At 39.5% G+C, this 72089-nt stretch overlaps 2 protein-coding genes and 3 long non-coding RNA genes across 26 annotated transcripts in view; 3 read left to right on the forward strand and 2 right to left on the reverse strand.

The window, feature by feature from the left end:
- Window positions 1-9475: 9475 nt before the first annotated feature.
- LOC147754358 (uncharacterized) lies at window positions 9476-21698 on the forward strand. The gene is made up of 2 exons (XR_015316398.1): window positions 9476-10119; window positions 11051-21698. It is a non-coding gene; the product is annotated as an uncharacterized LOC147754358 (long non-coding RNA).
- A 771-nt stretch (window positions 21699-22469) lies between these two features.
- On the reverse strand, window positions 22470-28191 carry LOC111253840 (uncharacterized). Of its 11 annotated transcripts, none has more exons than XR_015316394.1 (4): window positions 28095-28191; window positions 26924-27113; window positions 26176-26536; window positions 22470-24768 (listed from the first exon to the last, which is right to left on the reverse strand). It is a non-coding gene; the product is annotated as an uncharacterized LOC111253840 (long non-coding RNA). The 11 variants fall into 11 exon arrangements; XR_015316393.1 differs by lacking the exon at window positions 28095-28191 and adding an exon at window positions 27716-27834; XR_015316389.1 differs by lacking the exon at window positions 28095-28191 and having other exon boundaries at window positions 22470-24560; window positions 24708-24768; window positions 26193-26536; window positions 26924-27062.
- On the forward strand, window positions 26518-53157 carry LOC111253839 (huntingtin-like). Of its 11 annotated transcripts, none has more exons than XM_086974050.1 (39): window positions 26518-26935; window positions 28539-28633; window positions 29070-29150; window positions 30043-30163; window positions 30527-30666; window positions 30861-31043; window positions 31468-31626; window positions 31797-31851; window positions 32142-32295; window positions 33093-33226; window positions 33425-33611; window positions 33903-34021; window positions 34454-34555; window positions 34750-34923; window positions 35086-35250; window positions 35490-35703; window positions 37052-37197; window positions 39435-39611; window positions 39764-39940; window positions 40097-40311; window positions 40618-40795; window positions 41234-41329; window positions 41624-41930; window positions 42110-42315; window positions 42559-42668; window positions 42985-43082; window positions 43335-44823; window positions 45195-45519; window positions 45814-45963; window positions 46577-46783; window positions 47046-47171; window positions 47367-47570; window positions 49302-49495; window positions 49733-49889; window positions 50294-50470; window positions 50679-50801; window positions 50990-51117; window positions 51221-51385; window positions 51924-53157. In XM_086974050.1, the coding sequence occupies exons 2-39, from the start codon at window positions 28545-28547 to the stop codon at window positions 52186-52188; spliced, it is 7497 nt and encodes a 2498-aa protein (XP_086830176.1). In that variant the 5' UTR covers window positions 26518-26935; window positions 28539-28544; the 3' UTR covers window positions 52189-53157. The 11 variants fall into 11 exon arrangements, 10 of the variants coding, with proteins under 10 accessions (XP_086830176.1, XP_022669664.1, XP_022669663.1 ...); XM_022813929.2 differs by lacking the exon at window positions 26518-26935 and adding an exon at window positions 26944-27082; XM_022813928.2 differs by lacking the exon at window positions 26518-26935 and adding an exon at window positions 27404-27532.
- Window positions 53158-65773: 12616 nt separating this feature from the next.
- LOC111254367 (uncharacterized) lies at window positions 65774-71237 on the reverse strand. The gene is made up of 3 exons (XR_002675004.2): window positions 71076-71237; window positions 70043-70111; window positions 65774-66750 (listed from the first exon to the last, which is right to left on the reverse strand). It is a non-coding gene; the product is annotated as an uncharacterized LOC111254367 (long non-coding RNA).
- Window positions 71238-71323: 86 nt separating this feature from the next.
- The window catches only part of LOC111254417 (uncharacterized), a 26475-nt gene continuing 25709 nt past the window's right edge, over window positions 71324-72089 (forward strand). Inside the window, exon 1 of one of the 2 annotated variants that reach the window (XR_015316387.1) lies at window positions 71324-71911. Coding sequence is in view for 1 of the 2 variants with exons in the window: in XM_022815244.2 (XP_022670979.1) it covers window positions 71520-71911 (392 nt within the window). In the remaining variant the exon portion in view is untranslated. The remainder of the gene's footprint in view (window positions 71912-72089) is intronic. The other variant, XM_022815244.2, reaches the window with a different exon arrangement.

Raw genomic sequence — 72089 nt, forward strand, 5'->3', positions numbered from 1 at the left:
ATAATAATAATAAGTGTTAGTAATAGATGCTTTGTTGTGGGAAACGTGACATAGTCACACACACTTTACAATATCTTCAATGCGAAATTGGGGTACGAGATGTATTGATTCTGCGTTGTGAGTGCGATGCTCCAAGAATTGAGGCAAATCAAATGTACGGATTTTATATTTCATCTATATATAATAACAAAACGTGGTAAATACATGTGTACTTAATCGCTTCTGTATACGTTCATGGTAGCTCGGGCATTTCAAGTATCACGTTTTCTTTTGTTTATGCGTGATGTGATGATCCCGGTTATGTAAGGCGATTATAGTTAATTTTGTAGATAGTGGGTCTCTGTATTGTTGCCAATGCATAGCCGGTTAAGGGCCAGCTTGCGGACTAGAAACAGGAAACAGGGCGAGCGAGTGAGATACCCATTGGCCAGTAACGGTCCACAGTCCATGGCTCGAAAGTGGCGCCCACAAACCGGTCGGGTTTACGACAGAAGTAGCGCCGCTTAACGGGCCACCCATGAAGAAGACGTACCGTTGTCCTGTGCCTTATAAACGTAACTTGAGCGCGGCGTCTTTGCTTTAACGAAAAATAATAAACGAGCTGCAATTTTCGACGCTAGCAAAGACATCGACGGCGAAGGATACTGTCATAGTACAGTTTACCATAGATACAATATACAGACCGACGTTGTACTGTAGCTAGTACGTTAGCAACTGCTGTCCGTGGACCTTTGGCAGACGGAAAAGACGCGTTCTGTATAAACAAGTGCTGACGAATTAGGATAACCCCCTCAATGCTATAAACAAGTATTAGTAGTGAAAAGTTAACGACCAATTTCGACTAATTGTTCATACAACTATATTCATTCTGACTGCAATAGTAAGCCAATAAATTGATATAACACGAATTGATTCTATTGTACAGGCCGGGCGCCGCCTACTCAGACTGTCCGCCTGTCAGACAGATCAGTGTGAAGCGTATTGTTCACCCCACAATGCCGTGAAGCGCGGATCGTTTGTAGATGCTGTTTTAGCTATTGTTTCATGTGTTTCAGTGATAGATTAAAAACAAAAAAAAAAAACAAGAGAGAGGTAAAGTATCTCGATAAGCGATTATTTTCAAGGCTTCGCCAAAGGTTTAACTCGTTTAAGTAATACTGCTCCAAGTAAGAAAATATGGAGTTGTGTGATGTGTAAATGCTTTGCAAACGTAACGGTAGCGCTGTCACTTATCCTTTAAGAGGGCAATAGCAAATAACAGGTGTTGTCGGAAGTACTTGAGGGCAAATCCACTCAACAAAGGGCGCACGCCGTTTCTGTCGGCAAAGTTGCTAAAGAAAGTTAGGCAGTGATTTAATAGGTACCATTAATTAATCCACTTATAAATCCATGGGTAGATATGCCGCGGGTACGTACTCGGGATTCGTACCCCAACGAATCCGTGCCATGCAGAATACGAATCACAACAAATATCTCAAAAGCATCCGCGTAAGCCGGTGCGAACGCTCAAGAAAGGAATAGCCATTCTGTAAACGATTGTTATTGGCAAAAGCTACCATCACTTTCGTCCACGAATCTCGATATTTTTGTATCAAATGCAATATATGCAGAACTATAGCATATATTATTACATAAGATCAGCAGTAAAGACGCGTCGGCGTTTATTACGCAATATGGCAGCGCTCATCATGTACAATTGGCCCGTAACCGTTACATAGCGCTTAATATAAAACGATTATACGAGAAATGCGAGTCCAGATACCTGGGCTTGGTCGGAGCAGCCTCCCTAGACAACACAGCTTCTAACCCGGACGAGCCCGGACGTGGACCTCGGCACAGCAGCCATGATGAACTCACACTCCACCCGACTGATCCAGACAATATGTTGCATGTCGATTATCACAGGTGTTAAACCCTCACATGGATCCGTGGTACGATCCATAGAAGGTGAATCGCTAGAACAGTTAACCAATGCCGCACGCGGCTATAGAGCGCGATGCGTTTGATATGTGTATTTTTTTCCGGCCGCGTTTAACATGAGAATATCTAACCTACGTTAGGTTAAAGTGTAATACCGAATAGACACAGTCACTTTAACGGCAGGCCCAGTTCCGAGAAGGGTCTAGGCGCATCGATCATCTCGCTCGTCAAGCGATCGGCTCATTAGTAGTCAACATTGTACGGCTTCCGAACCGCATTTATCATTCTGCACGTTTCTTCACGCTACTTGTAAATGTCCAATTTATAATAAGCTATGGGTCTCGTTGGGCAGGGTGTGACGGAGCTAAGTTCGACAGAATATTTTACGACGTTTAGAATATTTCATTAATTAGAAAGAGAGTTTAGTCTATAATTTATATCCTTGCACTTATTATGCATATCGTAACGCTAGTTGCTACCGCAAAGGTTGTCGGACTGCAAGAACTATCCTTTCGTGATGTGTGAATTAGAATGCTCGCTTTCTGGGTCAACCGGCCCATAGGACTAAATTACTTATTACTTTTAGATTTTTCACTTTAGAGGCAGGAATGGATCGATGTATCAGCAACAGTTACCTTTATTTTAAATAACTATTAAACGTTATTACGGATTTGTACAGCGATCGCACGAAACTAGTTACGTATTTAACTTGACGGCTAACAGAACTTTTGTTAAGTACTTTGCAAACATACGACGTCGTTCACTTAGCTCGTCTGTGAGTATCACAAAGATCGTAACTGTGTATGAAATCAAGCCCAAATCTTGATTTCAGACTCCGCCGTTGCTGCATAGCTACGTTACGTAAGGGATCTTTTCGTTTATATCTAATGAATGTTTGATCGTTAATAATTCGATAAATCGTAAAATTACTGTGTCTTTCTGCGGCAAGTAAGTTGACCTATTTCAGTAGGGAAGCACATTTCACACTCCTCAGGAAGTTTTGTTTATCAAGATGAATCAATTGAATACGGCAGCATCGTGCCTGTTTCCTTGCTCGAATAGGGAAATTCATTCATAGAACGGCAAAAGGAAAATGCCGACCCATTACGGAGATGTGTGGCAAAAAGTGGCAATGCCATTCAACTAAAGTGCTCCGGTTTCTCGACGGCCGTCTCTTGTTCAATACGTCCTGTTTTGGGTGGTGCTAAATCACGCACTGAGTACCTGGGCGGCGACTATCATCAAACTATAGAACCTTGAAGAAACTTCATAGTTACTAAGCGCTAGCAAAGCTGATTCCGCAGCTGTTCCGTATATGATTTACTGTGTACGCAGTTAACGAGGACCCAGAATCAGCGTTATCGTACACATATTTGATGAAAAAGAACTCTAGGTATACAACGCACGTTTCACGCTATATAAAGGTTATATATATAACTAGTATGAACGGAACTAACGGCGGGTTGGGTTTCAAGGTTATTTTCAGCATCGCTTTAATAATGTTGAATAGTTTATGATTTTCCATTTATTTGTGTAACGTAAAAAAAAAGCTATGATTTCCCGGTAGGCGCTACCAGAACCGCGTGACTTTTCCCTACGTCTGCATGCCGGGAAATGGCATATACGTTCCCTCTATTGAGGGTACGCGTTTCTTCGTTTATACGCTGCGATAAAACTGAGCAGAACGTGAAGCGCGTACACAATATGACCTATTTATTATTCTATCTATTATAACTTAACTAATAAAATTCGTTCATCACGTGGTCGTTCAGTCGTTTCTTAGTGAAATGCTGTTTCGCCAGATGAAATGCGCAGCTTCCAGAAGATCAACGAGAACTTATCAATATGGTTTGCCCTAAACGGGAACACCGGCAACATGTGTAACAACAGTGCTAAGTTTTTTGTGTTATTTACGAAGGTTTTCTTACTTTCAATAACATTTCGATGTGTCAGCTTTTTATCAAATTTCTTGATCTAATCGGTTGTCGCCTCCATTATGTTAAGCGTATAAATATCTATCGGATCTGGGTATTTGCACGTATCATTCATAAACGTGCACTGGCTGATTCGCTACGCATCTAACAATCGGTCGCAATAACAAACTAACTTAAGGCTTTAATATAATAAGTGGCAGTTATTGAACTTTTTATACAAGTTGATATGTATTTGTTCGTATCTTTCGGTGCCTTCAGTATGTATCTTACCCCGAAACGTCTAAATATTTGCTATCTGCTAATACGATATCAATCTGCCAATATGCGTGCCGCAGAACTCCAAGTTAAAAAGCACCGTTTATAATTGAATAAAGATTTTAGATATGAAAGTTCTAATTGCCTTACTCTAAATGCTTGAAATACGTTGTGCTGGTTCTAAAAGTTACGTTACGTTACGTTACGTTACAAAATTTGAACTAGCCGTTTAATTAGGACAAACAAAGAAATTTTATACATATTGATGCTATGCATAAATAAATCCATTGTGCTCTTCGTGTTTTATCTATTCATTACTACTTAAAGGGCGTCCAACGATCGGTGTAGCTCCTTGATGCTTGTACAGCGTTGCGCTTGCTTTATTTCAACGATCTGGCTTGCCTTTGTGTCCCAGAGGCTATGCAATGTGGATAGTTTAGGACAGAGCACCATTCAATAGTTGCTACAAGTCATAGTGACCTATTTATTTGAAGCTGTTCGCGGAATTCCATTGATGAAACAACCCCAGGAGATAGCAATCTTCAACTATATCAACTTTGATAGATTGAAGTGGTACATCTATTCTCGCAGGTATAACTGTGTGGATTGCATACGCTTTTTGCTGGTACACTCTAAGCAAACATCCCTTGACACCATGTTATTAAATGTATTACATATTGTTGACGATGAATCAATAAAGATGGCTTCCTCACCAGGGTCAGGCTTCGCTTAGTAATTTTATTACGATGGGCATATGCCATCATTGACAAATACGTTAAGTCGAATAATTGTAACAAACATATTGTATGTACATAGGTGATGCAATCAGGAAATCGGCAAAAAAAAAATGAATACCGCCATGATCATTAGATAGTTAGCTGGCTGGCTAGCTGCACACTGCGTTTACAAACACCCGCTCTTATGGTCACGTCTCGATAAATGTACAGAAAATGCAGATAGTTAGGCTAAAACAATAACGGAAATACTAACAACATGATGTCCTGCAATAGTAAAACATAGACGTACAATCGAAACTTGCTGGCTTATTAAATAATTTGCTGGTGATGATTTCGATCGGGGGAAACTCGGCAATGGCAGGTAATAAATTCGATATGTACCCGTTCTGATGGATAATTAGCGGGTGCCGCAGATTGATTTCTACCGTGATCTTTACTCTATGTACATCAGCTATGTTGTATAGCTAAAGTAATGCTTTGCTACTTCGGATCGTCACTGTTGTTGTAATAGTTGTAATAACAAGAGAAGCGGTTGAAGGACCGACCGACTTCATCTTGTATCTTTAGATGCGTATACGGAAGATCTTTACTATCTTTGATAACTAATAGACGCTAGCATGCTATTACTTTGACTTTAATCAGTAGAAAATCAACTTTTGTCTATATGTATTTTGCAGTAGTACACACACAGAATACGGTACTTTGACGAACTCTTCCTCGTAGTGAATATGTATTTATCCATTACTACACAAAAGTCAGGTCTTTCAACAGTGTGTTGTTTTCAGAATAGAAACGAAAATCAGCTGAACGAATCCCCGCTGAGATTATCAGCTTATCGTATTTCCCCAAATCGACACTGTCCCATGTCGCAAATAAACATAGGGCTGCCGAAGCAGCAGCAGCAGCAGGTCCCAACAACGGAAAATTCACATTAGAGAAAGAAAAGTACGGACTGCCAAGTTCATTATTGGCCCTCTAAAACTGCATTTCCAATGATCCCGCTATTTTGATCAGCGCAGTAGCGAAAAAACTGGATGTGAGTGGTCGCACGACGTCGTGGCCTGTTCCCAGGTACATGTCGTACGTCATAAAGGCCAGACACATGCTTCTCGAGGACAATGAAGCAAAGAGCTTTGACCGGCGTTATTTACTGTTCGATCTGCTCAAGAATACAACAGCAGATCATTGTCGATTTTGCTCTGACGAGAAGTTCTTTATCTTTAACGGATTAATGAACAACAAATAATGGCGTGTTCACTCACGGGCCAGAGGATGTGTTTTCTGTGGGTAAAATCAAAGTTTGAGTATGGTATCTAGTGAGGCACACCACACGCTACCATCCTTCTTCCCGACAAATAGGCGAATCACTAGAGAAGCCTATGTACATGTTCTACAAAGCTTCATGCCACTGTGTCTACACAGCCGAAGTGTTCGGCAGAAGACTGCGTCTTTAGGGGCAAAGTCTTCCGTAGGGCATTTATAGAAGCCGTTGGATGCAAAGTCACAGTTGCTTAGGGAACAGCCATGTTCTAGGATGGGCACATTTGGCCGTCAACGGCCTAGATTTGAACTGCGCTATTGGCCGACAGACCAATAAGGCGCGACGTGATACCGCCGAGTGACTCGCTCTCGTTATTAACAAAGCGTTCGCAAAGTTGCAAAGGGAACATCTCAAACGGCTCTGTGATAGTTTGAGGACCCGAGTTGAAGCTGTGATCATAATAAATAGTGAATATATATATGTAACAAAAAGGTCTGCTTTCTAAAAGCGACAAAGACAATTATTGCTATCGACGTATATAAAGCCAGCAATGCAAAGGGTTTTGAGCACATTATACGGAACATCTTGGCCAGGGCTGAAGAACAAAAGCCTGAGGTGCAATGCGGCGCTGCCGTCTTTCTTGCTCTCCCTCGATTAAAACGTGTGCATGACTTTTCTGTCCCCCAAAAGTCGCGTCTTTAGAGAAAAGGTATTTTTTGCATTGAACCATTGAGCTTGAATCTGTTGTGCTTTTAAACTGTACCTCGCTGTCGTCCATGTTAACTAGAAAAGAAGGATCCTGTTATTGCGCCATGACGATGTAGTTTTATGTTTACCTTGAGGGAAAAGAGGACATACCCTATATTAAAACCGACCAGCTGTTGGTTCGTGCTACTCACAATTTAATTTACGTTATATGACACAGGTTTCTTATAACTCAAAATCAGGATTGAAGTAAGTCATGAGGAATTTACTGGAAGCACACATTTGTCGCTTAATTCATTTCAAATACAATGGATCCATGTGATTCTTTCAGTTGATTATTAACGTTCTCATTAATTTTTGTTTGCGGCGGCTTTCGGTGAGGGGTCATGAAAATAGTAGTCCGCTCTGCTTGGTTACCTGTTCTCCTCTTTCCGGTTAGCGCGCCGCTTCCATGGCAGATTATCTATTACCATATAAAGTTACGCGTACTGTTAGTATTAGCACTTCCCACACACACACATGTATATAAACGTATGTTCGTATGAGTACAGTTTCATATTTTGAATTAAATTACAAACATTATGCGCGTGCGTCTGCTTTGGTTGACGTGAAAAGAGGCATTGCTGATATGCGCAAGAATAGATCTATTTAATGATCTCATTGTTGCGTGGGGGGCGTACATGAGGACATGCGGATGCAGAACTTGTGCCTGCTACCAATATATTAGATGTGTGCATATATATATTAGATTCAATTTTATACTGTAGGATTATTTTAATTTTGTAGTGAACTGCCCAGGGCTAAAACCTCTTAGTGTTTTTTTTCTACTGCTGTTGTTGCAGCTGCACACAACCGTTGGCTGTGGTCTGTGGCTGTTCTGGACAAGACAGGTCTGTATATGGTGGTCCTTTACCCAGTTGCCTATATACAGTATACACGAAACAGAAGTTTAGTAGAAACCAATTCAACGTACGTACATGCTAACTTACCAATGCATAATTTTTAAGTGGCTGTTATGCACAGCACCTGTACGTACACCTTCAGCTTGTAAATGGTAACTTCGCCGAAATCGAGGTCATCACGGAATAGAACATAATACATACTTATCATAGCTTCCGGTAGTGCTAGCCCCGCACTACATAAATGGATTCACAGAATTATGCATTGTTATCTGTTATCGGTGATCCTTTATTCGGCGAGCTTCAATGGATATCTACATCGTCTCTGTAACAAAATGGTTAAATTTCAAATCATGACTTGAATATTTTCCACTGTTGAGCGCACCGTTGAGACGATTTTTCAGATCGGATCGGATCGGATCGGAAGTCGCAGACAAAAGCGGTACAGAAGGCTTAGGTTGCTAAAGTACATCGCATTACGGTGGGGTGCGACGACATTGGCGCTACAAACGAAGAGACAATGATGCACTTATAATCTATTCTATCGGCACGTTTTTATTGTTCTATGACTTTTATGTCTTCCATGTCTAAATTTTGTATATGTCTCAATGATATTTGTAGAAATATAAATACATATATATTAGTCCAGGTTTCAATTAGAAATATTCATTGTTGTGTGCCACTTTAGCGAAAGAAGCAGAAAAGAATAGGTGGAAATGAAGTGACCAGTCATTTATTGAAATTTTAGCCAGTCCCGTACGAAACGCAAATCGCTATCGGACGCCATCGCTGAATCACTAAGCCGGCTTAATGGGTGCTTCAATGGACTCGTGAACACTGACGTACAAATAAATACCTGTTCGACTGGTAGACCACGGAAGGCAATAAGCGAAGATGAGATCTTCGAAGAACGCCCTGTCCTCTCTTCACACAAACGTTGCCGTCAGGCTCAGGCTGCCCCCCACATACACACCGTTGCCAATAATGCCCTTCTAGCTGCTCCGGCGCTGGGATTGACGCCGCTTTCGTCATTGGTCGCCGTTGCCAAAACCGTTGCTGCTGCTGCTTTTACAAATTGTATTTTAACGAAATGCACAATCAGAGCAAACGGACAGCTAACGGTCTGCTTATCCAGAAAATCCAGTAAAGCTTCTTGAATAGTAGTTGCTAGCCTTGGTCTTATATAGTGGCATGCATAGAAGAACCCCTGCGTGTGTGACGGTTCCGTTTGCGTCGGTAAGTAAATAGTATATACATACAGATAGGTCCGCTTGTTAGGATAGCCGAGTATCTACAGCATGAACCCTATGAGAAACAACGGCGAACTGGATTAGTCATATACGAATAGGCAGATGGTTGAACGATAACAGTTGTGTACCTCTGATGCACTGTGGACTGTTAGTTGATATAATATAGTGGATCCAATTAGAAAATTTGACCGGAATAGAAGTTGCGTTAAGAAACGTATGCTAGCGGAAAGGATACATAAAAGAAGAGACACTGCTTTTGCTGGATTACTATCAAATACATCACACTAACAAAATCGTTTATTTAAATATTGGAAGCTGTATCGTGATTTTCGAAGCGTAACACGGTTTAGAGGTGAGCGGCCAACAAGCCCTGACAATGAAAATAGCGAACTGTGGCATCGGAGAGTAAGATAATTGAAAATGTCTATCGAGAGTCTGTATTTGGAGTGGTTCGATTTGTGAAATGTATCATTTGGCCCCTGGTTCTAGCGTTTAGTACGCCCAGACCGTTTGCACCGAAGGTGAACGTACATCCAAAGCGACTTTGTTTTACATCACGAGTTGACTAATGAATCAGCCAAGAGCTTGAAGCTATAAGCGGTCTGGCGGTATTGTTTATCGTGCTGTGAATAATTTCGAAATCTGACTCAGTTTTGTAAGAGTGGCCATGTGCGTTCGCGTCGTGTACAGCTGGCTAGGGCGTTTGTCTCTGTTTCTTTTTTAGATCATTTGTGATTTGTCTATGCCTTCCCATCGTCTTGAATTATTAAGAAAAAAGAATCATCAGGCCGTTTGTTTGAAAGGTCTGCTCGAGTGCGGCATTTCACCCGTTCTGTTAATACAACTTAACTTAACGATCGTTGTGTGTTGTGTGCGACTACCTGCAGATTTATAGAATTGCGTCAACTACCTCTGCATAATCATTTTGTATCACCACGTTATCCTGTGTGCCGTCTTTATATTGTTGTTGATTCCGCCATTTTCATTGCGACTGATGTTTATCGTTGATGCTGTCGTCTCCATCGCTTAATGATTATCCAGTCGTAAAGATATATGTATATAAGCGATGCGCGCGTGTTTTTTTGCATTCTAACAGATGCGCTATCCAGATATTCGTCGGACATCGAGTGTTGACGAATAGTATAGCAACAATTCCAGGTGAGATTTGGCCGATCCATATGAGCGGTCACCAAGGACATTCTATAATCGGAGATTACATTGGTCGGAATAATTCTATGCACGAAATGGCTGACGTTGAACGAGGTCGCCACCGGGAGCCAGCAGTCACTACGTTCTACATCGAAAGTTGTAGCCAGTAGCAGAATCACACACGCAGTATCTCCTTGGTTGAAAAATATAATCATTACGATGAGGAAAGTAAGCTTTCGCTTCTGTGAAGGATTTTGCGTGAGGTTATGTTATCCTCGTAAGATTTTCGTTCGTCTCTCTCTTTTTTTGTGCGATGGTACGATCGCGGCCGAATCTCAGGATCGAAGGACGGATCGCTATGAAAAATGCCTAAACAGAAGAGCGCTAATCTTGATTATCTTCTAATAAATAGTATACTGTTGCCTTCGGGTGTTGTTTCACTGAAAGGTGGCGGTCTATGTAGAAATATAATGAACGCATCGACTATTACCAAGCGATACGTAACTACTGGCATGCGTGTGTGACACGGATATGAGGAAAGGCTGCCAAATCCGGCATTTTAACATAGTTCACCTAAGATTTTTGCATGATTATCAAATTAACTCTATCAACCGGCCTTTCGTTTTTGGTCCGCAACCTTCATACAATATATCCAAATTTACCACATCAAATAATAATGCAAATAGCTATAATGACATATTAGATCATATTTAGATATACAATAGTTAATCAGCTTTTATACACGACTAGCTTTCTGATCAAGCTGTTTAAGAAGATTATAGGCTTAGCAAGTAAATAAATTTCGATGAATTCCCCAGGTTTTTGTTGACGATGAAGACGGTGGCGTTGATAATGGTATGATTATGATGCATATGGCAGCGCAGGACCAAATGTCATGATTTTATATATTTTTCTGACTTACTTTATCGTCTTCTTACAGCCGAAGATCGAGCTGTTTCTCCTTCGCTTTCTGCTATAATTCTTCATTTGTTCAATGAGACACATGGGCGATCTTCGGTATTTCGGTTGCGCGATGTGCGATGCCGTCTGTTTATGTCACGCCTGGCGACCTCGCTAGCGTGACACTGCTCATAGAGTTCTGCACTCGCTTCATCGTCCAGGCTCTCTTTCAACGATGACCACCACTCGAAATCCACCGTGTCTATCCGCATCGGCAGCGAAGCTCAAAGCAACAACAGCCGTGGGTGCCACTGCCAATGTTCGGACTACCATATTAGACTATTTCACCAAGAGAGGCGCGGGTCTATTTTGGGTGGTGCCTGTCTGCCGCCTGACCATCCATCTATCGAGGCACCGAATCGAGCTTTCCGCCCGAAAGCCACTCAGTCAGCCAAATTCAACCAACCGAACTTGCGTCAGCGTCACCGGAACGGAAAAAAACATCAACAGAGTGAATTACGCGCGAAGTGATGGTGTCGTGGCCGCTATCATCGTGGCTGAAGTCCACGAAGCAGTCATCTCCAGCAGAACGCTGATCGCAACACATAGTCCAAACAAAGACGAATACACAACTATATGATGCTGTGTCCGGCTCCACAAGCTCCGTAGCGGCCTCTGGAGCACAAATACTGCACATGCAGCTTTGTCTAAATCAACTCATGCCCCTGCTGCGGCCGATGATGATGATAATACGAGCAGCAGCACGATATGGACGGAAAATACGCGCTAGGATAAGAAGGAGAAGGACTCGATCGAATAACGAATTCAGAAGATTCCCCCGTTAGAGAAGAAAATTCCCGCGCCCGAATCGGTGCGTCGCTCAGCGATCATAAGACCAACGTCGACTGAACACTTACAGACGGAATATACACGTTGTAGAGCCTCTCGCTATAGAAGAGAATCAAGAAGATGCCAAGAGCCTAAAATGACCTCAACCATACCATTATTGAAGAGATTGAATTTTGACATTGTTTCGTATAGGACATACCCGACAAGTAGCGTTGAATTTCATAGCTCACAGGAACAAATGTCGAAAAGCTCATTCCGATTTATTACAGAATTGGACATCATATGATACGCCATCTTGAGAAAAGGCACATTTAATAGAGTGATCAGTATACAAACGTATTTTGTTGCTGCTACGACGCTGTGAAGATCGTTAGCGCAGGCGAAGCGGTAGTGGTTAACGACTGCTGGATTATCGGACGGGAGAGGTAGACTGGCTAATGCTACGACTATAAAGTTAAATCGATCTCGTGAACGTGAGCTTCTGGAGCCGATCGAATAGTCGGAATGATAAATTGTCATATATATATATATATATATATATATATATATATATATATATATATATATATATGATAGACAAACACCTGCCATTTCTGGATACTGCATGCATTATCGATGAGAAGATATATGATCTAGTTAGACGCCGCAAATACTTTAATCTATCTTACCGTTTGTTTCATTCCTTTTCTGTAAAAAATGTCTTTTTGATTGTCCGTAGGTTCAGACACCGTAAAGTCATGCCGTGTATCCGCTCATTGTCATGAACTCAAGAACCGTATTTCCGGCTTACCGATTTTGCCACTGGGTAGCTACGGACGAATCATGCTGAAAGTACTACTAATGGAGTAACTTATTTGAAAGGATCGTGTTTTTCAAGCAATCCACTGTCTTTATGGTATCCTGTAAAGTAAGTTATAGCAAATCCCATTTATTTCGTCAAAATTGATACACAGGTACAGGAAATCGTTCCAAGAGTTTGACCTATTTGACTAACTGTTGTCACTTGAGTTCGTTCGGATAGCCATTAAGGCTATTCTGATTCCTACAGAATCTACAAAATGCTATTTTGATTCCCAAAAAAAACGTTCAGATGGCGCGATATCTGAAAGCCTCAATGATTAAGATTTGAAAAGGACCATAGAATCCTTTGAAATTATTAATTAAGCTGTCAGTAGCAAACTGAATAGTTTTAATTTAATAATTATTGTTTGACTTGTGGCCTACCTAGTAAAATTAACAGCGTATGCCCACCGTTAGGTGGCGTACCAACGGCTCATCGTAATTTTTGGAGGGCAAACGGACCGAATTATTTTTTTTTTTAGAGCACATTATTCAATATAACAAGGGGAATATAATAATAACAATAATAGAAAAGAAACTGGCTAATGGACGCTACGGCAAAGGGAAAATTATCGTCCTTTTTGTTAGGTCGACCTTTTCAAACACGTTTATATGAGTTGGTTACGGTTTTTTTTTATTTGACACAAAAAATCAATAGCTAATTAGTTATGAACAACGGGATGGACCAAATATGCAATAAATCGATTTATTTTGAACTCATCACTGAACTATCAGTGTCTTGTGCGCGCCACAATGACGGCACTCCGTAAAAATTTTTCATGTATATAAAGCATAGGCGTGAAAATCAGATTGATTTCCTTTTGTATTTTCTATTAGACAATATCGATTGTCATTAGCATTATTCCAATCAGACTCGATCAGTCATCGAGATGATTGTTATTACTGTTAGCAGAGCCTGCTTTGATTGCGCCCCTCAAATATCCGGCCTGCACATTCGTTGAATGTAAAAATTTCGACTCTTTATGTCTCGTTGTCCCCGATCATCAGGACAATTGAGGAAAAACAGCGTTGGGTTGTATTTTATTATTGTTATCACTCAATGAAACCACTTAAGACCTGCTGAGAAATTATTCTAGATCGCCAACCGGTGCAGTCCGAGTCATAAAACTCTATACGGCCGCAGCATTAGATGACGGAAGTCATCGTCAGCATCTGTTTCGACTATAAAGAAGCTGCAAGGGAATTAGCGTAGAAAAGATAGGCGAGCAAAGAAACTTGGGCGATGAAAAGGGTAAACCCACGAGAAAGACGTAACCGAAACTTGCTCTGTTGATACCTCCAACGTAGGCATCGGTTAGAGGTGCGCCCGTTATGATATAGGCAAATAGCGAGCTAGACAGGGGCGCGAGAAGTAGAATTACGGCCCCACACATATGGGGTTGGGCCGTGCGATCCCCCAGGTGGGCAACGAGAATTATCCCGTACAGCTGGCCGTCGCCAGGCTCTCCATTGCTAGTGAGGGCAAAGCGATTTTTAATAGTTGTTTAGTAGTTTTAAGTGGTTTAATAATTATTTTAATAGCTGAAAGGCCACCAAAGATCAAAACACACAGTGAACAGAAATGCGATAGGTCCTTTTCTGCGTTGGAAGAAGCAACAAACAAGCCAAGTGGACAAAACAGAAAGGCTTGCGGCTAGAACTAGAGGGCAAGGAATAGAGCCACGAACGCACTGTACGGTATGGCCCGCATGCGTCACGATGTTGGTTGAACTCGACCCAGATGTGGCACCTGGGATTGATGGTGAGTAATAATGATTACCTAAGGCAGAAATAATGGTGGCTACTGATCTGAGAAACCAGTAAGTTAATTTCGACAATGTAGCGAGGAAACAACATGTAAGCTACACGTTACTACGGCGCACGATGGTGAAAAGGTGAAAAGTTCCAGCACACTACTGCAGCGGTCTGACAATGTATAAAGAGATTGAGGTTGGGATCGGCCGGAAATTCGTTTTTACTCGCTGATAAGCGTGAAGGCAAAATGAATGCAACTCCGCGATACTACAGGGCGTTGTTGCAAATAGAAGCTAGTCAGCGAGAAATTATATTAAAACATCCAAAATTATTAATTGTGAATGGACGCATTGTGTGCTTTGTTTTGCTTCATCGTACGATCAGCCGAAATGTATCACAACGTTCTTGCCATAATTTATTAATTGATTTTGCCATTGATGGCGCTGCCGCTTTAAAACGATTCTAGGTAACAAGCAAAGTGCGATCGAGCTTACCGAGCAAGCATCGTGCATCATCTGCATTCATAGATGCATGTAGCATAAGTGTACGTACTAAAGTAATGTTGTAGACGCGATTTAAACGGTTCGTTGATCCGCCAAAAGGGGGCCATGCGACGCTGAGGCATCCAGTGATTACGTGCGCGCGTGACTTCGTCGGCGAATATCTCTTCTTCTCTATATTACACACAGTAACAAGTGAAGCATATCACGCGCAAATAATGACCGTCTTGATTTGGGAAGCTATGATACAAACATGAATTATCAGAAGCGATCAAATCTGAAACCTCGTAAAAAAACGAAGATACAGAATATCGACAGCAGTTCTGCGCTCTCAAACGTTCACACCTAGTGCGTGTACCCGTTATGCAGATACTGATCTATTTCGAAAAATTGCTTAAATGAAATCTATCCAGGACCGATATCATTTTATTAGATGCTGTAAGATCGTGAGATACATAGCGCTTCACGGCTGTCAAAGGCAGCTATAAGAATGATTTGTAAATCAATTTGATTAGTAGTAACTGTAATAGTAGGCTTCAACAAGCACCAATGTAAAAATATATGCGTTCAACAATAAAGCACTATTTTCAATTCAGTATCTGTATCAATAGGGTAAAATGCTGATCATTACTTCGAATCCGCGGGCTGTCCGCCTATAAGAATAAGTACAAAATTATTATTATTGGAAATCCACATAGCGCAAGCCATAGTTATTAACATAATTAATAATCCCTTATAGAAAAAATCACGAAAGTTTTCCGGCTGACAATCAAACATAGGCCGTAAATCGAACCATATTGAACACTTTTCGAAAATCGGTAAGCGAAATCTATATTTATACCACAAAATGGCTCAATATGTAAGCCTCTATATTCAACTTGGCTTTCCGCTCCCTTCGGTCATTTGATGTCCTCTCAATCTCTACGCGCGCACGCCACGTCTCAGTGAGAAATCATCGTGTTCCTTGCGGAACAAATTTTTGCGGAATAAAAAAATAAAGTGAACGCTTCTGCGTCACACAGGGAAAAAAATAGCTTCTTCTGTAACAAAAATGAGCATCAATGCGCTATGGACGAGCGAGGGATGGCGATGCGTAAAAAAAGCAACGATTACCGGCCGACACCCAGGAATCGGGGGCAAACTCGCTGTTGGACATCTATCCTCGTCTCTGAGGCAATCGCAACGGACGGCTAGTAATGAAGTCAAGAATACGTCGACCGCATACGTCACAGTCATCCCAGACCAGATACACTCATCTATAGACAATCAATTATGCTCACAATAACTAATACAAACATGGTTGCACGTACAAGGTCGTCAACGCAACTGGTATGTTACGAGAGTTCAATCACCAAGAAAAGCTTCAACTCGTAAAAAGCCAGCGATTCGTCTTTGCACTAGAGCTTACTTTCAAACGCAGACCGAGCAGCGTATCGGGATTTTTAACTTGGCCAATTCGTACCGACGATTATTTGGACGGCTATGTACGTTAAAAACCGATAATGTAACTCCATATATATATATATATATATATACAGAAATGCATGTATATGGTGATCTACATTTGTTAGAATACAAACGAAATTATTACAGTATTAACACAAGCGTTAGGAAAATGGCAAAGCTAAGATATATTCATAGTGTTGGTGGACACCCTTTCTTTCTACTGCAGCGTAGCAGGACATCGCATATAGATAGAGACTCTAAAGAATTGTATACATCATTAGTAAAAGCTAGACGATTCACTTGAACTTCTTGCTTCCTTTGGTCTCACCGATATTAACTGTACTATCGTCCTTGTGAATTTCCTACACTTTTTTTCTGTGATTTGATGATAGCCGTGGAACTATTCTAAGCATACGCGAGAAGTATTTTATACTTAATTAATCGTAAGTAAGTAACTGTTCGGCTTACGTTACTGTTTAGTGCACTGCTTCTTCTTAAATGGCGGAAACAGGGACGCATTTCGCTCTTAAGGGGCGCCCGCATCAATATCGATTGAGGGTTTTCCTGCATAGGTCACCACCAGCGCCATGGTGGTAGAGGTAGTAGTGACAAATATTGCAACAAAATTTCAAGATCGATAATTCAGGTCAGAATAACACGAGTGCCAAGGCGAATTGTAGCTCAACTGACACCGAAGCTGAACCACTGACTCGTCAACAATTTGTTCGCTCACTATCTAACTTGAGAAGTTTTGCCCACATTTTTGCTCGAAAGTCTGTTTTTGCGTCTATATTGTTGTTCGCTTTTGTGGATCCTTCAAGCAGTGTCCAGCCAGTAATCTTTCCAGTCTTACGACATATTACGATTGTTGGCCAGCTGTACCTAGTGATGTCTTGTCGCCGTCGCCGCTGCTCTTAGCTACCGGAGCTTCAACCAGTGAAAGTCCATGTTTTCTCCGCGATCCAGCAGCATAACCAATCATAGGCAGTTCAATGGCCAAACACAGTATAGTTTCAGTACACAGGAGGCAAACAGTAGAAAACTGTGAAACTTTTCCTTATGAAGAATGCCCTTCCTCTCTTTCCTTGGGCAAACGAAAAAGAAATAAAAGTCTGTTGTGTACGTACACACAAAGCCGCACTGGGCTAAGCCAGAGCAGGTAGCCCGTTAGACCGGCATGGGGACCGGCGTTCGGTGACGGCACGAACTTCAGTACTTACTTAACACCGCACGCCTGGAATGCGTGACAACTGCCATAACAACAACAACAACAGCAGCAACAGAACCTGCGTCTTTTCAGCATCTGCGACCACTTGACTGGTGATAGCAGCAGCTACTGTCATACAATAGTCGGGGCACAGTACCCGCGACATACTATAGCGTATGGGGTTTTCTTTTTTTTGGTAATCGAGTGTGTTTTGACTACTAGTGGCCATCAAAACATGAGTCGCCGTAACATTATTAGAGGTTGTGATGCTGCCAGCAGCAGCCCCAACGCAAAGCTCCCGCTATGCTTCCAAAAAAGAATAGTTTACTGTTAGATCAGCGATAGATCGAGCAGTGCATGGGGGCTCTGCGTTTGTTAGGTGAAACATGTCCATGCCTCTTGTCTCGTCATATAGCGTTGATATGAAATGGTGCGGGAGGCTGGATCACCGCCGCATTTTAGAAGAGGGGTGTCGCTTCGGGGGGTTAGCGCATGCCTGTGGCTAGCCTAGCTGCCAGTTAGTAGCCACCGAAACCATGCAGGTCCCCGAAGAACTGAAAGCAAAGGAGGGCGAGGTGGACGGCAGTTGATGAATTTGGTGCCGACGAAGTGAAGACTGAAGTGATGATCGATTGAAAAATAAAGAACAGGAGACGATTTTTTCCTACCCTTCGTGGACAGCACAACGTTGGCGACGGTCTCTGGCGAAAATAATGGGCGACCTCCGGGAAATCTTTTGGCTGCACAAAGGGAAATTGGTAACATGCGGAAAGTTTGGTGCCGTTAAAAAGCTACCAAAGTTGCTGCTGGTTGGTCATTGTTATCAGGACATACTTTTGCTATAATACTGTGCTTAGTTCTACGGTTGGCCTCACGAGGGCATGCAGTGATATCTGGCCTCACAATTTCGACGCAGCTTCATTAGTTACGCTTACTGTGATGATAATGTCATTTGGAACGGTAGGCGACGATGAAGCTGACGTCTTTACGTTGTAGGTACCATATACGAGGCAATGTTTACCGCGAGAAAAGTAATGGTGAGAAAAAAGCTGGTTGTCGCACTGAACAATGAAAAAAAAAAGTTGCAAAGTAAGAACGATATGGTGGTATCCGCCTTAAATCACGCGCACTTTCGAATTGTTTTGTTTGACCCATGCTAGCGAAATTGGGAAAATCGAAAATAGCGACGATACGTCGAGTCCACTGGAATAACATTCCAGACCCTTTTTGTGGAACAAACGATAAAGAAATTGGTAAGACGGCCAATTACGTAATATGTTGGCGTTTATTCCAATGGAACAGAGAAGGTCTAGTCTGCGAAGCTATGCTTACATCTACTTTTGCGTACTTGAAATTTATCTAGTTCTATAAACGGTTCCGGCCTGAATTGAGTGGCATACTGACACTACATCTTGTTATTTCTTGTATGGCTAATACAAGATAATGGGACTACTTGCAAGGAAGAAGCTGTACTCGTCCGTTTTGAGGCGAAGGGCGCTCTAGACTGTCTCAAAGGTCTGAAATTCTTCAAAGCATCAAACGGCAGATCTGCCTCTGTTTGTTTGTTCTCGAGGTCAGAATTTTTCATGTTGCCCATGTGGACCCTCTCTTTGAAACAATTAACATTATAAAGCACAAGTAATTGAAAGGTAACATAAATTAAATGCATCCATACAACATTTCATGATTGCCTACCTCAAGTTATTATAATAATACCTTTTTCGGATAAACCTCGTTTTTCGGATAAAACATACGTGATTAAAACTTGGCCGCAACTTTATCGGCAGCCTCACTACGATGTTTTGGTCAACAATTAGAAAATGGTTAAAAGCACTTTTGCAATTGATAGTTTTATAAATACACCTTTATTGGTACAAACAATTTTAATAAAATCTTCGATATACAGTATTTACAATTTGGGCAGTTATATCGTTTGTCCAAATGTTTTTATGATCTGAACGGCTACGCAACTGGTAAAAACAGACCGCAATGCAGATGTTATAAAATTTATGTGAACAAATGCGGCTGTACGATTATGTATTATTAACACATTAATATGTCACTAACGAGTGTACATTTTGATAGTAATTAAAACGTTTTGAGCTTTGTACCCGATACTGCCGTCAAGCATTGATACAGATGATGGGGCCTCGGCAGAAGAAGCCTGTACTTCATTTGACATAAGTCCATATATGAAGCAAAAGGTTGATTCTAACGTTACAGTAAAATACTTGTGCAGCTGAATAATTCCGACGGGCACAGGAATAACTCGGACAATGCAGCGGATTTGCCGAAATAATAAAACCGGCAGGCTGCTAGGTGAAGACTCCAACAAGATACAAGTAAGATAGAAGGAACACAGCCGGTAACCGGACAACCGCAATGAATGCTTGTTCAGGACACTGGTTCAATGCTGGCTAGTCGAAACTTAATTTATAATTGATTGGAAAAGTAGCAATGCTCTGTTTAATGAACGGTATGTATTTGCATTAGGGTATGCAAGAAAAGGATGAATAGGCTCACAAGTTTTGGGGTCTTTAGCTATACGTGTGGTGTTTCCCGTTACCACTCGACTCGAGTGGCGATATCCCCTCAAATAATAATAGTAATGTTCTACTACATAGACCTGTACTTAATTGTTGCAAGAGGCCATGAACGTCGAACACCGCCATGCTTCATCAGACCCCACTACGAATATATGATCGAATTTTAATTTATTCGACATCAATACCTTAGCGGTAATTATTCTCTGTTTTAACAGAACCAGCCACAGTTATGTAATTTGTAAACAATATATATATATATACACACATATATGCAAGACGGCGCGTTTAAATTTTCTTATGCTTCATTTAAATATTTTCAAAATATTGTAAATGACTTTTAAAAGTAACTACGCATAAAGCGATATAAAACGTAATACAGTGCCGTTCACATACGATCCAGGTGCATTAAAAGACCGTTCCGTGCCATTTTAATGATTGTCGACCCCTGCAAATCTGAACTCTATTAGAAATGTCTATGAACGGCAACTTTCGTTTTCGCATATGAGACGAAGTCTATAGTCTCGGTAAGGGGTTTGTCCTGCATAAACTTATTAGGTAATAGCTGCTAATTTTTTAGCTCGAATTCTGAAAACGACACCCTGTTTTTCGTCTAGATCACTTCGCCAAGTTTTTACAAGAGGAATTAATTTTTTTTTAATTTGGGTACTAAATATCGCGAATGGATGCATGTCTGCTGCGACAGATCGCCCCACAAGGTTTTCGCGAACTCTAATACTTCACTTTATAAATATGTACAATTAATAGTTAGTAGAAAGAAAACGAAATACTAGTTAAAATTCTTAAGGTGGACTGGATTCGCTAAACAATAGGACAATGGCACAGTCCTCTTCCGGGCTTGTTGTTGCCATTATTGCTCATGTTGTTACTATAATTCGTAGCGAGCTATGCCCTATATATTATAATGTATGGCGGTTTGTTATCATTACGGCTGATGGGTAAGAAACATTACAATTGTACGTATACCTCTCTGCAATATCTATCCCGCGCGTACGGCCCATAGCTAGTATTCAAGGTTGCTGCGGAATCATTTCCGCGTAATGCCTAAAACAATGTCCATAGCTTTCGGGCCACAATATGCTTCACGTGTTATTCTAGCTTGTAATTCCAGTTTGGATTATTTATCATTTAGCTACACAACATACTGTAAAAATATATACAAAACTATGCAGAGATTTATGTTTTCATGTAAACGGACTTGATGCAACGACGACGTTCAACGTCAACCCTGGACTTAATTTGTTTTGTGTAGTTATAAATTGGTAAGCTATATAATAAATGACAACAGTGAAAAATTACGTACATTTTAGAGCGTTTTGACATGTATAAGATGACGTGTCTGTGACTGTCTTTAAGGGCTGTCTACTGATTAAGATTTAATCCTTAGTAACATAGAGGTGTACCGATATCTAACATGGTAGCCACTTAGTGACTCTGCCTACAGCATTTACCTACAACGTTGTCATTTTTGTTATGTCAGAGGTTATTTTTATTTAATAAATATATGCATGAAGAATCGGCTTGCTACACGCCTTGCCTGATTATATACGAAAAAAAAAAAAAAAACTAAACAATCATGGACGTTTGATCGACTGCTTTCTGGTCAGGACTCATTTTTCCATATTAGTTTCCTCACTAGTGTGCTTGTCATTGAAAACGTATAGTTAGTTTGGTAGTGGCCTATTTTCATGAATACGACCTTTTATTACACCCAATTTACCAATCATCCGTGCGTTAGCTGTTCTAAAGTCTAATATTTTTTCGCAGTTTACCACTGGGAGGTTATTGGTTTTTGCTTGCATATAGTCATATCTATTAAGCCGAACAGTGTGCGGATCAAAATATTGTATGTAACGATGTAAGCCCATAAAATTCAAGCTTAACTATGGCGCCTTTCACACAACGGAGCTCAGATCAGCGGGTGGAGTCGTGTGAAACAATCTAACATCAGTATACACAATGAAGTACTGGACACTTCCGTTACTAGGTAAAGTATATTCACGTCATGAGCAAGGAGCTTGATGAAGTTGACATTCAAGGGCTTGATGAAGCTCAATGGAGCGTATATGTATGTACGTAATTAAAAAATACAGTTTTTGAAGCATCCAAATAGCGCATGTGCTATCACCCACAGCAGATATAAGCAATACCAGCTCACATTTCTACCAAGACCAGCTAGCTTGAAAGGCAAATTATTAATAATAGATATTAATAGAAAGGATATTATTATATCCTAACTTAGGTTAAAATGGCTGCACTTATATATCCACAGTAGGCAAGAATTATACCATAAACCGATATCACTGGCTTAGTACTTTGACTAAATGTTTATTGGCAAATTTCATAGACAGGCAATTATTCCTCACTATAGTGAAGTTAATAGGATTAAAGCAAGTTAAATTACACAATGAAATTTCGGTTTGAGATAAAGATCAAGATCACAAGTCAACGCTGTTCGTAGCAGCAGACGCAAGGTAAGCACGCATTTGTTATAATATTTCAACCGATATTTCCGCTGCAGGTACGCCGTGCGTGGACAGTTAGAAAACATAACCAAGATATAAAATTTTTCATAAATCTATACGTTCCTACCCTTTAAATTTTTTCCAGTTTTCCGGTTGAACAATCACATTCATACACTTTTAATTTGACAATGCCCCGATGAAATATCCCCGTGGTAATGCGGTGGTAATGTGTTCCCTTGATAAACTTATAAACACGTGGTAATCTAGGTTCGCGTCCGGGAGTAGACGTACTTCGTTTCGTACTGAGAGCCAACCATTCGAAGTAATGCCCGATGGCTTGAGTACCGGACATAAAATTTGTCTTCTACTAGTTTCAACGTTCCTACGTATTATAAGTAGATCTAGAGTCGAAAGGCTCTTCAGGCTACTCAGCAAAAAACTATACGTCTCAATACGATTCGTAGTGCGTTGCAATGAGGGGAAGGCTACAATCCGTAACTTTATTCAGGTTTGAAAGTTTTCCATAGGCATGTTGCACCTATGTACAACCTAAATCTACACAATGGGACACACGATGGATAGATAGAAGAAATATACTATAAATTAATAAGTTATAAATAATAATAATAGATGATAAGCTCAAAACCGACTATACGTGTATACATATATGGAATGACGATGTACTAGTGCCGATACAAATGCTATTTACTCGATCAAGACCTTTCCCTTCCCTAGCGATACTAAACGAAATTATTAGGATTATTGATAGGGGCCGCGCCAAGCGTATTATTAGCCTATTCGAACCTCTGAACTCTATGTCTCAGATAGGTATTAGAATAAGAGTACAGAAAGCGATGTGATAACAAAGTTGTTTTACAATTATGTATTTCTGTTGCACTAATGATAGTTTGTTCCGCCAGTCAAAGCTTTTGAAGGAAACGTTTTTGTATTTATAAAAACAGTCACAGTTTGTTTTTTAATCTGAAAGTATCTCATTATCGAAGTCGACTTCGTGAGTGCTGTATCGAATTATGCCAAATTGACTGTCCTTGCCTAATTCCTGATTAACGTGATTTGACCATCATGGCATCAGGATGGCTTGAAGTATCAAACAAATCGGCTTATGAAGCAAAGGCGTTCAAATAGCAAAATCTATTAGACTTAATCTTGATGTTAATATTGCTCAGCTTTGTAACTTCCCTATTTAAGTATTCAGGTCCGACTTTATTTATCTAGCATTACCTTTATTATGCATCGAACTAAGGTCAAATCTTTTGTTTTAAACGTATGTTGTGTTTCGTTCATTCCGCTTATCTCTTGGTCTACTCAATCGAAAAATCCAGATCCCCACAACTTTCCACATAACCCATTACGACCTTTTTTTTCGGTTAGACAAATAATATTTTCGATAATGCTTTGGGCAAAACACGTTGGTTGCAACCTTAACATGCATCCTTGACAATACGCACCCAATCCTAACCCAAAAAAAATACCCGTTAGATATCTTAATTGACGCAAAACAAAACACTTTCCCATCTTATATCATCAGTTTGTTGGTTGCCGAAGTTTTACATGTGCATAACATTAGATAAGTTTTGTCACCTTACTTTAAATTATCCTACATCTCTGGAAAGTAGTACCGGCGGGAAAATGGCGGCAGAACATAATAATTTTCTTGAAACAACTCAGACGTGGTACGCATTGCGCATCTGTGTACATAGGTAAGTAGTACATCTTATATATATATATATATATATATATATATATATATATATATATATATATAACTGCAGAAAACTACCTACAGACAAATTACGAGACCTCGCCGGTTCGTTTGCGGTTAGCTTCTGTCGGTTAAATACTCATCGCACTCTACAGCTGCTTGTGGATATCCTCGAAGACGAACCTTGTCGTCGTTGAACACCTGTAAATCCATCGACTGCTTGAGCGCCTGTAAGATAACTTTTGATCTATCAGTAATTCGCTGCATTCGATGTGAGCCTGCAAGTAGACTTATCGGCACATAACCGTCTTCGTCCATTTTTGACCTCAAATAAGGATCTCTGCTTACATTTTCCTCGGCAAGAAACCCTTTAACCAGGTCGACAATGGCTCTGTTTAACTGAGACGTCCTACAATAATTCAATCCGTAACACAAACAAAGTCATTTAAAATTCCCATCAAAAGTGCGCGAAACCGGTTACTCATTTATATTTTTTTGGAACTTGACTTTGAATTGAAATACGAAATTGGGAGGGTGATTGGCTCATTTTTAGGATTTCTAATTTTGGTTGTTTTACCTTTATTATTTGAGAATTATTATCATCTTATTTATTAAATAAGATATATACTGACTATTTATTAGTGTTTTTGTTTTACTGATTTATTTTGGAGCTTGTCCTATTGAAGAACCTTGTGTTTTCTTTTTTTATATTTTATATATTTTTAATTCATCCTGTTATTTGTTAATTTTTTAAATTAAGTCAAAAGAGAAGAGTAAACTGAGGCAAATAATATAAAAAAAAGAATTTAGAGTGGGGAAATAACGTGTTCGGTTTCATAACCTTGTTTCGATTTTTTTTCTTTAGAAAAACGTCCAAATATAAAAAAGTTTCATTTTCGATAATTCTTATTTAAGGTTTAAACTTATGTTAGATTATTTCCAATAAATTGAGCCGTGTTATCGTACCAAATCGCCAATCGTATGCGGAAAGTTTCGGTATTATGATGATTTCCGAAGTATTTGAATATCACCAATGGGAACATTTGAATTAAAAAAGTTGTTTTCAAGAACACCAGCAAAAATAATGGCCTGTGTGTAAATATTCTTGGTAACTATTTCTTTGAAAAAAGTTTGTACATTTATCAGGTTCATAGACTTAAATGCAAGCATTCCGATTTGGGTTTAATTAGAATTTGAATTTGCTAGAGGAGCGATGTGCACTTTGTTTTATACAGAAATCCATAATTTTAATAACTGTAAACAGAATAAGCCACCACGCTGAGGCGTCTCTTATATAGAAAACGGACTAGTATATTTTGTTGTAAAAGAGAGAAATCGTCACTCTAGAAAGGTTTTCAATGATGCGCAATGTAGGCAAGACACCTCAGTGTTAGGGAGGTGTTAAGGATCCACTGTCTTGGCATTACAAGACTTTTACTTTTTTATTAGCTATCCAGAAGTATTATAGTATTCAGATTGATATAAATTGTTTTTGTGGCTAACGCTTGTCAAATAACCACTTACATTTCAGCCTATTCTGAGGCATAGCTATAACAACCAATATGTTTTCTACGTTTCGTACTTATTATATTATATTAGTGATTATTATTTTATTATATTAGTATAAGTTATTCTGCACCACTTCACGTGGCTGGCTACCAGCGCGAATCGCGTGCCTATGCCCGAATTCAAACCTAGACCACGACGCGCTTTTAAGTTTATTCAGCGCATATGTGCTATCACAGGGACATAACAAACGGCATAGATAGATAATGCTACATCACTTGTTAAATATAATTAGCGGTGCTCTCCTTACCATCTTGCCTGGAATACCTTTGTTGGTGTGTATTTAAAACGCACATATGAATTTAAGTGTTCAGATCTTTCGACACTGACTGGACGAAGCTCCAACTTTTTTCCACTTCGCTCTTTTCCTCTGTTATGCCTCCGTCTCACCTAACTTTTCTTGCTAGGTCTACCATAAACGATTCATCTGTTGCAGATCAGCTGGCGCTCGCAAAATCAAACTTGATGAGATAGCAGACGATCCTATTGGTGTGGCCCCAGTTTGCTTTATTGTCTGTATCTTGATGGTGTTGCTCGTGGGGAGAAATGAACGTCGACTGTGATTTTTTCGTTGATGGACACAGCGGCTCATCCAGCCGTGGAGCTGCTTCCTTCCGAACAATAGAAGCAGCTGTTAGATCTGTTATGCTGTAACTAACAGCAGCAGTACGAACTGGCTATAGATACGATGGGTGTCTGTGTGTTCCATACGTAGATGGTCCATTGACAGATACTCGGATCACTAATAATCTACGTGAATGACTCCCGATTATTTTAACACAGTTCGTTCTAAAGATTGTATTCAAACAATTCACAGCGACGGTCGAACAAGATTTCAATCCTATCATTCCAGATATGCACACAAATCAGTCGCGTGAGATGGGCACACACAATTGTGGAAGTGTCTTCAAAATGTGGTGACTTTATTTCAATATTATAACTAAACGAGGATATTTATCGATATTTGATGCTCGGCAAACGTACGCTGCATCACTTACCCAAAGGAAGTGGCAAGTGACTGTGTCTGATCCACTCCGGGTGGAGGCCGTAATTAGTATAGCTGGCACACAACTGGTTGCTTTATCAATCCTGTTAAAGTTCGATGAAGTAATACGATTCTGATCGGCGATATCGGGTTCGCGAGGTGCTCTCCTATCGTGCGTCAAGTCCGCATGGCTTAAAAAGAATCTGTTCAAGCTCGTCTAGTTAAGACTCTACCGACAAGATACCGTAGATGTATCCTGTAGTGGCATATGCTCACTTCATATCATTGGATTTCATTAAACTTTTTTTTCGGTTACTTTAATATTCTAATATCCTACATTTTGTTCAAACGTCATCTTTGGTTCCGCATTTTTGATGTGGTGCCGGGAGTCATCACTTTAAATAGTTATAAATCGCTGCAGGCAAAATCTATATATCTTCCCGGACATTAGCGTTCTAGTGACTCGCCATGTTTGCATATATTTTCCACCACTGTGCATTTTATTCTGAATAAATGCGAATTTATCAATATGTCAGTCTGTCCTTTCAATAAATTTCACCGGTGCCGTTTGTATTGAGGAAGAAAAAATATTGCGAACATACTCGCGAATGAAAAGGAGAATGTAAGCGGCATGCAAACAGACCGATAGATTACAATTGAAACTGTGAGGTCTGCAGTCTCATTTATCATAACAATGAATAAATAAAAAAAAAACAAGTGGATACAAAGTTTCAATACTCGTATAGCGGAAAAAAGTATAAGGGACCTCTCAGGGGTAGTTTTTTATAGATTTTTTTTAACTCACGTATGAAGTCACGATAATTTTATGCTTTTTCTTAATACCATATCGAGCTAATTCGAGCTAGTTCAGGAAACAAGTGACATCAATCGCAAACGCTCATAAATATATGCTACTCATATAACGGGAAGCGGACGTTGTCGATCCGACTAGTGCGATTTGCCGTTCCAGTGTAGATTCGACTACGTCCGCCTGTTAAATTTCCGGCGTTTTAAGTAGTGGGACATTACTTTACAACTGAATTCTGCTGGAAAAAACGTCTATTCATTATCTGTCTGTAACTAAAACAGCTTGTTAAAGTCCATAATAAATAACTATAATGAATATAGTTAACGCTACAGCATATCAAGTTATAGCTATACATGTTACAGTTTGTTGTTTTTACCAGAGTTGTTGATGGTGCTGAGCTATTGATGATTGCTACTAAAGACACGTTGCTTGTACTGTTAATATAACGAATGTGCAAGCAGGAGACTGAAAGCACTAGCCGATATGTTATGGTTGTAATACGTCTATCTTTTTTTAAGCTATCGTGATGTTGTATGTATCTTGAATTTATCTTAAGCCCAAATTTCAATGTTTCTGTTTTTAAACTCACACTATCTATGATGGTAATAAAATCAACAAAAATGGTAATATATCATCGTTACGATTAATTTTTGTTACAAAATGTGAGCATACACCTACGGAGCCTTGAGTCTGGGCAAACTTGTAAAGTTACAGTCTTTCGTTTTTTTATAAGTATTACGTACTAGTCGACGACACATAGCGAAGCTCAACAGATGTCGTGTATTGAAAGCTGACATTTAAAATACCTTGTTTGTCCTAGGTCAAAATGATGTCTTCAAAATCATTAACTATGGACCGGCTGCTGAAAAGCATCGAAGCGATTAAGGCCACTTCCAGACCACATGATTGCGAGAAGTACATTTAATTGTTATGTAGAAACATTACATAGCTTCAGTTTAAAATTAGTTCGTTCTTTGGGATTGATCCTCTCATGATTTTATGTCTTGTTTTGATATATTTTTAACAAGCTTGATAATAGCTCGGACTGACTAAGAACATTCTGTTAAAGGCATAACATTTTAATTTCTTAAGTAATATAAATAATGTCTGTCTAGATGTCTAACTAGATTGTCAAGAGGTATCACGCTAGCAGCGTACTGCATATACTATACATAGCTTAATTACTACTTGCCGACATTTGGTGTATCGTCTATATTTCATCATTTATATATATATTAGCTATATAAATTAACGAAGAAATATAAAGTATAATTGAGTTTCCAAATGAATATATGAGACAAAAGGGTAGATTCGATTCGTTTGTAACGTTATGCCTTGACTGTTTTTTTAGGGGCCAAACTGAGTTGAATAGAACTGAACTTTTCGGTCATTGCTGCTACCTCGCGGACTCCATCTGCACCGAGCAAACTAAGTAAGTCTCTATTTTTACAAAATGCATACATGTTTTATCATTTTAATATTAGTTTGTTTTAAATAATGTTTAGGTCCTTGGATCAATTCATCAGTTCATGGAAATGCAATCAATAATGCAGTCTTTCTACTGATATAATTCAAACAGTATTACTTCGTCTCCCGGTCGGACCTCGCACACTTTTTAAGGATACTTTTTTGGACCTAGTTGACGTTTAACGTTCCCGCCTTCTCGATCGGCGGCTCTTTTCAAAATGTTCTCCAAAGGCTTTAGCGATAGAGAAGTGTCGAATGTTATAACTGCTAGCAATAATGATAGATATTTTCCAATTATGCCATTTAGTATATACAAAGGCTGAATTTTTTAGCACTTACTTCAGCCAGTTTGTTTGTTGTTTTTTTAAATCATTACATGAGGATCAGCATATTTTTTCCACTTTGTATCCGTCCAGTTGATTGACGGTTGATAATTTTTTTCTTAAGTTTTGCATTTTAGTAAGCAAGTGTTATATGCATTGATGTCTTATTCGATAGAGTTTTTTGGTTTATATGTATATATATATATAGTTTAACAATTTAATGTTGGAGTACAGAACATTATAGCTGTCACTGGCAATTTCAGTCTTTCGACGATACAATTATCTTGTTGTTGAATGAAATACAGGCCTCTATAACGCGTCACACGTTTAGCGCCACTAAAGCCAAACTGTATTTTCTTATGGTAGCCTTGATGGTTGCATTTTGTATTGACCTGCTTGCTTTGTCGGAAATAGAAAACGATTCAGATACGTATCAGTGATGCACTTCGGCTTGAATTAGTTTTAGTCAGAATGTTTTACGAGATCTAAATATGACACATTGTTATGTTTTCTATTGACCTGATAATTTGTCAGGGGTTTGACGGACTTCGGTAAACTGCTAAGTTCCGTGTTCGAGTGCTTCTTCATTGTAAGCGCCAACCCAAATCAAAATGCTCGCCTCGTTGCGGCCGAATGCCTCTCGTTAACCATCCAGGTAATCCATTATGACCATTACAAAACTCATGGTAAAACACAACGTAACCGCTTGCAATTATATTCATAGTAAAAGCGTCAAAGGTTATAGTCATATGTAACGTGGTCTCTCGTTTGGGCGGTTATGAGCGTACCTTACGAAGGTAGTCGAGTTTTAATAACCATAGTTATGAACAAAATGCTTTTTAGTTTATGTCTTGAAAGGCGTATATGATAGATTGTTGTAAATTGAGATTGTTAATTAATGAAAAAATCGTTTAAACGGCTGAAAACTGAATCGGTAGTGAATTGAGATGGAATACCGCTCGGTTATTTTCGATCACATTTCAAGTTCCCATTATCTATAATGTGAATTTATTTTTAGCGTCTCGTTGAAAGTCATCTATCGCGAGTTCAAGCGGAGTTGTACAAGGAAATTAAGAGGAGCGAGGACAAACGTCGACTTGCATTGGCTTTAACAAAATTCGCCCAATTGGCGCCGTTAATTAAGCATGCAAAACGAAGGTGAATATCAGAATTAGATAACTTTCCTTCGTTTATTCGAGCTCAGAGACAATAAATTTCATTGCGTTAGCATATGTCGGATCAAGTGATTTTTTAATTCATTCTAATAGTCCATGGATGGCGTTTATCGGCGAGTATGTATGTAATTAAATCTAGTGTATCATAAGTTCTCATGATAAATACGTGCGTTTCAGGCCGTATTGCGTTAATCTTGTTCCATGTATTTTAAAAATGCTCCAGCGGAAAGATCAGTTTCTTCAGGACGAAGCGGTCGCTAATGCCCTAGAGGAGATTCTTACAGTTTTGGGCCCATACACAAGCCATGAGGATGTCACACAGCTGATCGCTGCCTGTATTACTGTCCTCACCTCAACAGTGTAACTACCCTAATATATTTTTTTATGATCATTATTATTATTAGTAGGCTTCTTAGGAAGCTTGGTCACTCAAGGCAACTGCTAACTTCATGACGAATAAAGGTGATAATAAACTGATTTCTAAGTAAGTCGCAGCTGCACTGCGCATCTTACATCGATGAGGAGGGGGTGATGATTGACAAAACGTTAGAAAAACGAGATTGGGACTATATTGTGCTTAGCGAAACTAGACTCAATTCTCGTTCTGTTGGATATGCTTGAATTGAGCGAAACTACGAACATAACTGCTTACTGGCCGTTTTCAAAGAATAAAAAATAAATTAACGGCATAATAGTTTTTCAGCGTTTGGCCCCATGTGGTCATGCAATCGTTCCTAAATTTTCTCTGCGCCGACAAACATTTTTAACTTCAATGCCCTTGTAGCGAACCATCCTTAATCCGAGTCGCATCGCGCATCCTGGTTTGTCTTGCTGTTCAATGCCGTAAAAGCCTCAGCAATTGCGAGTTTCTCCGAACCACTCTCGTAGGACATCTTCACCGAAATGAAGAACAAACATTACCCGCTGCCCTAGTTTGTCTCCGGTAAGCCAGGTCTTAACCTGATCTAGTTAAGGTTGAATAACAACTTTGCTAAACTTATAATTCAGACTAATCCTAGCAATCGTTATTTCCTTTGAAACCATGCTTTTCAAGTTTTAAGTATGTTGATTTGTATTCTCCTGTCGTCTGCGAATGACGTTCAATTGTTTCAGCTATTTAACAAAAGAATACGAGGCTGTGGGAATGGAAGAATCAGCTGTGGAGGAGGTGAGTCTCGACTGTCTTTTTCTAAATAAGGCACCTAGGTCTAGAGAGAAAAAGGCTGTGAGAAATGTATTCAAGCTTTGCCAAATATTTAAGGTGGAACCCTATAGTCTACACTAAACCCATATGAGGAAAGTTACTCGATATTGCGTAAAAAATCTTAATGCGGTCATAGTGACGCAATTAAGTTGTTGGAGATAAGCTAAGCAGATACAAAACGATTCGTCTCTTGTACTGCCTAAATTGAATAGGTCGGAATCTTGTTCATTTATGATGTTCGCTGTAATTTTCAGGCATTTTTTGCTGTGCTGCATTGCACGGCTATTATTGAGGGCAGCTCATTGAGTTGCCCCGCTTTAGAATGTCTACGAGAGATCATTTCGCGGTGCCCGGCATTGCTCAAAAGGCCCTTAAATCGAACGATTGCCATTAAAAAAAATAGCTCCGGTAAGGACGAGTGTTATTAAACATATTTCAGAACGTTTCATCTTTTTGTTTTGAATATTAGTCACCATACGCTAATTTCTAGCTATAATATATTCGTTGTATCTGCCACTTAATGAAACCAAGTGAAAGCGTTAATATTTGTTTTCGGTGGTATGCATACGATAAGCTGTGCATAAATAGGCATCTGCTCCTATTATTACGTTCATTGCTCTCTCGGGTATTATTCTAGATATTTTCAACTGTCAGGCGAGGCTATTGCAGTTATTCCGCTATTTCTTTGTAATTACTAGACCACACTTTGGCAGTTCTTTCAATATACCGCGTTTGTAAAAGTTGGTAGAATCTAAAAAAATCTATTCAAACGTCAAATGCGTTTGATATTGTAAACGAAACTGCCTCAACACGAAATTTTTTTGCTTTGCTTAGACAGAAAGGCTCTTGTCAACGAAGCTAGTTTAACTCGCTGCTCTAAATAATTATCACTTGTGCTAAAGGAAAAGGTTAAAGCTAAATTTAGAACAGATTGCCTCATAATTTAATGTAAAATGAGAGGTGAATCATTCCCAGCTGACCATTAATTATGATATGAGAAAAACGCTATAAGTGTAAAGTCTGTTACGAAATGCGTGGTCGGTTTTTCCCAACTATCTATGGGCACAAGTTGAAACCAAAGGAAATAAGTTTAGGTGTCGCGCATGTCCTAAAACATTATTTTTATAAAGCGATCTGTTCGCTCAGGGTTTGCCTAAATCTCGTGAAAAATAACAAGGAAATTGTTGCCTTTGTTTCGTTTTCAGAATCTAGGATATGTAATTGTAACTCGGATTGTCCTTTAATTACTTTAAAGGACGAACTTGGTGACCTACCCGCTTCACATTTTATTGCCACGTTACTGGTCAATAAATACGTCGGAGAACGTTCTAACAGCAAAGTCAGTTGCGACATTTTTTAACGTTGACTTGCACATAACAAAAAGTTACAATTACCAAAATCGATTAGCAGTTAGGGCTATAAGGGGTTTTCTGCTAGGCAACAGGGCAACAAGGTTTACGATTCAATAAGCGTCCTAAGCATTGTGAAACTGTGGTTAGCATTGAATCAATACGAAATACAATTCTATTTTTGGCAGTATCAGGTGAGTCAATTTTCGCTAGCTCTGAACTGTGTCGTACGATGTTTGTCCGCTGAACCGACTGTTCTTTCCCGTCTGGGCCCCGTACTGGAAAGTGCTTTTGCCGAACAATCGGATGATCCTCATTTGGTGTCTAACGTGCTTCACCTGATTGCGGTGACCGCAAATGTCTGGAACGCGCAAGGTGAATTACAATTTCCTTATGTTATAGTTTTTACATTTTTTGAAAATAGACAGTAAAAATGGAACACTCACAATAATTTCGCTATAACAGGTCTTCTCATATCAAAACCAGTTTCTGATTTGACAGAGCGTTTTAATAGGTTTTGATTTGCGTTTTCGGTCGAGCCTGATCCTCTTATGGCAAAACGGCGGTAAATAAAAAAAACTATATTTTTCTCCCATTAGGTCTTATTGCTGTTTTAAGCGAGGTGGGTTAAACTCATTAACATGCAAGAACTTGATATGCTTACAGTGTTGTGTCTTTACTTAGGCGAGCCTCGATCAAACGTTGACAGAGCACTTTCATCGATACTCGGCCGTCTAGAAGATAAAGATCCTTTGTGCCAAAAAGCTGCTCTAGATGCGATAAAGGTATAGCATGTTGAAATGATGACGGGTCCTATATTGGATCAGCTCGATAATCCATATGATAAATAACAAATACATTATAAAAAAAAAAACAACCAGTAACGGTATATTGAAAATTCTAATTAAAAACATCCGTTTTTAATCATACACCAGTCATACACAACTATGCATTACTAAAAAGGTATAATATATATGGCTTAGTGTCAATTAAGATTTTAAATGTTCTTTTAACATCTCTTCACCTTTGAAGCTATTTGGTACTATTTTTCGTTAAAGCTCAAAATCACCTAATGGTTTTTATTCGATATGTACTGCAGACGTCAGAGTTATTTAAATTTAACAGGAAAAAACTATTCTATGCAAAATCATGAATTGAGAATTGTGTGCTGATATCAGTTATACTTAACCTATGGTTTGTATGTGTGCTCTGGGCAGGTATTCATTCATTCGTACCTGAAGACAGCAAGTGATAAAGAAGTCCTTGGTTTGGTAGATGCGTTATATCGGCTCAGGACGTCAACATATTTCCTTCTACGAGTTAGTAACATCTTCTCGCAAGCTACTTCCCACGATAATTTACTTGGACGTAACCCTGTTTCTGATTTCTAGCTGTTTTAGATTATCGGGTGTCGTCCGGTTCACAATTTAGCAAAAGACATCGATAATACAAACATAATCTGGTTCGGTAGCAGACATAGTTGTGTGTATAACTAGACTAACCGTATCGTCAGGTGACCCTATGCGAAGTCATTGCCGAAGTTCCATTTGTATATCTTCGTCTGGCGCGTCGCGTCCAGCAACGCCTGATCGGTGATGTCCTTCTGTCGAGCGAATTTATTGGTTCGGAGGACCAGCGTGTTCGTCAAGCAGTGGCTAAGGCCATCTGTTCCTGTGTGGCTACGATGGTACGGGAGGGTACTCATTTTGGTACAGCACTAATTTATGCGGTTTGAAATCAGTACTTAATGGCGTGTCTATAATGAGGCTTTATCATTGTTGTTATTACTATAATGTATATAGTATCATACTATCTATAAACAATTTTTTGCCATTTATTCTTTTTTTAGAACAACACGTCTAGCCGCGTAACTCTTTGCCTCGCCCAATATTCAAAAATTGGTCGACATGTTGAGAACACTATGGGTCGAAACAGGCTTTTACAACAGAACATTAGTTGGACGATAAGCAAACTTGCGCAACTGGTCATGCTTTCTGAGGATAAGTATCTTTTGGTGAGTGCAATGATTTTATCGACCGGATATAAACCAAGTAGAACTCTAAGGTTTGAAGTAGGGTATTCTACTGGTGTCTCTCGATTTTCTCGAGCTTAGAAAAATTCTTGATTGGAATTCTATTTAATGTGTTTTCGATAATTATAAGACACAGTTCCGATTTGAACACAGCCAATGTCATCGAATAGCTTATTCTTTTACGGACTGCCATATCGGATCTTGTGTTTTGTTCTGAATAGGACGGTGTCCTGGTAGCACTGCACTCGATTCTTGAGGCGTACCCTGCCACGGAATTCGATTACCCATTGGGTGTAGGATTTGTTGGTCATTTAAATCATCTAATGACCTGTTCGAGTCTAATGCATGACACGAGTTTGCATTCACTGATGCTTGACATTACGAGTCGACTTATTGTTGCGTACGGGAGAGACTACGCTAAACAAAATGCAAGCGGTAAGAAAATATTTTTACGTAGATGTATATCATATCATGTGGGTAAGCTGTGCATAGTGGAAAAGCTAATTACTGTATTGATAACCGAAGTCAGCGGTGTGTTCGGACATAACAGGTGTGAACCGTTATTAAAGGAAAAAAGGGTCAGCCTGATCATCAAACTGAGTGAGCCCGTAGCTCAAACTGCTTAAATGATGCTCAATACTGATTTTATTTAATTCCTATATTAAATGACAAATCGAATTTTTGTTAGTTCTAATTTGCTGCACTCGTTCGCACATGGACAGCTTCGTGGTATATTTAGATAAAACCTATAAACCAAGCCTAATTTCTATATTAATACACCTGTATGTGACATCTTCATGCTATATAAAGGGTTCGGCAAAGACTGCAGCCATGAGGCTAAGATTTCCTTTTTGCGATAAATAAGCAGTTATGGGCAACACTTTATTCAGACAGTGTGGTGAGACTACGCTGGTTTGCCTCGAGTTTGAGCGAACTGTTTTTTAGTGTCGGAAAAACGTTTTTCCGCGTAAATTTTACATTCTTTGGGTGTGTATAAACAACTTCCTGTGTGAAATATCATTGCGTCGCAATAGATTGTGGAAGTGTACACATTTCTTTGAGGTGATTCTCTTGTAAAACGTTCTCTCTGCGAGTTTAATACATGGATGTCTACTGTAGTAGATGCATCTAAGATTTTTAGATTATATAATATTAAGACAGTCGTTTAACAAGTCTAACAGTATTTATATAAGCCTTTATAAGCGAGCTAAGAGTAGCACAAACGAAAATAGCTTGTTGAGTTGTTTATGTAACTTTGAGAAAAATAGAAATGGGTCTGAAATCCAATTTAACGGTTTCCTATGAGTAGATTGTTTAGCGAGTTGTAGTATGGTTTCAGGGTAGTGTTATGAGGTTGACATGAGAACCAAAATTAAATGAACGTTTTTAAAGGAAATACCCACCACTCTTATGATAATTTCACACTACACCCTGTTGCATGGGAGAATTACAAATTGGCTTATAATAAAAAAATAAAATTCGTTGCTTAAACCCGGCTACAGCAGGAACTATGAAGTGGCAAATCAGTCGCTGTTGTGTTCGTTCCTTTCAAAGTACTTGCATTATTGCCAAATTTTTTATAATATTCGTATTGTCTGGCGATTATCGAATGATTCCTAAATATACTACCAAATTCTGAGAGCCTTCTGATTACTAAAACCGATACAGGACTGGTGCACATTCGTCCTAGAATTTGATAACCTATTAAAGTAGGCAGGAAACGTCAATGCTTAAATACGTTGAGTAATATGTAGATAGTATGCTCTAAACATTTGATCTTCAGGCACTACTAGTGGAGATTCATGGGCATTGCTGGTTGGTGCCGATCAGCTTAAGGCTGAGTTGTCTCTCTCTCTTGACCATGTACTTCGGGTGATAGCGATTCACGCTGAGGTAGCCGAGAAACCGATTAGTATGATGCAAAGATGGGTAAGCTACAGAAAGATAATTATTGTATGTGTGAAACATCAGCATACTAAATGTGCGACGTAGAGTTCACCAAAAGTGTGATCCAGTCAGCAAAAAAATATACGTGTCTTGAACTTAAAAAATTAAACATTTTTATACTCCGTTTTTAAGACTGTATCGAAACGAGAATAGATATATGAACTAACTTTTTGCGTGTGCTAGAAGCGTCATTCACCGGCCACGTTTATCCAATAAAACTACCATAAATTACGATACCAGCTTCAGTTAGGGAACTAGGCCACTAACTAACAGTTTTCAATACATTTCTTTTTTAATCTGCAAATAACTTTTCAATACCAACCGTGCGTCGAACGATATTGATAGGTGTAGACTCGCTATAGCGTCGCTCAAATACCCCACACACACAACAATTTTAACGGAATTAAATTTTGAGCCGATTGAAGGTCAAACGTCACAACAATTCAAGCACTTCAAGTGGCCAAAAAGTTAAAAAAATGCAAAAGTTCTAAAAAAGCAAACTTGTTTGGACGACCTAATATGCAATTGATATTCTTAAGCCTAAAAAGGCTGTTAATTTCTATAGCCAAGCTCTATTGCTAACGTAAACCGTCAATTTCAGGCAAAAAAATAAGTTTGAGTCTTGGCGGGAGTTCTTCTACCGTACAAGGATTAGATAACACCTGGTCCATCCTTACATGTTGAAAACAACGCATTCTTATTTCCCATAACGAGTCTGCTATTTTTTCCAGAAAGGTTTGGATACCAGGAGTAACGGGGGAAGACATACCCATTACGACAAATATTTCGCTGAAGTTTTCGCTCAATTTAAATGCATCATATATATATATATATAAAAGAACAAATAGCCGCTAGCTCATACGTAACAAAAGTGTAAGAGCCCTAGTCTCTTATCGATATGTTGTTCGCTTCTGACTAGGAGCCTAGTTTTTCACTCGGTCACTGCTATCAGCCGTTCTACGCAGCCTTTGCGTGCATTCCTTGCGGCTGTGCTTTTGGCAGTGGTGAACAGTATATTCGTCCAGTAACGCGTCTCGACGTGCCGTTGTGCCGAGGTGTGTAGCGACGTTGCATCATTGCCACAGTTTTTCGACGCTCCAGGCGTCCTCGCAATTACGTTGATCTTCGTAACAAATGCGCAGTATTTTTCTTCGCGGATCCTTTAAGACGATTTCAGGGCTGCTTGTACCTCATAGCCCACACGTTTGGTCTTCGACATCGGTTACGTCCCTTTACTTCGGCATTAGTCTTTCGGGAGCGGCCGAGGCATCTCGCGTTTGTTCTTTGCTATAGCTCCAGCGTTGGCCGGTTTTCTCGAGGCCGTTGTGCAGAGATTGACAACGTAGCGTATAGGGATTGCTATACCTTAACCACGCCAAAACTAACAGCTGTTTTATTTATGTTTTAGTTAAATTTTCGGCTGTAACAAATATATACATATATGTAGAATGAAGCACTCATATTCAGATATACTTAGACGCACTGTTTGCGCCTCGTATACGACACGTGAACAGGCGTTCACCTGCTATTACTGTTGGTGCAAACAGAGTTCTTTCTGAAATAAAACAAGAATCCATTACGGCGAAAAACCGAGGAATTTGAGTAAAGATCATCTATCATACAATTTTTCTGCGCTGGATTAACCCCCATTAAAAGGAGAAACGTTATCTTTTATTTGAAATCGATGATTTACGTTATTGCTAGTTTTCATGTGGTCTCCAAAAAATGACCTTTATGAAGCAAAGGAGACGATTCTCAATAGATTTTAAATTGAAAAATGGCTCTGGAGGTCATTATTATTGACTCACTAAATTTTTAGTAGAGAAATCGATGGACTTCTTAGAGAGGGAATGATCAATTGTCAATTAGGTCGCTTAGATATTCGTCCGCGGTTATTCTTGCTGAAATTTTTAAACCGCTTTCAACTGTTGCATGGGTTCTATAGGAAGGTTATTTGCATGTTGAAAAAAATATTCTAGTTAGTGGCTTAGACCCCTTAACTAAAGCTGTAGTTGTACTAGGTAGTAGATATGTTAAATAAGCATGGAAAAAAATTCGTTTAAATGTTTGTTTTCGTGTAGATATAATGTTAATTCAAGCCGAAGTCCAGATTTGGATGCCTCCGCCGCACATAAATATTTCCTCTACATTTGCATTCTCTTTAAGTACTACCCACAGAATCGTTTTAATCCACCGCTTGCGTTTTTCTTTCTGGCTAGGTACCAAAACCAGCAGACAAGCCGCTTCTGCTGAATTTAGAACGTGAAGATAGTGATCTTTTACGGGTGAATCGGGAGACAGAACAGACGGTAGACGGATTCGTTCTGACTCGTGAAATGCACTATGGAAAACTGCAGGAAGGCATCACTGCTGCATTTAAGGCGGCGTCGCTTAATGTACATTAATGTTTGACTACTTTGTTATATTCAACTGCATCGATATGTTAATATTTTGGCGAAAAATTGTACCGTAATTCACATTGCCGTTCGGGTGAACTTTAGGGCAACAACATTTTAATTAAATCATTCGTATCTTCGCTATTTTGCAGACGAGTTTATCTTCAAGTGCACCATCTCCACTATTACTCGCTAGCCTTTCTGCGATCGATAATTTACTATCACTATGCCTAATGCAGGACTTTACGACGCACATTCAGCCTTTGATCGGAAACCTGCATACGTTGTTCGCTCTTGCACCGGTTGCTGTCATTCGAACTACCACAGAAGTGAGTGAAATCAACAGTTTCGTTTTTAGTAGCTTTTATCGGATCCTGCCCTTGGTCATTGGATCTCAATTGTACGATCTCGAAAAGTTCGACTTTTTGGGAAGAGTATGAAGCGGTCAAATGTCAATTTAACAAATCTGACTGTTTTGTTATCAGGTATTAAGGACGCTGTTTGCGACCAACTATGCAGGAATGCATTCGCGTACGGAATATGACAGAGGCCGATCGCCAAATCAGCTCGAACAGCGGAGATGCGATGAATCTCGAGATCTCTATAGCGTCTTAATTGATGAGCCGTATCTTCAATTCACGAAACGAATTAACTGCCATCCACCTCTTATCAGTGAACAGCTACTTCGAAATAACAAATGGTCTATTTTGTCCCATTAATTAATATGTTCTACAAATAGCAAATATTCACCTAAAATTGAAACAGTTAATGTAATGTTAAAGTTACTCCTTGCTTATTTCATTGTCTAGGTGTTCTGGATCATAAAAAAGTTTCTCATGCATGCATGCATGCATGCATGCATGCATGCATGCATTTCCTTACTGCGATTTAGAATATTTGATAGTTTTTTTGGAAGAAGAAAATTGATGATGTGTTAGAAGGCTATTTTTTTTTAAGATGTGTGACTAGTGATTTAGGGAATGTATGTTGATCTGGAACGTTTCAGGTATGAGACTTCGTGGGGCTCAACAGTGGTGCGTCCTGCAACGAATGTCAAATCCGCGTTGACACCACATATTCGCATGTTCGAGCCGGTTGCCCAGCAGGCACTCAAATTTTACGTTTTACTAGTTTCGCCCGAACTACAAGAAGTCGTTCTGCAGATGCTTATTGAGCTGGTTAAGGTGAGCACAATCTACAGTACGTTAGTGTGTTTATTCAATAGCTGATAAATGCTGTAAGCAACACAAGCATCGGTGGCCGAAGAAAAACAGGCAGACAAAATGTGTCCTTTACAAAACGATACGCTTGCTCACTTTTTGGGAATGGGTCGCGTACAGGGTATTAACTACAGGTAAGGCATAACGATCTGCCATTTCTTTTTTTCGAAAAATCCATGTCATAATGAAGTTTCGCCAGCACAAGTTTCTCTAGTTGAAAATCACTTCTACGTGGTTAGGCTTTGAAGAGATATCTTCTCTTTTGTGAGCACCAAATATGCATTTCTACAATAATGTTTCTATGATAGAGTGCTTCTATGAACGAGTGCGATGTATGCACTCCTAAAACGATTACAAGTCATTGAAGCACGCGTACTATCGAACCATATTTTGATCACGCAGGGCGTTGGCTCAAGACAAACGTCGGAATACTATGACCTTCCACCCTCGATACAAATGTTTCTGGCAGAATATACAAGGATGACCAAGCAGGGCTTTGTACGTATGTTTGGAATTACCTCTGTGTGAAAATGAAGAACACTGAATCATCTGTGAGTGTACGTGCATGCATGTGGTACAATGCCAATGCAGTTCTTTGATTTCTTGGGACAACACTTGGTTAAATTTAATTTACTACAGAAATGAGCCGTGCTTTCAAAGGTGCTCCATTCGACCCACTTAGTCTCGATAATTGGCCTCCGTTGCTGCAGTCGAGTAACATGTCGGTGAGGACAAACAATCATGTATTCTTTCAAACAAACTATCGGTGTCATAACGAAAACAAACTTTCAGGGCCGCATTAACTATACCCTGCTTGATGCTCATCAAAAATTTCTGAAGTACGTTATCGAACAATTGGAGCTGCTGTTTGATCAAGGAATTCCGTCACCTGTGATGACGTTCGAAAAGCTACTACCGAAACTGATGGAATTTTTGCTTCTATTGGCCAAAGAAAAGTACTCGTCAAAGCTGGTCGTTTCAGTTCCAAAGATCTTAAAAATATGCGAGCGCTTACTCGAGCCCGGATCATCTCTTACCGGTCGAGCATTGCCCCTGGTAGAGCCTCTGGTCAAGGATTTGTTTGCGATCTCCGCTGAGGGTGAGTCGTAAACCGTTGTTCACTGAAAACGTTATTCGAAACAGTATTCGGTAACGAGTTACTAGTAACGGTTCCACCACTATGATCAAATCGTCCGACATGGTCACGGCATACAGAATATAATTACTATGCAATACCGAACGAAACTTACGTTAGCAGCTTTTTTCTATTCCATCTAGATGCGGAAAGTAACAGAGCTGCTGTGCTACGCTTGGTGGAACGACACGCTGATTCAGTGGCCTGCCTTCGTCTGCTCAGTCGAGTCATTCAGAGCTACGAACTGGCAGAGGATCGGTGGAGGAAGATTTCTCGTGAGGTGGCGGACATGGTGCTGATTAGGTTCTCCCGGGGAGAAATACCTATTCACTCTATAGAAGACCACTCGGTCAGTAATTTTCCCAATAGCTATACGAAGCATGCAATAATCTTTGGTCAGCTTTACATTTAGATCATTAGGAGAAATGAGGTTGTTTCAAGATACTACAATCAGACCGCAAATTGTAGGCTTGCTCTATCGTATCGCAGGTGAACACCTATCCAGTAGTTGTCTTGCTATACTGCAATTTCGCTCTGACTTGTTGTGTCTTACTAACAGCCTTTCCTCTACTGATTGGCATCTACTGATTAGGTTTTGGAAGATCTATTCTGCGCGATGCCGTCATCGGTCTTTAGGCCCGTGGATCTCATTTTAAAAGCACTTTTTGTAACGGGCAGACATTCTAATACTCACCTGCTAAGGTATGTACCAAGTCAGTAATACCGCATTTGTTACACTGTGTTTATTCCATAATATTTTATTTACATCGAGGTGTTTCGTCACCTTTCGGAACTGAACTGTTATTATAGAAGCAGCATTTCTATACATATGTTTGGGAGAAATGAATTTTGTGCTAAAAACTATAATAACTTTCCATGTTGACTCAGAGGCAAATCGATGCTCGTCCTCACAGTGAAAGTTGGGTTTAGAAATTACGTCGAAACGATTTAACGTCTTCTTTCTTAAATTTATTTATCTCGATGAAGTACGACAAGTATGACTTAATGATTTTTACAGTTATTTGTCACTGTTACTCGTTGTTTGGCGTCTTCTTATGACCCATTCCGAAGAGGATATTGTCCTTGACCGTCTTCAGGATTTCCGCGATGACCTAGGTAAGGTATTAAAGAAAAAACGATCTCACTTTATAACCAATGATGAATTCAAAGTTAGTAGCGAATAAAAGAATAGTAACTAATTTCTTTTTCCTTCCTGGAAAGCCACTCTTTTACAAATATCCCTCAGGACTGCAGCTGCACTTTATTTGCATTAATAATCGGTTACGCGGAATCACCCAGTTAACAAATGAGCAAACCGTATATAACTTACGATCATCGAGCTTTTTCAACCTGCTCTAACCCTTACAGAATTACCAGTCGAGATGGATTCAAAACTACAGCAAAGTGATTTATTAGGAATGGAGCAAAAATTAAGCGACTATCTGGTGAACGTACTATTATACGTGCTGGAAGCATCGTTGAATGATGGTCAACTTGTCGAATTCGTGTCACTTCTTCTCTCCGAACTGACCTACGTACTGCAATCCGGCAAATATCCAAAGCTGTGCCACGCGCTCGTCTTACTCTTGTCTGAAAATAGTGCTCTGCTCGAAGAATACAGTCGGCGCTTACTTGCCAAGCACGTCGATCGGGCGTACCTGATCAGCCAATGGTGTCACCTCCTCATACTGACCGATCAAACGTGCCGAATTTATGGCTGGTGGGAATCATTAATCAATGAACGGGGCCAGAACCTTTTGACAGATCTGCACGCCGAAACGGCACTCATCTTGCTGTCTGATTACTTCGATGACAATATCGACAATGTCCAAGAGCAGCTGAGCAAGTTTCTCAGTGCTAATGCGTCGTTTATTGTCGAACTATGCAATGAGCCCCCGATTCAACAGCTGATCGCCTCGGTTCATCGACGCAAAGAACTAAGTCGTTTTTTCAACGACTGCAGCTGCAATGTCGACCTCTGCCGTAAGGCCCAACGGGTGTACAATTTGCTCAAGTCAATACCAAAAAGTGACCCGTCGTCACAGGATAAGGTTCTCCTATTCTTAGTAATGGAGATTTTCCCGCTTGCACCCGAGTACACACGTCAGGCAATGACCGAGCTCCTTGACCAGAATCTCCGTAGACACCTCCAGCAGGATCTGTGGTCGCAACTGACGGCCCTTCTTTCCCTGGCACCTTTAAGAGACCTCCGTCAGCTACGTAACCACCTCGTAAGCGCCGACGCAGTTGCTAGTCATTTCTCCAGTAGCAACACGACGGAATGCGTTGAAGACGAAAAGTTCTTCCTCGACTACCTCTGCACAGTTGAAGACCCGCTGGAGGTGTGCGAGATTCTGCAGAAGCTAAGCGACAACCTGGCGGACACTGAAGGGGCGGTTAACAAGCTGTTCTCGGTTGAAGACGATCTTCGCAAGCTTCGGCTGGCCACCGTTGCCCTAGAGAAGGCTCCGCTCACGGTCTACTTCTATAGAAAAAGTGTAGCCTTTCTATCGCAGGATATTCCTAAAAAGCAATTGCTTATGTATACGCGGGCGTTCGAAGCACTACTGAGGCGGACCCGACAAGAACAAAAGCCCGATTTATATAGTCGGTGTAGAGAAACGTTGTCATCAATTACGAAGCTATGTGGTGGAATTGTTTCAGACGGCTGCCAGGAAATGGCCGCTCTTCGACGGGCCTTTAACAGCGTCTCAAACATACTTTCAGAAGTGCCGATAAAGGAGTGCCTTGGCATCAAAGCTGTTTTGACTATGGCACAAGTATTGCACCGATATATAAGCCATTTTAGCCCCATCCCAGACATCCCGGAATTTGATGAAGACGAGCGCCAAGCTAGGTAAGAAGCTAAGTAGTGTAAATTATATCATTAACCATTAGTACGTAGTGAAGGAAAAGAACTAAGTGTATGTATGCTTTTTAATAAAAAACAAAATCCTCAAAGCAGACCTTCAACACACGCTTACTGCATAAAAGCGTGGAATATTAACTAAGATCAAGAGAAATTGTATTACCATTTTGTACAATAACAGGAGATATGCAAGTCAAAACAAAACCAACAACGTTTTTCCGAAGGGCGCCAAAAGATAGTTTTAAACTAGTTTGTGATATAGCCTTCGCGAATGATTGCATAGTTTCCAAAACAGGACAATTAACATACTTCATTGTGTTATTCTTGTCATATGTGTGTACTCATTTATACGATCTCAGCGTACTCGTGTCGTTATTATTAAACTGGTGCGAAGAGTCAATGATGGAAATACCACTGGGAGTTCACGTGAAGGATCTTATACGACACCTAGCAACTAGTGCTGTTAACGAATGGATTCTAGCACCTCACCCGACGCTACTTCGTGGTGAATGGCCGCGTCCACAGGTGCCCTGCGACTCGTATCTTGATATCCAAGTTCTACAGAAGTTTATGTTCCGTTGCAACTTTGTCGGCTGGTCTAGTCGCACCCAGTTCGAAGAAAGCTACGTGACTTTGTTGGGAGTGGTGAATCACATCACTGAGGACCGTTGTAACGACGCTGAGGTTCGACTTTTTTTAGTGGCACTAATTTCTCGGTAGAAACTAGGTGGCGACATTTAGTACGCTTATTTTATCTTTTTCTTCGGGTGATTTGCTCATCTGGTCTTATTAGTTGGCTAATTTCATCGACCTACCACTGCAGGCGGTGTTGCTGGCTTGTAAAATTGTTGGTAGGGAACAGTTTCATTCCGTAAAGGAAAAAGCGTTTTCATATGATTCACTATAGGCATTCTTAAGTAATTAATTACAAAATAGCATTAAACGATGAATGTATTCCATTTGTGATTTTATTTTTAGTCTGTGTTTGATATGCGAGCGATCCGACGTCACGGTCTGACAGCAATAACGTCTCTGTTGTTACAATGCCTTCGTGTGCCAGTGCCATCACGAAGCAGAGCCTTTGTTCATTCACCACGCTGCACGCACGAGTTTACACACGTTTTAACGGTAAAAAGCCTTTGGAGGTCACGTAACGGTAACATGACCGCTCATAGATTTAAAAACAATGTAAAAACCGATCTGGCTAAAAAGAGCGCTTTACCCAAAAATGAAAGAGAATTGTGTGTGAATCAATAACTCATTTAATAACAATTCAACTACTACACCGAAGTCGTCTTTGTAAATGCCAATGTAGGACTTTACATTGAGTAGAATATCTCACAATACACAGAATGTTAGAAATCTAGTATGCAATGCTGTGATGACAAATATATAAGGTTAAAGCCTCAGTATTTACCATCAAATGGGTCTCCTCGGAGCATATTAACTTTTGACATTTTTAGTAATGCGTCAAGCGCCAATATTACGACAACTTTTTGGGGTGTAGCTACAGCACTGGAAAGTTGGCGACCCGGCAAATCTAAGTAAGATTGCGACAATATTTACAAGCAACGTGTTGCTGAAAACGTCAAGCTAACGTATCCCAGGTACGCGCATTTGATGGTATTATACACACCCGGTACTAGTTACGGCCACGTTTCTTACAGTTTTCGAAAAGCGATAAATATACTTTTGATTGTTTTGTTTTTCTTGCAATTTTAACGAAATATTGTTTCTATAGAGGGGCGGTGATACCTTCGCCTTTGGTGGAGGTCGCGTTGAAAAAACGGCGTCAAGCGTTGGGACTGAAGTGAACGTTGAGCGAGCTTCATGGCCCATTGGGAAATATGGCCTTGGACAACTGAGTGCCCCCACAAAAAGGCAGCAAAATACGCAATCGCCTACACACAAGGCTAATGTTTGTGAACCTGGGAGCACTGTATCAACGGTAGGACATACCGTTGCATCTAATGCGCTGAAGGCATATGTGTGGGAAATACGTGGACTGGAATTTTTTCAGCTCAATTTTGCCTTTTTTTTAATGATTTTTTTCTAGATGAAATGCTTCTGGGAGGTGTCCGTTACATGAAGATCTCAATTAAGATGGATATGAGCAGTCTATATGAAAAAATAACGTAGTAATAAAAACATTTACATTATTATATAGGACCTGACGTTACCTTTGCGGTCTTCTTTACGGATTACTACAGCAAAACAATACTGACGTGGAAAAGGGTGATTGGCGTGGGGCGATGCGGACGCTTGACCTCGACCTTAACTCGTGTTTCCAACTCATCCTCGATATCACGGACCAATGGCTTAAAAGTGATCTTTGTGTAAGAAATAACGTTTATGTTTTTACTTACTTGAAATTGCGTTCGAAAGATACTATAGTCTGCACACCCCAAGCATATGTACAAATTAAAACTTGTCCAAATTCATTTAAACTATATATCTACAAGTCACAGATAGCAGTCGTATTATCTTTTTTTTTGCTATTGATAGTCTATTCTCTGGTATTGAATTTGCAGGATTACCAGCTTCGGTGTTCAATATATAGATGCCTGTTACAGTTGTGCGATCTGCTGTCGGCCGAACAATTGATTAAGATCGACCTTGAATGTTTCCGATTTGGAGACTTCCTTTTCCAGGATGACACCTTACTTGTACCGCTGTTTCTCGTCCTAATGAGCAAAGTATGCACGGTTCCTCTATATACCCAGTCTGATGTACGTGTAAGTTACCCTAATTTCTGTTTTGTTCGTTCGTTTTCATCAAGTTTATTTAGTTTGTCTCTGTTTGTTTATTCGCTACGTTCGTTGATCTATTTTTATTGTATATCTTTTTTCTGCACGAAATCTTCGATGATCCTAGGTAGTCTGACCAGATACCAGAGATTGGATATTTTTGGGTTTTAAAATAGTAGCAAAGTCGTAAGTCCAACCGTTGGAGCTAAGACCCAGGCTCAGCTTGCCTGAAAAGTGCAACATATTTCCCCGTCGGACAAGTGTATCTAATGCTTGCTTCCGACGTGGGTGCCTAGCGACACGTTAAAGTGAGCGTTCGTAAGCGCCATACATAAATGAGAGCAGGACCTACCTTTATGGGGAGCAATCGTGAAAAAAGGTGCTACGGCTGCTACAGAATTCTGACTCGTATCATCACACATCGGCTACGAAGTTGATGTGTAGTCAGACGCATCATACCTGGAGAGCAAAAATTTTGCCAGGATGTTTCAGGAGATGATAACCCGACTTTTCTGTGCGGTTCATGAATGAACCGTAGAGATGTCACTCTGAATCATAAACGATATGTCACTCTGTGTCCAGGATACAATGGAATAGACAAAAACGTTGCACACGTCGATAATCTTATTATCTTTGGGGCCAGTTCTCTCTCTGGGAAGTTCTCGCGAAGTGGTTGATGGTTGATTAACATCCGCCGCATTGCTTTTGACATACTTTACATAAATAGAACGATTCTAAAGTGCGTGAATAGCTTTAGGTACCTGGAGGCAATTTTTTCCGCGAACGTTCAAGCCTTCTTAAAGTACATTACGGACACAGTATAGCGAACAATGGTCGCTAGTGTGGCAATACGTTCGCTTTCGAAATCATTTTTGACGTTGGCCTCGTTCGAAATAAAGGCGGCTCCAATTATTCCCTATGCAATTTAGATCGTTTGATGATACCTGTCTTCGAAACAGTCCAAAGAAATTTTAACCATGTCAAAATCCGCCAAACGAAATACAGAACCCGCCACGTGCTTGCATTGTTTAATGTGGAACAAGTAGGCGTATCTTATATACGACACATAGCTACTTGTAGAGGGTCTGAGACATACGTTTCAGCTCCTCATCATCCCTGCCTAATCAGATGTTATCGGCACATAGAGAAATATCTATTTCGACTTTTATAATACGAGAGCTTATTACTAATACAGTCTGGAAAGGATCATACAGAATGAAACGTTTGGCAACGGATAGATTTGATCACATTGTACGGGGGACATGTGTATCTATACAAGATGTGGTGCATTATGCGCTATCATACGAGTGATGCGATCGGACACACTTATCTGAAATCGTAAAATTCTAGATTTTGTATTTATAGACAATTATGTCTTCGTAAACGCCAATAAAATTTCACATAAAACACGCTTTGCCCCAGTGGCATGCGATGTTTACGTGAAAAAAAAGCTTTACTCAGACCTGAAAAAGATTTTTTCTTTGGAAAAAGATTAACTCACAGACTCAATCGTAATCTACTATGAGCAATTTTTCATGGACTTATCTCATTTACATGTTATGTAATAACCGTTGTTGTATGATGACGCAGTATTCAAAATGGTAGCAATAATTTCAAAATAAGTTAATTTAAACATGTCAGTTCGAACTTATTTTCATTGATAGTGCTACTAATGGAACATCCATTGTAATGTTGTTTTCATCGTATGGGTCGTTTTAGATGGCACGCTTCAATCTACTCACAAAACTGGAACGTGTCTTCGAGTACATCAGTAAGCACGACCATTACTCATTCAAGCAGTTCGGCCTTTTGACGGCTGTCCTTGTCGCATATCGACATATTCCTGCCGTCAGGGTGGAAACATCGAAAATTATTGTGGACACCATTGTTGCCATCACGACATTTAATGTCGGGTACGTTACATTCCTGTTAGTACTAAAATTCCTATTTTCATATAACGTAATAGCTGCGTATTAGTTATTATGGTCATTTTGTATCTTTCCCATGCTGCGGTAGGAATCCATCCTGTAATTGAGCTCGATATCTACACGATGTACATTTTTTTTTTTATCGGACTATAAAAGTCGGCTTACAATGCATTAGTTGTTGTTAATAGTCTGTACGTCTATATTTTTGCTCTACTTTCACAGGACCGTATGTGAGCCAACACTGGCACTAGCTCGAGCAGCAGCTTTCTATCTGGTAGAGAGCGGGCGGAATGAGGCAGACAAGGATGTGTTACTAACACAGTGTATGGATAGTGCCTTCAGGGATACGAGAAATCTCATTATTACTTCTCAATACGGGGTGCGCATATATATACAGATATATATATATATATATATATATATATATATATATATATATATATATATATATCCGTTTTGGCCTTATTAAGGTCTATTAAAAGTTCATGATTGTACAGCTCGCTTCAATGATGTGTGTAACTGTAGACATTTTCACTTATAAAGCAAAGCAAGCATTGCGGCCTATAAAATCTCCTATGTTCGAAGGTGATCTAGCCTCCTGTGGTCCAAATCAAGTTAACAGCAGTTTGACTTTATGCAGGTTTATCAGTACGAAAAATGCCAATAAGCTTTCAGGCCATATAGGTTAAATAACAATTTGGCTAAACAAGTGTACTCACCACATACTAGTCACTAGACGCAAACATGACGTAAAATAATGCCTATCAATTTTCGTCTGTTTAGATCCGACATCTGTTACGGTCGCGAGGCATGGAGCAGTGGGTACGCAATTACCTATTCAAAAGTTTCGACGTACAGTTTCGACGGGATTGTCGCGCTATCAACATCGAGCAAATGGAGAACCTTCGACTGATCATCATCCTTGATCTTCGGGAACAGCATGAACGACGAGCACGATTGGTAGGCCGTATTAACAAGGGCGAATCCACACACATTTTTTTCTTTGCTACGGATACCTCGTGTCTACCCTGGCCTATAGCGTATTTAATTCATTGAAGGTCGAAGCTCTACCGAACTAGTTTTTTCTTCGACATATTACTGATCCTCTCTGAGTTACTGTATTCAATTTATATCATATAGCATAGTAACGTTTAGTTATTTTATCCAGGGCTACGATTCCTCAACTCTGTCATCTCCTGCCATTGACAGTGAGGCACTGGCTTTACTGCTTGAAAAGTCTGTCATGTTGTTCGATTTCATCAAGGCGACGCATAGCTACCCCTTAGGAAAGGTGACTGTGTAGTAATATTATGATGCTTTGTCGCATCTAGATTGTCATACCATTAATTACCTCACCGTATGCTAGAACACCCGAATGTTTCGGTGTAAAACAAATTATTATTCGTTCGGTGGTATTAGGGCCCACTTCTGCGGCTAAAGCTTATTTACTCTAACTGTTACGAATCGTCATTTATGCAGGCAATCTGTGGGATCCTTTGCTCCGTATATGAGCAATTGCCCTTTTCGGAAGGAATCAGCAAAGTAATGGGGGAGCTCCTTTCGTATCAACAACCATACCCTGAACTGCTAATGATCGTATTGAACAGGTTTGTTCAGTATAGTGATACGTGGTACAGAGTATTACCTTAATATATCTGGTATTTCTACAGTTGTTGTATAATCGATTGTGTTATTTCCGGCATTTTACAGACTGTACTCATCTATGATCGAGACAAAATGTCAACTACATCTAGTCGAGGACTGGCTATTGCTTTCGTTGCACAACCTCACGCAGAGATGTTCCTCAGCTGTTGCTCGATGGAATCTTCTCTGCTGTGCCCTATCTGCTCTTGAAGACCCCATGCTCCGGTCGCTGTAAGTAAACTTAACAAGCTCAAACTACATAAAGGCAAGTTTCTTGTCAACCTGAGTCTTCATTTACTTTTGTACATTGTTTTCTTTAAATTGCTGCTTCTTAGTTACTGAATTAATAGGTATCCTCGCCATATTCCTGTAAGAAGAAACATTCGATGACGATCGGCCTCTTAGGGAAACACCTGATTTTTTAATTACTGAATTTTTCGACACTTTTTCGGTTACTGTGAGACTAAATCCTCGGAATTACCTCTTCTGTACAGTGCTAAATATTAGTAAACTTCCGGAAATGCTCGGAGCTTTTACCTTGGTGGGTGTTTCAAAGCTTTGCCAGAAGTTTGACAGATCTATAAAACGGTTTGTTAACCGTATGCCAGCTGAACTATCAGTCAATGCTGAAGTTTGAACGAGCAATGGTAACATTATCATTCAAAGGAGTGTATATTATCGACCCAGACCGAATCAACATGTGAGCGAAACGCTAATCTTATGATAAACATATGTGTTCATTATTTCTCTTCGTTGCATTGTATTACAGACTTTGTACTGTCGTGCATCGCCGACACTTAGGCGAGTATGCTTCAGCTGACCGGGCTCTTCTTAAGCAAGCAGTGACTTCATTAGCTCGACAGCTGGCCAAAAGCTCAAAGAAGGATCAGCTGGTTGGCCTGTTGGCCTCAGTCACCGCCCCACCTTTCATCCGGGAGCTCTATTCGCACCTCTGCAGCCAGGCACACGCAGTAGGACTTGCCAAACCGCTTAAACAGCCAAAATCTTCCTATGCAGGACAAGAACTTTCTTAACCATCTTTGTTACCTTAGACTAAATAATAACGAAAATACTGTCCATAGTCAACATGTGATCGACTCGTGTACACTACCTAATTCATTGAAGTATTGTCTTCTGCACATGTAATAAACATGCTACAGAGCAAAAACGGAAGATCCAATTAAAAACAAGGAATTCCACTTTGTGATGTTTTGATCTATTTTGCTGATCCGTTTTTACGGCATTACGTTCGTTAGCTATTGCTAAGCATTATTCTAAGCCTGAGTAACTGGTACCGACAGTCAGCGAGTAACGACGCCGTAGAATCATATTGCTTAAGTAGTACTAAACAGTTGAAAGCATAACGATGCTGAGCAATAACGGCGCTAAGTCAGATAGCTCGTATTACATAGACCAGTGAGTCAAAATGGGAAAAAATGGTTCTCACTCACGGTGCTAATGCACCCATTAGATATGCATTCTTTATTCATTCCGGAGGCACAAATCAGATATCGATATTTGACGAATGTTTGTTTAAAGCACCTCCTTAACTACTGTCAAACATACGATAAAGTGAGCGAAAGACAGGCCGACAGTTGAAGACATTTCCTCTTTTTTTGGCTCTTATTCCTGTGTCCTATAACTTCACTGACATCTATATTTGAAAGATCTTGTACGCCCGTGCAGCCTGTTTGGCTAAAAAAAATTAAGATTAGAATCCAGAAATCTATATTTGCTAACGATCACTTCAGTTATCACTTTGAGGCTGGTTGAAAAGCTAGGAGACAACAGAATAACCTTATAAATAACGACACTACGGACAACAGAAGGAAAGTTGTAGTGCAATACAACTTTAAATCTATATTGGAACATAACGTCAAACATTAGATCGAAATGTATTGACGCATTATTGTATTACATGCCAATGTTTTTAAATGTTGTAATTTTCTGAAAGTATGCGTGCGCGTACCTAATAAAGAAGAAAGTAAATTAATCGATAATAATGTGCTCTTATTTTCAACTAGGGCATATACACAAAGTACGGTATCTAAGCTGAGACCAACTTTAGTGTATGCGTTCATCCGCTACAACACTGGCTACCTATAAAATCCAGCTATTTTCACTACGAACCGACAAATTCTTCATGACAAACAACGGTACCTTGTTTTCAGAATCTGAGCGAATATCAGCTATTGTCGAATCTCTTCGCGCTCGACCAATTCCCGCTAAAATATAAAACATCTCTCGTTTGTTGCTCGTAATCAACGGTCTACCTTGTTGCTAGTTTTCCATGAAAAATTCCAGCAAGGCTTTGATGTAGTAAACTCGACGATCCTCAATGGAGACTGGATTTAAGAGTTCAAAAGTTCATCGTAACATTTCTGGCTTTCTATTTTAAAAACTAACAGTCCTTCCAAGAAGGAGAATATGAGTTGTCCTTTTTTGATCACCTAACTAAGCTTCAATGGTTGGACTTTTTCTGCCACTTAAATTTTTCAAGCGTCTTTAGTCATTTTTGATTCTCTATTAAACATTTTATCTTATTCGAATTATTTTTATGAGATAGATCCAAGAATATTGGTTGACGCAGGAATATTGCTGAAATTATTTATACACAAAACGAGGTTTAAAAATAATAGTTAATAAGCTGTCTTGAGTCCCAATGTAATTAATGTAACCTGTTATCACGGTGAATAGCAGTTATCCTACATAGACTTAACTTTCAGAGATGACACTTTTAGCAGATGTAAAAAATTCTTATGGAACTCTTGCTCTTATTTAAACACAGTTAAGGTACCGGGTTAGGTAAAGATATAAGTACAAATCCTTATCTATACCGGTATGTAAACTCAACAGTGAACAATAACGATTCGATGATCAAATGCGAATCAACATCTTCTCATCTGGTTGAGTTCTGGTTGAGGAAGTCTTAAATGTGCTACAGTTGTAGGAAACGTTAAAACCTCTATAGGATTTGAATTTCATATGTGCATGTAATAGAACAGTAAAAACAATCTACATAAACTTAGCGCTCCGAGCTGGCCTACTAATACATGCCTGTCTTAATATCATTTGTCTAATATACGGTTTACATTAATATCATTTCAAAGCTGTGATTTGATAAATGAGCTAAAATTTTTAGAATGTCTTCATTTAGACTTAACATGGTACCTTGGAGCTGAGTGAAATTTCCACAAAAACTCGCTATTTATTACAGTTGTTGTTGCCATGCTATCCGGGCACATAAAAGGTTTGTTGTTAATCAAGATAAGTTATTGGAAAAACAACGACCCAAAAATGCTTCTGTCTCTTTTGTTCTTGGGAATTTCGGCGGAAGAAAGGTTATGACAGAAGTGAAAGACCGAAACGTGAGTATTTATGATCTAAACATCCCAATAGTTTTAGACCATTTGAAGAAAGCTGCTGGTGAATTGATACAGAAGAAGTCACTGACTCCATTTGCACGAAATTCTGCAAAGACGCAATGAAATCTAGCAATTTTTCAAGTGGCTAATAAAGGTGTCACTTACGACAACAGCGAAACCGTTACGGGCCATGTGTCCACTTCCGAGTAGCAGAATAGATATTTTCCACAAACTGGAATCAGCATCCACAAGATACCCTGGTGTAAAAGGAATATTTAATTTCCCCCAAACCCCTGTATAAACCCTATCCATAATTCACTCTTGGCTAGAAGCTTCGGAAAACATGCGTGGTAGTGCTGCACTGTTGTAAGCCCGCCAGGGTAGAGTACGAATGATCTGGACGGATCAACAGCAGAGAACACTACTAATTTATTCGTAATTTTCACTAAGAATCGAAGCACGCCTACGCCTTTATCCAAGTTATAGGCATCGTTATGTTGTGTGGCAAGCTCACTAGCTAACTATTGAGGATATGTCCCACACCACTGAATTGCGTGTTTCAACTCGAGAGGATCTCCAGAACGTCTCTGATAGGAAATTCTCCTACGATTTGCGAGATTCCGCTTTCGAAAATAGCCGGTACATTGTCTGGCCTATTGCACCACATGCCTGGGATTGTTTGAAAAACATCTTGCATGCTAGTCGACCAGCTCTTACTTTCACTTTGTCTTTGTAATCCTGCGCTTCCGAATGTTCTTAAGACCGAAATCATACTTCATTGTTCTCAGAGACCTCAGAACAACCGGTCAGCTTATGTTAGCACCGTTTGCACGACGACGCTGAAATTGGAGGTGTGGTGCACGGTTGGTTTCACATTGATATGTTGAAACAACGATAGCCGGAACCTTGAAGCTCTTGTTTGGGCAACTTAACGCTGGTAATTCGCTCGGCCCTGTCTATAGCAAGTTCTTCCTGCGTAAGTTTCGCCATCACGGTGTATGTGGTACTAAAACTGTGCGGCAAAAGTTATTTCACAGTGCTTGCTTCGGTCCAAATGAATGCAATGACCGTCTAGCAGAGCTTCGTTACGCAGCCTGTATTAATCGAACAAGCAGTGAAGTGAGTTTTTTGGCTATGCAATGGGCTTCACTTTCCTCTGTACACGCTTATGAAAAAAAATTCTGGAAAATTGTTATTATGTTCAAAGGGTCGTTGATTGATCTGCGATTCGAAAGGTGGTTCATCCCTCGCAGTGTTTTTCAATATGATACTTTCGTTGGATCTAGAGGAGGGCCCACTTATCTCAGTTCGTCCTGTCAGACGAGTCTTGTAGCCCAGCGACAGATGGCTTTGCTTAGGAAATGCCATGAAATATGGTATATAAGTCAATATATATATATATATCTGCCAGCATAGTCAGTATTTAGTTTAAAACTTACTTAGCTTGTTTGTTACTGTTTTTTTGCCACTTCTAACCGATTGAATTTGGTCGCGGGGTGTAATATAATCATCTAACTGAATATAAGGAATGACAGAAAAATGCTGGAACACTAAATATGTGAAGTATAATTCGTGACGATTGCATAAATAATAATTAGTATATGCAACAATAGATCACTCTACTGTGTAGAACTCAATTTTTGGGTATGCCGTTAGGACTTAGTCTGGCTAATGGGTAAATCTGATTTATTCATGAGGTCAGTTGACGGTGATGCTATTAGTGTAAGATTGTTGACGAATCGTGTACAATGAATATGATTTGTTTTCAATTGTTAATACTGCCATGTACATCTTTTTCGAACATGACATCTGCTGGAAAATTCAATGTACTACCTCTTGCCTTGTTTAGACTTCTTCAGCTCAAATAAGTGCCAGGTAACACGAGTTCCCTTTCAGCATGGAGATAATAGATTCGCGTTGTAAATAAATACTCTCTGAAAGGCCTAAAGAAACAATCACAAATGTAATTTCCTCCCATTGAACACGACAATATCCCCGCATTTCTATGTTAAGGAGTAGTCCATGAGCGCCCGCGACAGATCACTCTGAAACGTCTTCAACATTATAATATTTGGTGCTTATAAGAAAGGACAACAGAACTTCAGCGAATTATTTCACGAACGATTTGATGAAATCACATGGTGTAGTAGAGACGTATTGCGTTTCTACGGGTCTTAACAACAAACGGTCAATTTCTTTTTGGGCCGCGTATGCCGTAGTGCACGTACTTGAATCCTTGGAATATAAAGGAAGACGTCAAAATGATCCTTTGCTCAGTCAGAGTAAAGAAAGGTAAAAAGTAGAAAAGATACTAAGCAAACGTAGCAATGAATAAACTTTGCGTAAAAAAGTGACCGCTTACGTTCCCTTCGGACGAGAACCAGCTTCAAAATAACTTGTCGATCAACAGCTTGGCCAAATATTTTCCACAGACTTACCGTATAAAACATATGCACATTGTACATAGATCTACCCACTGATTAATGATACCGAAATCAATTTTGTTGACTTTTTCTTGCCTTTTTGTAGACTTTTTCTTGCCTTTTTGTAGGCTTTAAAGTGCCTTTGACTACATCTACCTCCGGCAGTAAAATCTGAGTCTCAGTAGGTCCGTAAAAAGGCGCTTTTTTCATGTTAAACGTGAAAGCAAAAAGCATCATTAGGAGCGTGGCGGCGTTTCTCTGCAGTAGGTTACTGCTGCGTCAACCTAGGACTAAGTCCAGCGTTCGAGTACGCAAAAACATGCAGGACTGAATCTAACAAAAAGTCAAATTTCACGTCCGGTACTGAGGTGTAAATGGACTAAAGAAAAAGTTTGCAAAGAAAGCTTACGAGTGGGTCTTAAATAGTTGGGTCATATATGAAGCCTTCTGTTACGAATATGTTATCGTCTATTAATTTTTTTTTATAAAGGCCAGACTCCAAATGGCATTGGAAATTCTTCTAAAACTTCAAAGTATATATGCCGATTCAATAGAGCATAATGTAACGAGGATGTTTGAAGCACGTTTACATGTATCCAAATAATTCAGATCAATATGGTAGACGTTTTTTTACAACAACATGTAATGATACAAGAAATCTAACCATATAATTAATTACTTCGGAACTATTAGCAAAATTTGGAAGGACATTTTGATAAATCCCTTTTTTACGTCCGTCCTTCTTAGACTTCAGGTTTTAGGTCCGGTATCGCCGTTGGGCATAATTCCATCGGACAGATGGCTATGTCCCGCATGAAACAGGCTGTGTCTGTGCCCCGGTTCGGACTTAGACCATAACGTGTTCTTAAGATTAGTAGGCAAATAGGTTTTCCACTAAGCTTTCGTGGGGACATGATGATAAACCTGATGGTAAAGAAAGTCATTGTACGCAGCTACTTTTCATACGGAATAACTTTACACTGTTATACATATGACTGCGCACAGTCGACACCAATACGGGTTTGTCACGCGGCTTATCTTATCCTTGTAAATTGATAACGGAAGAAACACTTCGAAAATATAGTCGCAAAAGAAACAACCCTGGAAGAGGTTGTAAAACACATGGCACTTGACAACTGCTGTTTTGCCTGTTTCGAACCTAGAGCACGACGTTTTGTGCTGTTGCCAGTGTCAAATCAACGATTCATTACGTGACATCATAAAGCAAACAAAAGATTAGCCCTTTATTTATTACTAAATTAGTTGTGTGATGTCTGATACACGTAACATATTTTGGTGCTTCGACACTCAGCTACTGAGCTCCAATATATTCGTAGCTATAATAATAGAGATATGTTTAGTTATACTTAGCTCGATCCCTTTAGATAAACTGCAACACACTGCAAAGTGAGGCCCGCACTCCATTTGGACATATCCCTGAAGCGAGTTCCGTAAAGGCTTGTTGTCGCAGGGAGAAATGAGAATCGGTTATGACATGGCTTCGCTTAGAAATGTTTAGCAAACCCGGTTATGGTATTCTAGGAATAATATATCTTCATTTGTAGACCTAATATGGGTATCAGGTCAAATAAAACTGAACTTTTGGAACGTGTAATCTCAGTATGTTTAGATATCTATTTCGAAACTACAAAAGGAAGGTCATCTATTGAATTTTTGCAATGTCTACTTTTTTTTGGCAAATCGTTAAGTATAATATTATTGAATAAAGCACACAAACTGACATATCGACTTGAGGAATTCGGAACAATTTGATTTCTAGGACAAGACAGTGGCGTGAAAGCAAATAGGACCAATGGCAAACGGAATTCTGACATATGCATACGCTCACTCTGAAGGGCGTACGTAAAGGTGTGATCTTTAAAGCAATGATAGGGCTGAACTTAAAAACCATGCCTCCTCACTTATTCAGGCCACATCTACTTATAGAAAACACTTACGATGTCAGCACAGTTAACATGCCACTATAAGAAAAAGTATGCGTAACACGCATGCGTGCAATAGTAAACGTCTCGTGCTCTTAAAAATCACGAGCTTTTTAGTACGAGCTAAAGTATCTGGAATTATTCGTTATGCACTTGCTATGTAGCTGGTCATTTAAAAATTGCCGTTACCTACACTCAAGGTGTTAGACATGAACGTTCTCTGCATATTTGAAAGTTCAACCATAATTGCATGTTACTTTCTAATATTCTTAATAAAAATCGATACTATATTAGTACAAATGTCACAAAAAAAAAACGCCACAACTAAACCAGTTTATAAATGAGCATACTCTAAAAATCGTACGATTTTACAGAAACAATCTTTTTTTTTAAACATAAGTGATGCGGAAATATTGTCTCTGTTTAGATGGCAATCGGCTTGAAGATGACACGATACATACAAAGTTGCAGTGGATTTAAGATTAAATTTAAATCTTATATATAGATATGACCCGCTATAATTGGGTACGCAAACCCCACTGGAAACGCGCTTCAAACTAGACAGTGATTTTATTCAGTTCATAACAAAGAATATCTGCAGCGGTATCCTAAATAATATAATTATAAATCCCTTTCACCAACGACTGAGGGTACTGACTAAGAAAACACAATTTGTACTCTAAAAGCGAAACGATAATTATAATATTATACTACCTGTAACGGTAATTCTCTGACGGAAAGGCCTCTCCCACGAAAGCAAAGCTTTTAATTACGAATATAATAGTCACTTCACAAAATCGTCATCCTCATCATCGGCGGTGACAAGTCCAGTAAAATCGGCGACGACCTTTATCGTTCGTTTGAGGTACGCTGTATGTATTCGTTCGAGCATAGGGAAGCCTCCCAACTGGCCTGAAAAAGGCGCACCAACGTTTCTTATTGTGCACGTCTAAATAAGGCCCGTATCGAACCGCAATATAGTGGGACGTGGCTTCACAGCGGAAGAGGCCAACTGTAACGTTCACTTGCAGTATTACCTAGGTTGGAGGCGGGTTATGCCTTCTAGTTAATCGAGGGCTATACGTGAATAGTACGCTGCCCTTCACCATAGGTGAAAGCTTTTGCGTGCGGCCTTAACTCACGCTCATGCGAGTTCATTCAAGCGGACAGAAGAGACGGTTCGCGCCAACAGCAACTGGGTCAGTTCACTGAATGTCTCTGAAGATCACCTAGAAGCTCATTTAATGTGCACTGAATTAGCGGCTATACGCCGTGCCTTGTATAGTTTGTCTAACAGTAAAATGTACATTTGCACGATTGGCTTTTTCGCAGTGCTTGTCCTTTAATTAAGCTCCTTACGATGAGTTGCCTTCGCGATGTGGTCTAATTAATAGTGAAGGTAATTATCCATCAAGGAACGAACCCGCACTTGAGGATGAACGAATGCTAATGTTTGGCTTTGTTGTTCTAACAATCGCGGCCTGCGTTTCCTGGCCTTTCCACATTATTGAAGTGATCTCGTGAGAATATGGTGATATGATTCAACTTACCGTTGCTGTAATTATGAAAAATATAAATATTAGTGCTCGTTGATACGAGCGGTCTTATCTTAGCCGTGTTCAGAATGGCCCTATTAAGAACATTGGTTATTTTCATAGCAGCGTCAACACCAATGGGAGTGTACTGTTTTTTTCTCGTTCCACTCGCCAAACCCATGTTTCTGTCAAAATTCGGTGCATGTTGGTGGCAAAAATCTCTATGAGGAACGGTACTGTTGGTCTTAGGAGTACTGGAAGCAAGACCTCGTTAATTGTGTCAGATGCCCAGGCCGCTCGAAGTGCCGAGCAATAACGTTTTCCGACTGTCCGCGTTATTATTCAGTCGTACGCCAAAGTCGCCGAAAATAATTTTAGTCTAATAAGCTTATAGATCTTGTCGATTGATCGAAGAACTTCATGACCGCATGAACCGAAAGTCTACTTCTTTTTCTGCACTTGGCTGTTTTACGTTCATAATACTGCGTTGTTTTTTTAATTGCAATGCGAATACTTCATTTAGCCACCAGGATATACAAGAACTTCCGTGCCTGACCGTCCTCGTCTGTCTGGCCGCATTGCTAGCCATCGTAAGGAATTTTGCAAGAAAAACAGTATTAGTCTTCATACTTTAGGTATAGATTAATGCGAATATATCATTACTTTTCGAGGTCGAGGGTGCCAACAAGTTGGGATCCTTGTGATTCATCAAATAAAAGTAATTACTGGTGACGTTTCTGCACTGAAATAAACTCGTATTTCTTTTTTTTTTTTATTAGTGCCAATGTTGATTAGAAAGGTTATATCGATTTATCTGCCAGAACCTATTTTAGGGTGTACAGAAGGCTACGGATAAAAACTCAGCTGTTGTAAACGTGACGTTTTGAGTATTTTTATTATTAGCTTTATAAATATATATTCAGATAATATCACTATATAAAAATAAAAAAGACGATCCAGAAGAACAGAGGGTACGGTACGTCAAATTTGGCTAAAATTAAAATGGCTCTTTTGAAACTTGGTCGAAGTTTGACGCTTTTGAAGAGACGATTTTCTAGATTTTGTAACTTAAAGTAAACATCACAATATATATTTGAATGTACTTGTACAACAGAAAATAAGCTGCATGGCACGCTTGGTTCAAAGCTTTGATCTTACTATTTCCATATTTCCCGTAAGGTTACGTCATTTCTGAACACCCTATATACCCTACAAGTTCATACTGTGGGTGAAGTCACTTCTATGTAGCTCAAACACTATTAGCAGACATGAATGCTTAGCTTGGTAGAATTGGCCAGCGAAGCGTCCAAGAGCTTAATACTGTTCCCATTTATATATGGCAAGGATATGGCAAACCCCCGGCTATCTCTGGTTTGTTCCTGCTTTAAAGGTTGTGGGCTACGGTGTTAGTTAAATTGTTTCGCTATCAATATCTTTCAATTGAAAATTTGACAATTTCAAAAATAAAGTTCTTTTCGTTGGCATCCGTCATCCATGTTGTGTCCTAAGGACCAGTCGAAAATGTCCATGATCACACAAAAAAATCATTAACTATTGATCTAATGTCATTTTACATCACTCTCTTCAAACAATATAAAGTCACTTAATGACATAAACTTATGTCCACCATTGCTATGTTGCCATGCAGCACTGACGTGTTTCTGTGTGTCTTCTTGCAATGAAGCATCACCGTCCCGTTTGTTGTATCTTAGCGTTATCGTATATAACACTTAATTCACGATTTTATTTAATCATTGATGTTGTGATAGAGTTAATCCATTCGCATACTTTAAACTACTTGACAATTAAATTGTATCACTTTATTCCTCATTTATCTAGTAAATTTGTCATGACTTCTGTAATAGTCTTTCTGTTGTATGCGTATAGGTCATCCCTTGAACTTCGATTGCTATCTGCTATTTATTATTGGATAAGCTCAACCACCCAACCGGTTATGGAAAGTTCGCTTTTACTGCTCGGAGTTTTCGTGGATTTCGTCTTACGATATGTGGAGTGTTCGTCAAATACGAACGTGTCGCTCAAGCGTTTGCTCATCTTAAGCAATTTCATTGATGAAAACACCACGATGAAGTATGGTGAGTTGGATTGAGCCGTGTCTCACACAGACCTAACGCCCCGTGAAACCTTTGATAGCTCCCGCGAGGGCAGTAGACAATTTTCTAAAAATAACAACAAAGTATCCATTGTATATTACGAAAGGGAAAAGGTAAACATGACTGACTCTAAGAAATGAACAAAGACAAAGATGAGTAGGCAAACAAATGTATGGATACGTAAAAATTAAATTAGTAATAAATGATAGTATAAAACAATGACCGGCTCAAATATACAAAGCCTATCGGAACGAATTGCACGAAAGCACGGTACGGTATAGAAGAACTTACACGTGTCGGATTAAATAATAAAAATTATAACCAAAACAGCGGCTGAGAACATACAATCGTATACAAATAGAAAAAATCCAAATTCTCGAAAGCGTTCGAGTGTTCTATCGTTTCAGACACACCCGTTTAAAGGAAATAAAAGTGAGTAAAGCTTGAAATTAAGATAAAACGTTTGTTTTCGAATAGGTCGTCGTTACGTGCTATAATTATGTAAAAAATGGAACTAACAAAAAAAATAGTCTATGTAAGACTGACAACAAGATTAAAAAAAAATATTTTCATCATATGCCATAAGTAACGAAACACTCTGTGTTTTCGTTCGTTTTCGTTCTCAACACAGATTGCAGCGAAAAAGCTAAAAGAATGATATAAGATTTGAAAAGGAAACTCTGCGGCTGGTTCACAAGAGTGCTTCAAATGTAAGGCGAGCGTTTTCGGCAATGTAATTAGTCATTCAGCGGTCTGAGACAACGAAAAACTTGATTTGCTACTACTCACAAGTAGTAAAGCAGGATGAAAGATTATGAAGCCAATGGTGGGCATTTTATAGCTTGCATCATTCTAAGTGACTTCAGGCCGAGATCGGCCAAAGACCAACAACGTTTTAGATAGGAAAAACTTATGGTTGTTAGAAATTGTCGAAATATTAATGCTCTGACGATTGCTGAATTGTTAGCGGTTAGCGATTTACGGGGCTCACAAATGAGAAGCCTACAGCAAGATATTCCCACTGGAACAAGCGAGCAGAGTTAGTTAACTTTTTAATCCAGAATTTTACGTAAAAATATGTCTCAGACCCCTCGTCTAGGGCCCATATGATTTTTATTTTATAATAATCTTAAGATCCGCTATTGTCTAGGGCTGCGTGCTTCTGCAGTATACCTTTAGTTGCCAGGTTAACCTAATGACCCCTAATGTCTGTGACCCTGATCTAATTCTAACACTTCACGGTACACTTATGAAACGCTTTATGCGTTAAGTATACATGCGTAGGGTAACGTCGAAGCGTTTCAGAGGCGAACTCAAATCAGTACGCGTCCTCTCACTTGACGTTCTTTGCCCCATACCCTTTGTCATACGTTTTCTAAATTTTGAGGATAATAGAAATTCTTATTTTTATTTTCAAATTACTTTTGAAAAGAAATTATAGGAATTCGCTAAATAATAGGCATTTAGCAATACAAAAAAACTTAAGATACTTTTAAGCCCAATTGTTTCAAATGATATGAATTATGAAGCATAAAAAATGGCCAACAATAATAGCCAAGCCCTCGTAAAAAAGAACCTTCATTAGATATCGAATTGAATAATTGTTTGGGTTTGTTAAGTTATCAGCTATAAAAAAAAAATAAGACCCGACCGCTTGCTGCTACCTAGTAACTAGAATATAGTTCGAGACAAAAAAAACCGCTGCACATACGAAACAATATTCACAGGCGAAAGAATCTGCTAAGTCGCAGATTATCGCTGTCTTTGGCTCTAATGAATGTCAGTGATAACTTAAATATTTATGAAAGGAAAGCCGACATCGATTGAAACGTTAAGTTATCAAGTGTAAACCTTTATCACCTGGCTGAAAATAGTGTATGGCAATGCATATAAGCAATACAGGCATGTATATATATATCGTATATGTATGTATCGTTCAGGACACGATTGCTTAAACAATGTAATGTGTATTTTAGGTCAATCACCTACCCTAGTCCTTTATTGCTGCCGGTTCCATAAAAATTGTTTAGAAAATCGCGTATGTGGTCATTGGTTTGTTTTAAATAATTAATAATGATCAGGTAATTTCAGTCTAGAGCCATTCAGCGAGCTGAAAACTTGGAACAATGTATTAACTATGCATCATTAGCAGATGAAATTTGGTAAATACTTAGACCTACGATTGTAAGCTGATAACTTAACAAATCCAAACAACTCAGTATGTGGAGGGCATAGTTACGAGTAAACTAGTGGGGAATAAAAATGCGTGTCGGAAATTTCACAAAATAAGTCATCCTCGCGGATGAATATATTTTTTCAACTTAATTATGTAAATATCTAGCCCATTTTTCATCGCATCAATGAATGCATATTTTTCTCATGAGCTCTTGAATGCTTGGCAAAACTTTTAAAGCGAATTTATGATGACAGAAAATATAATTTTTCAACTTGACACGCTTAAAATATGCCTCTTCAATGAGATACGACACCCAGAAGTCTGCAAAAAAATCTTACTCTGCTTAAGAGACGCCCTACATAATACGTACAGCGTTCTGATTTTAGGGGATACTTGTACGCATTAATGTGTTGAACGACGAGGTACATAGCGAGCTTACCTTTAATGTAAATAGTACGCTCACATTTGTTCTTCATCATAGATTATATCACATCTATGTAGCATGCTAGGCGAACCAAAGCGACGATTTTCCACCGGCCTTAGCGCACTTCACGAAAACCTACCTCGTACTTTCGCTCTACTGTGCCTGTATGTGCTGCATGTATTCCGCGAGCAGGTCGTGTCTTTATTACGCATTGCAGAATCGGCTCAAGCTGCCACCACGATTTCAACCCGGGTTCTTGACTCTGGGATCCGAGAAGCAGTTCGCTGTTCAGGTGTGACATTTTTGCTTCGGATTGATTCTGTTTTCGATTTCATTTCTCTGTGCACCCCACAGGCGGAACAAGACTGAAGATCTGAAATGTGTTGTATAAGCCGGCAACAGCTTCTACAAGGTACTTCTGTGCCGTAAGCATTACGAATGTTCTACATGGAAACAATGTATAACATGGGTCAGACCTCTTGATGCACTTTGGACACATTCTAGATAGCTAAGAAATTTTGAAATGCGATTATTGGTTGCATCATGACGTTGTCAATATAATAAATAAAATTGTATTAAATTATGTGTAGAAAATATTTTTAGGTAAATGTCTACTGTCTAAAATAAACACCCGTCGGAAATCTAAAGCCTCACTTATTGTGAGGATCTGTGTGCCAATTGTCAGTGACCTTAGCTTTTATTATACAGACGCATCACATAAGGACAAAAATATTTTTAGTTTCGGTAACGTTGCTAAAGGCAGCGTGCTTTCTCATAGGGTAATACGCATATAATCAGCTATCAAACGTAGCATATTGGTTAGAAAAATAGGCTTTGACTTCATATTTAATACAATTTTACATAATGAACTCGTGGCCGACGTCAATGAGTAGGCCTCAGCATGGAGAAAAAAGCTAGATTGAGTACACCATAATGATCGCATCTATAGCGTCTATATCTGGAACCGCAGACCTTCCTGATATTGAACAAGCAAATTTGACTGGAGTGCTTGTTCTAGTCGGCTGAAAGTGTGGCTCAGATATCCCTCTCTCTTTAAAGCGACGTTTGGACTCGGGATAGAAACAGACACGTTTTCCACCTGTACACTTACATCGGTTCCCTATCGCACGCGACTGTCGTACAGTTGATGTTTATAATCGATGTTTTGGGCTGTCTATGCTCTGGAGTCGTTTCCCTGCTGGGCGGCATAGTCCTTCAAAATTACACCGTACTTTCGACGGCATTAGGCGCTAAAAAACTTAGGTCGACCTGATGTAAATAGCTAAGTCAGAAGAGTCAGAATGTACACAAAGGCCAAATAACCTCACCTTCTATGACCCTACTGGGCGTGACGGAATCCGCTTGCCGTGTATGGCAAAGGAAAATTTTCTCTGATGCATGCAAGTATGCCGATTGATGTTTGCTGGAATAGAAGAATAATGTTGAACTCTATGGCTACTAGGGCTCAAGCGAGGGACGCAAAGGGAACCTATGGCCGATTCGCTCCATACGTACCGCCGTCTTGATTAATCAGTACCCTGTAGGAATACTTCCGTCACTAAGCCAAACAACGATCCGCTGTGCGACCCCACAATGCAAGAACATCATTCAGCAGTCTATAATGGAGTTCGAGAAGAAACAGGAACCGTAAGTTATTGAACAGATTAGTATTTTCTCCTACACGGATTGTGGGGCTGTCGGTACCGTTACTATCGAGGACATCATCTTCTCTGATGTTCGCATCAGTTGTAGTTATAAGATTTAATTAGAAAGATCGTAGGTGGTTGAAACGAAGATGATGAGCGACAGTCTGGTTTATCTATTATCTATCAATCGCGTTTATTTTTTGCGTAAACGTTGCTCGAAATAAGCATAAATACAAAGCACAAAGAACTTCAGCTCCCAGTAAAATGGCATAGTGAATGGAAGTTTTCATACAAACACCTACTTTTTTTTGAGAAAGAATAAAGATTATACTTAAAAATGCTGTACGTAATTTATTGGTGAGCTAATAAAGAAACATAATGTTTCGATTTTTTCACAGGTACGAGGATGTAAGTGTCGAATCCACTGTTAGGAAGCAGCTCCATCTAATGCAAGCTATCACATATTTTATCATTATTAGAGTTGACGTCTTTTGTTATGGTGAGCTGTTAATTCTAGACAAAGTTGCCTTAGTAAAACAAATTATACGTCAATTCCCATTCAGCCGAGTAGTGAATACTGCCTTATTAAGCTATTAGACCTAACCTACACAAAAACAATGGTTTTTAACGCCACCCAGCTTTATTAGCGACCTATTTTCTTAGACGGGGATTTCATAGCCTGGAGTGCTCCTGAGCTTGTGGCACTAAAGTCTCATAATCGCGAAAAAACGGCAAAATCGCTACGTGTGTCTGCTCAGTTTCGTAGCCATACAGTTTCCAAATGTGCAGTTGTTGCTATATGACAAAGCGTTTCTCCAGCTATAGGAGGCATTTGCCGCTGGTATTTGAGGCCCAGCAGAGTTCGCTATGCGGAAGGCAGATATTTTCAAATTGACGAAATTGAAAAAGGAGATGCAACAACCCACCAACTTATGACCCAGTCATATCGTTTGACAGCAAACCCTTTTTTTTAATAAAGCATACTCTTCAGTGGATAAAATATAACTTTTGAAGCATATCGAACCGCTTGAAATGCGGCCGTTGCGATAATTAGAATTCTCGTGTCTCTAGAAGAACTGTAGACTATAGAGATATGTTTAATCTTCAGATGTTTCCACTAAAGGCACCAGTATAAACTAACGGGATCGAGTCAGCTAATTCGAAAAAAAAAAAAACAAAAAAAAAAGACAATAAGCCACTGCAATAGATGCACCATTCATTAACACATGATTAGTTAGTTCATTGAATTTTAGGACGATTTGTTTATATGTTTAGGCCATGAATAAGTAAAATAGCATTCTGTTCGGTCTTATCCTGGTTACATTCGAGATAAATATACCTGCTAGATGGGGCTGTTCATTCTCCCTCCTAGCAAATTTCCAACTAGCCCCAGTAGGATAACGGAATGTGACCTATCTCTAGGACCATCGACTATATGAGGTCGATCAGAAAATGACTTCGGTAAATTCCAAATCTGTTTACCTGTCCACTTTTTTAGGCCTTTAATTAAACTTAGTTAACTTTTTTCTCTGAACAAGTTCACGTTTACAACACGGGTGTACATTTTGACTTCGTTCGTTAATAACTGTTTTTATTAGATGAAAGCATAAAACCTAAGAGCTGCATGATGAACGCTGCTGACTTCAGTGTTTTTTCTATAGCGAAAATAGAGATGAAGTAACCAGGATTATAAATTAGATTAAAAATAAATGAGCAATATTTGAATACAGAAGCATTCGACGACACTGGAACAAAACAACGCTTTTAAACTCGATATATCTGGAACCTAAGACACAAGAAGAGATGGACGACTCAACGACCTTAAGGTTTTTTTCTAACAGGCAGGGGTCGTCTGCGTGCGTTCTTAATGGCAGGAAGATGAATCCCACGTAAGCTTGATAAAGGCATTCGCTTTGACGTATGCGTATCGTTGTTTCTATGGTAAAAAAGGAAACGTTTGCACATGACTAATACTGAAGATAAATATAAACGAGAACAGGGACATGGTGATGCAGAGTGACCCCTCTGTATAACAGCATTACATTGCATCGGAAGCTCCGATTTTACTTGATCTGATTTCATTTGTTTAGATTCATGTAGCATGAACGATACAAAGCAGGCAGTATATAAATAGACTGCTATAAAGGTTCGCCAGGAATTAATTCAGTTGTCCATAGGAAAAAGCAGGACAAAACCAAATAAACCATTCTGACGAGAACGGAGGGTTTTTCTTTTAAAATTAAGTTGCGTTCGTCGTGCAGAGAGACGAAAAGACCATCTAACCGTTTTACCAATTGCGTTAAAACATCATTTTTAATGCTGCTGATAGTATATAGTCGCTGGCTTCTGTTGTTGCATTTGTTAGGTTCTCGCACTCTTATATTACTAATGTGTATCATAAATGAGGAATAACATTCTTTTCGTAAGTAATTTCACCGTACTAGATTAGGTTCAAGTGGCAGAGTCGTGTTTTTTTAGGGCAATAAAGACAGAAAAAAAAAAAAAAAAAAAAAGAATTATTACCGCCACCGGTCAGACTTCAAAGGGATTGTTCATTGTGTGCCCATGATAATTATTGAATTTATCGCATCTGCATCTGGAAAACTTAGACATTTCGTCTAATTGATTTAGTCCGGTTAAATACGTAAGGTAGCCATCGACAAAAAAACCTTATATATGGTTACCACTGCGTATTTTTGCGGGTTGATTCAGTTTAAAAGGTGTGTCAATAATCCCCACGGATACTGCTGCGAAACCCAACCGATTGGTTATAATATATGCGACCGTAGACACTATGCCCTTACAATATATAGGCTTGGTGAATCAGCACCGAAGCTTATGTTCTGATTACGTTGTGGACCTAGTAACAATCGAAACGCATGGGTAGAAATAAGCCTTCAAGCCGCATGTTTGTGCCAGAAACCTTTAGCTTAACTTCTCTGTCCGATGCTAGGATTCTATTGTACAATGCATTCACCATAGTCACTTCTGGATCTTGTGCTCAAATCTCTGGCCGCAATCGTCATTTAGAAAAATAGAGCACGAACGTCACTTTTCAAGTCGCTTCCACTAGAATCACTTAAATCCTTTGCACAAACTTCACGTAACTACTGTTTTTTTACATTTTACACAATTTATTGAAGTCTAGCGTCGACCCAAGCTAAGGTGATAAATAAATAAGTAATAATAAATAAAAAAAAGGTGTATTTTATCATCTGTCAATTTTTGATGCCATTTAGTTAGTTCGATATGAGCATAATACCTGCAAGAGGCATGGTTTCAAATCCGGTCCGTTAGGGTGTTAAACGTCCGTGTCTTCACATGGCAATTTCTGAAAATCACGACGTTCAGTACATATACTTTTCTGAACCAACCGTATCTTCTTCAAGCTGATCGTCAGCTATTCTGCTATATAGGCAAATTTTTCAAATCTTTTCTTTAAAATCGGCCATCCTTGTTGGACTTACATTGGGTTTATTCCAATGCAACTATGAGGCCTATGGGACCTTCACTAGCGACGGCTGGCATGCTTTTTAGGCATATTAACTATGGCAGCGCGCTCAGAGAAAAGCGTATGTCTACTGCTGAGCACATACCGTATTTTTATTGGTATTAAATAAAAAAAAAAAAAGTTACGTTAAGCATCGCCGCTAAGCGTTGCTTTAGTGGGCTGGCTGGATTGTCGGCTTCTTCATACATGAAACCGGGGATGCCTACGTCATTGTTTTGAGTCTAAACTACTTCTTAATTCTGCGGACAAACACATTACTATTCCATAATCACGGACATCCTAGTCGATACTGAAACGTTAACCAGCCTCAGCTTAAGTGGAGTACTGGAGTTCCCTCATACGGCACCTGTTGCAGTGTTTCTTTTCATTTACGACACATATTATTGAACACTTGGATAGAGTAGGTATTGTTACGCAAAACAGGATTATGGTTCAACTTACAGGCTTCTTCATTTCAACCAATATTTCAGATTGAACTTGAGCAATGTTTCTGCACGCTGATTTCTCACAGATAAGCTCTAAAGTACGCTAGGTATTTGTTTCGTTATTCTGTTGAACAAATGGCTTTTGAATGCTAATGGGGCATAGGTGTGCAGCTATAGTACATGTCCTTTATGCTACGAGTGTTGTCGGTATTATTATATCTAGCGTCGCTGAAAACCACACACCAGATAATAAAAATAAACCTTATTGTTTATTATTATCATTATCTGTGAGCATAAAATACAGCCCTGATTCGAAAACACAATACTCCGCACACAACGAGAATAATCGTAATACTCACGAATGTTTAATCGTCGTACTGGCGACATAAAGATTAGAACTAGCATTTTTTTTTTGTGTCTAATTTGATAGAGTTGTAGTATTTTTTGGGGGCCTGCAACAACCGGCGACCGCACATTTCAAGCAGGCCACAATGTCCGTATCATCGCAGCCTCATATGGTTATAGCGTTGGCGTGGTTTGCGCCCTGCCAACATCGTCTGCCATTATCAGTTGTGTTACTTGAATAAATAGCACGTTCGTTCGACCCAGCTATTGTGCACGGTGTGTGTGTGTGTTTAGGGTCGATCTCAGCTTGTTTCATCGCTTCAATTAACGAATACATCCAAGAGGTAATTTTACCCAAGATATGTTGCGACGGCTCCCCTTGTCTAGTTTGCTAAATATCGCCAAAAAAGACATAAAATGGCTTTGCACATCGAGGCGTTAACGAAGTAGTCATCAAAATGAGTCGATTCAAGTGTAAACAGTGTTCCAATAGCTACATGGTTCGTGCCAGCCTAACGCGTCACATGCGAGTACACACAGATGACAGACGCTTCATGTGCCAGTTCTGCATGCGGTTCTTCATGTGGAGCAGCACTCTCAAACGCCATGAAGATTCGCATCACCAGGATGAAGAGTACAGGTGCTGGAAATGTGACAAATGCTTCGAGTTCAGGGAAACTCTCGAGCTTCATTACCGCCTCCATGCTGACCCGAATCAGCTACAGTGTCCACACTGTCCATTCGAAACTTCGAATGGTCAAACACTCACTGCGCATATTGAACGACACGAAAAAGAAAACTGTGATGGAATATTCAACGATTCGAACGGGGACGAACTTTTCGACGATAAGTAAGTTCACAGTAAAAACAGTAAGCCTGCTGTACCATGAAGCTTTCATCGTCTTGAGCTGACAAGCTCGATCGGAGCTGGTCCGAGTTCATAGTTAATACTAAGTGTATTGTGTACGGATAAGACATGTAATTACTTTTTAATACCTAGCGTATTTTTAATATAACTAAATTAGTGC

Source organism: Varroa destructor, unplaced genomic scaffold (genome assembly GCF_002443255.2).
Source record: "Varroa destructor unplaced genomic scaffold, Vdes_3.0 BEIS01000007.1, whole genome shotgun sequence".
Lineage (NCBI taxonomy): Eukaryota > Metazoa > Arthropoda > Arachnida > Mesostigmata > Varroidae > Varroa > Varroa destructor.

Bases quoted from the DNA above. Each gene is read 5' to 3' on its own strand.
- LOC111253839 (XM_086974044.1), top strand. From the start codon at position 28,168: ATGTGCAAGCAGGAGACTGAAAGCACTAGCCGATATGTTATG. The intron at 33,227-33,424 runs GTCAGTTGCGAC...TATTTTTGGCAG, and splicing joins GAGAACGTTCTAACAGCAAA to TATCAGGTGAGTCAATTTTC. The intron at 45,964-46,576 runs GTAAAAAGCCTT...TTGTTTCTATAG, and splicing joins AGTTTACACACGTTTTAACG to AGGGGCGGTGATACCTTCGC.